The 60,948-nt window shown below is 35.2% G+C and overlaps 2 protein-coding genes across 6 annotated transcripts in view; both read left to right on the plus strand.

Annotated features, from left to right (window-relative positions):
• The window catches only part of ASPM (assembly factor for spindle microtubules), a 53,229-nt gene extending 44,057 nt beyond the window's left edge, over positions 1-9,172 (plus strand). For all 3 annotated transcript variants that reach the window (XM_040463532.1, XM_040463533.1, XM_040463534.1), the window contains exons 23-28: positions 1-174; positions 635-827; positions 978-1,132; positions 2,622-2,798; positions 4,028-4,197; positions 9,007-9,172. The exon at positions 1-174 is cut by the window's left edge and continues 18 nt beyond it. In XM_040463532.1, the coding sequence (XP_040319466.1) occupies positions 1-174; positions 635-827; positions 978-1,132; positions 2,622-2,798; positions 4,028-4,197; positions 9,007-9,109 (972 nt within the window). In that variant the 3' untranslated portion in view covers positions 9,110-9,172. The remainder of the gene's footprint in view (positions 175-634; positions 828-977; positions 1,133-2,621; positions 2,799-4,027; positions 4,198-9,006) is intronic.
• A 14,390-nt stretch (positions 9,173-23,562) lies between these two features.
• Positions 23,563-52,591, plus strand: F13B (coagulation factor XIII B chain). 3 transcript variants are annotated; one of them, XM_040463509.1, is made up of 12 exons: positions 23,563-23,851; positions 27,153-27,353; positions 28,664-28,849; positions 30,971-31,147; positions 31,626-31,802; positions 34,358-34,537; positions 34,626-34,811; positions 35,879-36,061; positions 41,483-41,683; positions 42,419-42,601; positions 48,552-48,765; positions 52,232-52,591. In XM_040463509.1, exons 1-12 carry the CDS (start codon positions 23,788-23,790, stop codon positions 52,263-52,265), a joined length of 1,986 nt encoding a protein of 661 aa, XP_040319443.1. In that variant the 5' UTR covers positions 23,563-23,787; the 3' UTR covers positions 52,266-52,591. The 3 variants fall into 3 exon arrangements, with proteins under 3 accessions (XP_040319443.1, XP_040319444.1, XP_040319445.1); XM_040463510.1 differs by lacking the exon at positions 31,626-31,802; XM_040463511.1 differs by lacking the exon at positions 27,153-27,353.
• Positions 52,592-60,948: the final 8,357 nt, after the last annotated feature.

Here is a 60,948-nt window from a genome sequence, read left to right on the forward strand (position 1 = left end):
TTACAGCAAAAGAGGTTTGCTCAGAAATGTCATAGTGTCATAAAAAGTCAGCGTGAACTTCAAGAACATATGAGCCAGCAAAATAGAGCTGCATCAGTAATACAGAAAGCAGTACGCCGTTTTCTCCTCCGTAAAAAAAAAGAAAAAATTAATAATGGAATCACTAAAATTCAGGTAACTGAAAACATTACGATGTTAGTTCCAGACTCTGGTTTATAATTCACCTACGTGAGACATCTAACGTGTTAAAAACACAGCCACATATATTTTAAAAAGCTGAGGTCCACCAATAAAATAACTCATAAATGCTATGTCATTGCTAAGCCCTTTATTTTCAGATTTCCCCAGAGACATTTATGATGAAGACATGAAAAAATACCTTAGCATTTAAAATAGACTTAGATATCTTTGGTCAGTGAATGATGCTTCAGGTTATATACAGGAATATGATATATATTTTTCTTTCCAGAAAAATTGATTTTGCTATTTATTAGAACCTGACTTGAGATTTTATTTGCAAAGTGTCTGGTTACATCATATGAATTTACTGAAAATACTTGTTTTGTAGAAATAGATATAAATTCAAAACATCATGGATTGTAATCTTACAATCACTGTGTTTTGTCTCTTTAAGGCATTATGGAGAGGATACTCTTGGAGGAAGAAAAATGATGGTACAAAAATTAAAGCTATACGACTAAGTCTTCAACTTGTTAATAAGGAGATTCGAGAAGAAAACAAACTCTACAAAAGAACTGCTCTTGCACTTCATTATCTTTTGACATATAAGCACCTTTCTGCTATTCTTGAGGCTCTAAAGCACCTAGGTTAGTTTGTTTTAACAATATCTTGTATGAGGTTAGAAATGCATTTTTACCGTTGAGTGTGCAAAGAGTGTTATAATACAATATTAGCTAAAACTTCATTTTGTTGCTGTGAATTTATTTCTCTCTCTTTTTTTTTTCTCCTCCTTTCAGAGGTAGTTACTAGATTGTCTCCACTTTGCTGTGAGAACATGGCCCAGAGTGGAGCAGTTTCTAAAATATTTGTTTTGATCCGAAGTTGCAATCGTAGTGTTCCTTGTATGGAAGTCATCAGATACTCTGTGCAAGTCTTGCTTAATGTCGCTAAGGTAGTAACGTTTTGATAATGAGTTGTTCATTGGTCAAGAAATCTGATCCAGCAAATTAAGTTCGTGCTTGCTCACCACTGGAATTTAGATCGCCAAGTTAGAATTAATTTGTGTGCAAGAGTCTTAGGTGGGGGAAATGTTTAATGCATTAACATAATTATACATAGAAACACTAATTTCTTATGATTTTATTTCTTGTCTTTATGATATTAATAATAATGATTACTAACATTTATCGAGTACTTACGATGCGCTGGTGTTTTTCATGCATCATTTAATTTAGTTCTTAACAATATCCTCTGAGGCAGTTCATGTTATTCTTGTTTAATAGAGAAGGAATAGTAATCCTTATAGAAATTAAGCCTCCTGCCTCAGCACTTGAATGTGATAAGTGGTAGGGCTGAATTTGGATCCATTTTTTGTCCACCTCTAGAACTGGTGTTCTTATTCACTGCATTGTATCAAAGCAGTAGAACGTCTTACAATCATGTCTGGCAAAACATGATTAAGATATTGCTTCAACTTAGTTACCCTGTATGTCATACTCTGTATAGGTATTAGAAATTACGTTTTTGGCGTTGGACTGGTGGCAGATATCTGTACTAAACTATACATGCATGTAATCAAAAGTATTGAGATGACAAATTTATTTTCCCCAACCAACCCTTCAGCCACAACTTAGAGCACTTTATCCAGTATTTTCTTTCTGAGAAGGAGTGGTTAAGAACACCAGTGTTCAGATCATAGCTCTGCAGCTTACTTTAGGTTACTTAGCCTCTTTGTGCTTCATGTTCTTTAACTGTAAAATGGATAAAGTAATAGTATCTACCTCATAATGTTATTGTGAGGATAAAGTGAGTCAATATATATAATGTGCTTCATACATAGATGTGCCAAATAAATGTTAACTGCTAATAATGTTTTGTTGTTATTTTTGTCTTAGTATCCTTCACATGATTTGTTTCCAGGCAAATTTCAATATGAATCTAGTGATACAAGGAGATAATTGAGGCAGGAAAAATATCTCCTAAATTTACTAGTTTCAAATTTATTTTATTTTAAAGCAAGTGCATCTTCCTCTCAAGAAGCATGCAGTAGGGTAGCTAATTAAATCTTAGCCTTTATCAGTATTTTACCCTATGATTAACTATCACAGATAAGTTCTGTTTTTTCCTGAGAGATTCTCACTAAAATTGCCCTGTTTTTGAGTTTGTTTTTATTTACTTCAAGGTGTTCATGTTCAGGGATTCTAGATTTGATTCACATTTTATGGCACTTTAAAGTAGGTGGGAAGAGAAAAATTACAATGCAGATATGCATATAAAATGGATTCAGAAATGATAGTACTATCAAAAATTCATTTCATGAAGTCCCTTGCACTGGCTGTAGATAGTCCAAAAAGTTGGTCCTAAGCTTTCTTTCCGCTTGGGCTCTTTCTAAGAGCATATGCATTTATTATAACTTTTGCTTTCTTTCTGTTCTCTTCAAGTATGAGAAAACCACTGCAGCAGTTTACCATGTAGAAAACTGCATAGACACACTACTGGACCTTTTACAGATGTACCGAGAAAAGCCCGGTGACAAAGTTGCAGACAAGGGTGGAAGCATTTTTACAAAAACTTGTTGTTTGTTAGCTATTTTATTGAAGACAACAAATCGAGCCTCCGTAAGTATTAATTATCTTTCTTTCAGGTATCTTTCTAGGTTTTCAGGTCTAAGACTTTTACACTTTTCCTTCAGTAATTATCACAATTTTTTAATTAAGTTCATTTATTTATTTTGAGAGGGAGAGAGAAATAGAGAGCAAGTGGGGGAGGGGCAGAGAGAGAGAGAATCCCAGGCAGGCTGTGCACCATCGGTACAGAACCCAACACGGGGCTCGAGCTCACAAACTATGAGATTGTGACCTGAGCCGAAGTCAGATACTTAACTGACTGAGCCACCCAGACACCCCAGTAATTATCACAATTTAAATAGGGTTTTGTATATGTTCAAACCTGCCTTTTTTGTTGATATAAGAGGTGTTTCTAACATATTAAAGAAACCGAATTTCAAAAATAAAATGTACTATGGCTATAGAAATAGCCATTTCCCTTTTACTTGAGGAAAGAAACAAATGATCCTATCCAGGTAGAAAACCACATATATGTGGCTCCACATCCTCTTGTTGTAACCGTAAGTACATTTCAAGTTTTTCCATGGTGAGACCTCTCTAGGTGTTACAGTCGGCAGAGAGTTGACCGTAGGCTGTAATAGGATTCTGGCCTTCACTGTGAGAACAAAACCACTGAAGGATTTACGTAAGAGAGTATGCTCCAGTTTGGGTTCTAACATGACTTTGGCTACTGATTGAAGAATAGATTTGGGAAAGTGTGGATGTATGAAGACCGTTCAGTGTGGATATAGGGAAACCAGGAAGGAGGGAGATAGAGATAGAGATAGAGATAGAGATAGAGATAGAGATAGAGATAGAGATAGAGAGATTTATAGATATAAATATTAATATAAATATAGATACAGTGGTCTGGGTAAGAAATTGTACTTGACCTAAGGTTGTATTATAAGAGATAAGGGGATAACGTTGGAAACTAGAAGAGAGAAAATTCACAGGCTTTGGTAACTCCATATAATACATATATTGACTATAATATTTACCTTGTTATTCAGTATGGAGTTAAGTGTACAATTTTTAAATATTTGCCTTTTTTATAATTGTCTTACAAATTAGTTTATATAATGTTAACCAATCTAACTGTTAAATTTGGAAAGAATGGCTTTTGATTTTGTTAAAAGCTCATAAGTTTACACTATAGTGGTTATTATTGTTGCTTTTACTAGCATAGAAGGGCTACAAAATTGTTACTAGTTTTAATAAATGTACATTTTCTTTTTTAGGATGTTCGAAGTAGGTCCAAAGTTGTTGACCGTATTTATAGTCTCTACAAACTTACAGCTCGTAAACATAAAATGAATACTGAAAGAATACTTTATACCCAAAAGAAGAATTCTTCTATAAGTATTCCATTTATTCCAGAAACACCCTTAAGAACCAGAATAGTTTCAAGGTAAGCAGTAAATGTACTCTATAGTTTTGTGCCACTATCCATTCATTCATTCATTCATTCATTCAGCAAACATTACTGAGTATGTACTATAAAGCAAGGTATTGTGCTGGACAGTGGAGAAACAACATATGAGTAAGAATAGAATCCTTGGTAACTCTAAAGTAGACAATCTCAGTAAATAATGAAGCAATAACACTGTGGCTTTGCGTATTTAATAGTCATTCAATAAATTCATTGTATTAAATAGTTAAGTGCTAAGTCTGAAAATTAGCTTTTTATAAGCTTTGGCGTATAAACTTTTTTTTCCTGCATGTAGGACAAACTATACTGCTTAGAAGCTGCCAAAAATCCCTCGTGGCCAAAATATCAACTTCCAACTCCTCCCATAATCCTCCTGGTACTTGAAATTTCTCCTTCTAGAGAAGTTCTTTATGAGACCTTGCATGAGTTTCCTAGAACTGCTGTAAAAAATAACCACAGACTCATTTATTCTCTGAACATTCTTGAAACCAGAAGTTCAAAACCAGGGTGTCAGTAAGGCCTCACTCTCTCTGAGGGTTCTGTGGCAGACTCTGTCTTTGACTTGCAGTTTCTGTGGCTCTAGGTGTTTTTTGCCTGTTGCTGTATAACTCCATTTTCTGCCTCTGTCTTCACATGGGCCTCTCCTCCTTCTCCCTCCTCTGTGTCTCTTAAAAGGACATATGTTGGATTTAGGGCCAGTTCCAATAATACAGGATGATCTTATCCTAAGATCCTTTAGTTATGTTTATCTGTGGAGACCCCCTTTCAGAATAAGGTAACATTAACAGATGCTAAGGATTTGGATGTGGATGTATCGTTTTGGTGTGGGGGCCACCATTCAGCCAACAGCCAACCTACACAGATAATAGTAGCTTAACTAGTTTAAGACATGTAACTTTAGAAGTTTAAAAAAAAAAATGGGTGTTAGCTTACCTGGTTAACCAAGTAGACACCTCCATCAGTGTCAGAGAGTAAGAATGGTATAGAGCTGAACCCTGTGCTTTAAGGCGCTGGACTTGTGATTATTGTACAGCATGGAATTACATAGTTCAGGAGAATGACCATAAATAAGCAAATAAAGTAACAAAGATTGTGGTTGCTATTAGGATAGAGTATCACTCAGAGGGCCTGCTAAAATTGCTGTGACTAGGAAATTGTCTCTGGGATATAATTACAAGAAGTAAAAGTAAGGAAGGACAGAAGATAGAGTGGGAAGGGACGTTGAAGCATGGGTTTTGTTTTGGGTAAGTCTGAGGTGCCTATGAGAAATTAGAGGAAAAGACAAACAAGCCATTAGAAAATCAGGGCTGTTGTTCTGGCCAGAAGAATCAGTCTAGAGGTTTAAATTAGGTAATCATTAGATTCAGGAATCATTAGGTAGCATTCAAGACCATCGCAATGAACATGATCACCTCAGGGGAAGAGAATACCTAGAAAAGAATGCCCCAAACTGACCCTCAGAGTAACCCCAATTTCTCCAGAATTGAGACAAGAGAAAGAACCAGCCAACAGCTCTGGACAGGAATTGCTGACTGGATAGACGCTGTTCCAGACTGGCGGCACATCAGCCCTTCAGCTTGCTGCTAAGAGGCTGTTAGATGAGGTGTGAAACTTGCCCCTTGGACTCGACAAGATGGAAGCCAGTGGTGAGGCAGTGACACAGAGGCACGAGGACTGCAAACAAGTGCAACACATCAGATGAAAAATTGATGAGTCTATAATGATACTAAAGAAAAAACTCATTGCTTACCCTTGAAGGATGCTAGAGAAACCACTCATGATACTTACTATGGGTAAAAGGAAGGAGTCAAGTCTTTCCCATTTTTTTTTTATACATACTATATCTTAGGTGACCAAATGGTTGTTATAGAAAAGTTTTCCATAAAAAAAATTCTCTTTAATAAATGCAGAAGGTATATGAAACTATTATTATTTTGTGGCCCCTCATGAAATAACAGGTGTGCTCTGGGCCATGAACATGCATGTTTGATAAAAAGCTTTAGATGAATTAAATCGATGTTTGTGGCAGTAGTCAAATCCATTGATGAATCTCAACATCACAAAAAGATAAGACCACCCAATATTGTGTCTCCTGGTACACAAGACCATCCAAATATGATTCTTGTCACTAAAGCAAACCTGAATCACCTCACACCTTTTTGTGCTACTCTAATAAGTGTGACCCCCAGACCAGTGCCAGGCTGCAAAGTCTGTTACTGCTCTGTGTTGCTAAAAGTTCAGGAGCAGAGAATCAGCATTTAGAAACTTAGGTAGTAATTTAACCATGCTACTACATAGTTTGTAAAGTCAGGTTTATTGGGATACAGTTTACATACAGTAAAATTCATCCTTTTTAAGTGTGATATTTGTTGAATTTTTTATGACAAAATTTGGTCTTCTGTTATAGAGAACTGTAGGAACATTCTTCTGTTAGAAGGTCTAAATTGGAATTATAATACTGATTTAAGGGACAAGTTTGTTATTATTTATGAATTTATTTATGACCCAGAATTTATAACATTAGAACTTCAGCTTTGACTTTTACATTTTATTGAAGCAATATTAAAATTTTATTTTAAAATAAGCAAGTTAGCATTTTCTGAGTTTACCTTATTAATAAAAGATTTAATTGGTTTTGATGAACTAAATTAACTCATGATGTTTTATTTCCTTCCTTCCTTCCTTCCTTCCTTCCTTCCTTCCTTCCTTCCTTCCTTTTCTGCCTGTCTCCATTTCTGTGACTCAGCACTTCTCTGCCAGGCATAAATCCTACAGTGTTGACAATGCACTATTTTTTGACCTGGGTTAACATTAGCAGTTTGCTTTATAATTACTCATTATAACAAACTGTGTAATAGTTGCAAATTGGAATTTTGATTGCATATTTCACAATATAACATAAAAATAGCACTTGCTTGAAACTTATTAATGAGGACCATTTCTATATATGATTTCTACTTAAGGAATTGGTAAATTTTAATACTAATTATGTTTTTAAAACTATAATTAACATGAGTGAATAACTAGCTTCCCCTTTTTTTCAATATAGTCACTTTTTTTAGGTAGAATTTACCGGCAGTGTATACATGCACCCTTTATATATGTATGCAATTCAGTGACTTTTGACAAACATGTACAGTTGTGAAACCACTACCAACTGAGATAAAATATTTCCATCACACCAAAGTTACCTTGTGCCTCTTTGTAATCAGTTGTCTCCTTTTAGCCCCTAGATTCAGGCAACTACTAATCTTATTTGAGTACTTTTAGTTTTGCCTTTTTTTCTATGGTTACACAGATGGAATCATACAGTATATAGCTTTTTGTGACTGGATTCTTTTTTTAGCTTACTGTTTTTGAGGTTTACTTATGTTGATGCATAAATTAAAATTTCATTTCCTTTTATCACAGAGTACTATTCCATTGTATGGCTATACCACACTTTGACCACTTAACAATTGATAGATATTTGGATTTTTAACAGGAAAGAATAAGAAGATGGAAATGCATATCATAGTAGGGATTTATGTGAGAAAGATGTATGACCTCCCCTCTGACGAATGCTATTTTCTTAATGAAGTATGAGATTATAAACATTAGCTCAAAAGCAGACCAGGGAGGGTATGTATGGAAGGGACATTTGAAAAGAAGAAAGGAGGGGCGCCTGGGTGGCGCAGTCGGTTAAGCGTCCGACTTCAGCCAGGTCACGATCTCGCGGTCCGTGAGTTCGAGCCCCGCGTCAGGCTCTGGGCTGATGGCTCGGAGCCTGGAGTCTGTTTCCGATTCTGTGTCTCCCTCTCTCTCTGCCCCTCCCCCGTTCATGCTCTGTCTCTCTCTGTCCCAAAAATAAATAAAAAACGTTGGAAAAAAAATTTAAAAAAAGAAAAGAAGAAAGGAATAAAATGGTTATCTTGGAGAAAGAGGAAGCATACTCGGCAATCTCAAGCACCCATTTAACTTTGTAATTATTGACATAAAATCAGTCAGCCTGCTTCTGCAATTTTTCTTTTCTTCCTATTCAGCTGTACAGGAATGGAGAAGGCAAATATTTGAATTCAATTTGGAATCCAAATAGAACCTTCCATTTGAATTTAATAGAGAACAATAGCGTTAATGAAATTTGCTAAGGGGATTATATTGATGGCCCTAAGCTAGACAAGGAGGGAAGTGAGATCAGCATTCGGATGGATGGATGGATGGATGGATAGATGGATGGATGGATGATGGGTACATGTTGAGGTCAGTGAATCAGAGATCTTAGGGTGGAAGAATATGTGCAGTGAACGTATTAAATCAAAAGACATGGATAGATCAGAAGTGGTGGGAGAATGGCAGCCTCAAATTGAGATGTCAGGGGTGGGGTACTTTCTGGGGATGACAAACGCTCTTATGTGATCTCGTGGAAAAGGGTTGGTTAATGTAGAACAGAAGGAAAGGGGGCAAAAACTGACAGAAGAGGTTGTTGGCTTTTGGGCTGCATGAATGTTGAAGTTACTAAGAATGGTGGCAAAAGTTGAGAGAAGATCAAGAACCAGGTTTACAAAGAACAAAACACCGGAGGTTGACAGATGACCCAGAGGCAGTGGTGAGCTAAACAGCATAAACTTCAAAGGAAGAAGGATGACAAGAAATGCCTGAAAATAGTAAACAGCAATAGTATGAAGCCCCCTCACCTGTTAAAAGGGAAGCAATGTGCTCAGAGTAGCCACATTTTAGTTCAGACAAAACAGTGAAGGTAACCCCTTGAAGAGAAGAACTTTGTTAATGCAAGATTTTTATTCTTTTCAGACTTAAACCAGATTGGGTTTTGAGAAGAGATAACATGGAAGAAATCACAAATCCCCTACAAGCTATTCAAATGGTGATGGACACGCTTGGCATTCCTTACTAGTAAATGTAAACATTTTCAGTATGTACAGTAAAAAGAACTATTAAAGCTAATCATGCATGTGTAGAGTGTTTTTGGCTTTCTTTTGTACAACTTCTAAAATCCAATTTTGTATTAAAATTAAAATATATATATATGTATATATATACATATATATAAAACAATAACTAAACTGTTGTTTCTTTTGTTATTTTATGGCTTTCTGATTGTGAGAAACCACTATCTCATGAAATGATTATAACACTTATTCGTGTCTGTTACCTTAAAATATTATATTAGTCTGAATATAATCATATTCCAGAAGGGAAAAGAATAGCTTTATTACTCTCATTTTATAGTTTAATTGAAGCATTTTTCTAAAACAAGTTTTGAAAATACGAGATTCTGCCAACACACTTAGAAGTGACAAGGGGATAAAATAATCTCACAAATGCCCCCAGACAACATCTCCATTTGTTTCATTGACTGACTGGACCATCCAGACAGGCAGGGGAGCTCCTCTAGGGAAATTAAACTCCACCTGCCCTTGTATATACTAAAAACCCTTATCTTTGAACTGATTGGAGTTCTAATTTGACTGGGAAAGAGTATGATGTTGCTTACAAGAGAAACTTGTCACCTAGTCATATACATAGACCTGATAATGATTAGGTGTTAAAACCTAATTTGGCATTTTCAACAGTTTTGGGTCACTATTACCAATACTAACCCAGTGTGGTTTCAGGGCCACCAAAGCCTAATTCCAGTGGCTGTTTGAAATCTGATAGTGTCCCAAAATGTGTCCATATATGGAATCCATAAAAGTTTTTAACTTTGAATCCGTAGTAGCTAAAAATGCAGAGACCACTTAACTACTTAGTTTTCTAATTTGTTAGAATAAGGATTACACCTAATTAATCTGAAATTGGCTGAGATTTGGTTAGGATAGCTCTGAAGACCGTTGTGGTATATCAAAGAATATATTGAAGTTAACTCTAGAATTTGTGATATTTCTTTGCTATTTTTTTTCTCCCAATAAAGTGTTCTGGGAATTCTTAGTACTCAGTGTTTTTCAAACATGATTTTTGTTGACTCTCCCAAATGCTCTGGGTTTTTTTCTTTCATTTAAAGGGATGGTAGTATAAGAAATCTATTTTTTTTTAATGTTTTTACTTATTTTTGAGACCGAGAGAGACAGAGTATGAGCAGGAGAGGGGCAGAGAGAGAGAGGGAGACACAGAATCTGCACCAGGCTCCAGGCTCTGAGCTGTCAGCACAAAGTCCGACGCGGGGCTCAATTCACAGACTGAGATCATGACCACAGCTGAAGTCAGACGCTGAACAAACTGAGCCACCCAGGCACCCCAGAAATCTATTTACCTTAGTAAATTAGGCTAGGATAACAATGTTTATTTGTATTAATTTCCTTTAAGATGGTTTTAACCAAAAAGTATTTGCACCAGAAATATTTCTATGAAGTTAATACATGTAAGATGACTTCCACATGTTAAAAATTTTTCCGTTGTTGAAATTCAAACTAATCTTTTAAAATTTTATGTAATATCCTATATTTATATTAAGAGCATTTCTCCCAAATTTATGTGATAAATCCATATCATGATTCTAAGACCTAAAAGCTAAAAGGCTTGCATGTCTCTGTGTTGTATGTCATTGTATATTGGTTGGGAGGACTGGTTGAGAAGAAATGAAGCCTATTACTTCAGAAGTAGCTCTTTTCTACAGAGCTAGTACATTATATTAAAGAAGGAAAATAAATGTATTCACTGTAATCTAATTTTAGTTCACATGAGTTTATTATTAATGGTGAAGTTAGGTGAATTTCAAATTAACCTTCCTGTTAACCGTAATTAACCCAAATGTCCAGTAGATGTCATTATAACCATACTGTGTAATTTTTTAAATTTAGTTTTAAATGATAGATAAATATATTGTTACATAGCTATGATTTTTACAAATAAAATCCATGCTTTAGATCCTTGGAAATTTTATCTACATATTCCTAGCACAGCTTGTTATTCCTATTATACTTCGGCTTCATGCTTAAGAGGAAGAAATTCACAGTATGCATTCTGTATTCAGAATTGTTGAATTTTTCTCAATAGGTGACTTTTTTCCACATTTATTATCTTTAGAGCTTCTAATTTTTGCTTATAGCAATGAAAGCCTAGTACGTTTAGAAATCTTTACTGATTAAGAAAATACTATCTTTTGGATTGCTTGTTGCTAGTAGCTACATTTTGCTAATAGTCTTGCTTGCTTGCTTATTTATTTATTTATTAAAAAAATTTTTTTAATGTTTATTTACCATTGAGAAAGAAAGAGAGAGAGCACCTGGGAGGGGCAGAGAGAGAGAGGGAGACACAGAATCTGAAACAGGCTCCAAGCTCTGAGATGTCAGCACAGAGCCCGATGAGGGGCTGGAACTAACTAACTGTGAGATCATGACCGGTGCCGAAGTTGGACGCTTAACCAATTGAGCTATTCAGGCATCCCCTATTTATTTTTTGAAGTAAACTCTACCCTCAACATGGGTAGAGGGGCCTAAACTCATGACTCCAAGATCAAGAGTGGTATGTTCTACCAACTGAGTCAGCCAAGTGCCCATCTAATAGGCTTGGTTTTTAATTTGTGTATTGTTCAAATAGCCATTGATTCTTGGTGTAAAGAAAGAGTGATAATCTGTCTTTCTGTTTTCAATAAAGAGGGAGAATTCCAATGAAAAAACTTTGCTTATAACTTACCAGAATTAAAAATAGTAGAGAGAAATATTTATTTGCAACTAATATTTGAGAGCATGTTTGTTTTTGAGTGTGTGTACAAACTTCCAACCCATGTAAAGGAAGAAGGAAATATTCTAAAAACTTATTTTACGAAATGTTTATGGAGGATCACTTAAAGTAGCTTCTGAAGCTTATATAAATTAAGGACTTTTTTACCTAAAAAAATTATAGATGCCTATTTCAGAAACAGGTTTTAGGCCATAGTTTTAGTCTATGAATAATATTCTATTATTACTGCAGATAACTTGTTTGTTTGTGAAAGTGGTATTTTTTTAAATTATGATCTAAATGAGTACAAAATGAAATTTGATCTAAACTTTGCCCTTGCTTTGCCAAAGCATCATTTTTCATACCTGCTGAACATTTTTTGAATATTTAGAATAAATTCTTGCTGTCAATTTTCGCAATTGATCTTTATCAAGGTGCATTAAAAGAGTAATCCAATAACATATTTACTTCCACGGTGTTACTGACGAATTGTTCACAGTGCTGTTCAGTGTCTTCCTTCTATTGGTACTTTCTCTTCGAGGCTATCTAAATTCCAGGGATGCCTGGTGGTTCATTCTGTTAAGTGTCCAACTCTTGATTTTGGCTCAGGTCATGATCTCACAGTTCATGAGTTCAAGTCCCACGTGGCTCTGTGCTAACAGAACAGAACCTGCTTGGGATTCTCTCTCTTTGCCTTTCTCTGCTCCGCCTTTGCTCATTATCTCTCTCTTTCTCTCAAAAATAAACATTTAAAAATAAATAAATTCCATTGCCACTTTCATAAAAGGACTTTTCATTACATTTGTGTTCACATTTGCTCTAAGGTAAGTGCTGAGTTACTGGTAAGTTGTAGCAATCTGCTCCCCATCGTACCCAGGCAGCTTTCTCAGGGAAAACTCATCTTGATTCATAGTCTCACTATGAACACGCAGATGTTTGCTCTTTAACAACTTCCATATTGTGCAAGTTGGGGATACTCTTAACTTCAGGTTACCTGAAAACCAGTCAAGGAAATTTGACCACAAATGGTGAGCCAAAAGGTGGCTCCAGACAGATACTGGTATTCAAATCACTGAGAGTATTGCATCACATTGCTAGTTTACCCAAGTGGAGACTGGGCAGACTCCTAAATCAGTTTGAGTCCAGTTTTTCCTCTCTGGGAAAAGAGTCAAGTGTATTCTAGCCTTAGCCATTAGCACTGGAGCTGAGAGAGACAGCCAGGAGTATTATTTTCAGGTCAAACCCTCTATTTGCCGTATCTCCTGTTTCGTTTATTGCAGACTGTTTAACCCATTCCTTCCTCCCCTGGCTCAGCTTTACTAATTACTCCTAAAGCAAACAGTAACATCAGTCTTACCATGGCCTACCCTTTGCCCTGTTCCCAGGGATGTGTGTTAGATTTGACAAAGAATTATAGGACTGTCCTTGCTGCTTAGTAATGGGACTGCATATACCCCTCATTTGGCTACATAAAGCTGTGATGGCTCTGACATTCCCTTAGGAGCAAGTACTGTCAAAATTAATGGTATGAGTGTTGTGTCTTGTGCACTGATATTGTGCTGTATTGGTACACAGCAGTACAGGGCCAGTCTTGAGGCAACTGGGTCAGTCAAGATAGAAGAAAATTTTGTGAGGAGCAAAAAACAAAAAGTGGTGTAACTCCATCCATTACTTTTCATTCTCATTTTCACCTCCTGGTCATAGAGGCCTTTCCAGTAGAGTCTTCTCTTCGCTCTTTATATCATATTGAATGTGTGAACAAGTTCACTTAGTTGACTTAGCCAGCCTTTCAAATCTTTTCCCCTCCTGGTTTATTTGTCCATTATAAGTTTCAATGAGACCCCTGCTCTAAGAGTGTGAATCAATATGGTGTGTCTACCCAATATGTTTCTTTGCATATTTATACATTGGTAATATCCTCAAGAATACTTGTTATGGTCAAACATAATCTTAAAATTTCTGTATAGATGAGTAGTGTTGTATCATTGTGTTTACATTTCTCTAATACTAATGATGTTAAACATCTTTTCAAGTGTTCTTTTCCCATCCATATGTCTGATGACAAGCCTGTTCAAGTCTTTGTCAATTTTTAAAAACTGGGTTGTTTTCTTAGTAAGTTTTGAGAATTCTTTAAATATTCTGGATAGTAGTCCTTTATCAGATAAGTGACTTGCAAATATTTTCTCCTTGTCTGTTACTTGTCTTTTTGTTCTCATAACCGTGCCTTTTGAAAAGCAGAACTTCTTATTTGATGAAACCTAACTTACCAATTTTTTTCTTTCATTCATTATACTCACGGTATTGCATCTAAAAACTCATTACTCAACCCAAGGTTACAAAGATTTTCCATTATGCTTTTCTTCTAGAACTTGTGTCATTTTAGTTTGTTGTATATTTTTTGAGCCATTTCAAATTAATTTGTATATATTACAAAGTATGGATCAAAGCTTATTTTTTACATATGGACAACCAGTTGTTCCAGGCTGACTTCTAGAAAAGACTATGCTTTCTCCACGGAATTGCTTTTGCACATTTGTCAAAAATCAGTTGACCATATGAGTATTGGTCTCTTTCTGAAATCTCTTCTTTTCCACCAATCTGTTAAATTTTTATGCCAATATCATGCTGTGTTGATTACTGTAGCTTTATAATAAAACTTGAAATCAAGCAGTGTAAGTCCTCCACCTTTGTTCTTTTTCAAAGTTGATTTCACTATTCTAGGTTCTTCCCATCTTCATATGAGATTTAGATCATTTATTAATTCATTTCTTCTGTTTACTTGGAATTTCATTTGGTCTTCATTTTCTAATTCTCAAAGTATATGCTAAGTCGTTTTGAAATCCTTTTTTTCCTAATAGGTAGGCATTGCTATAGATGTCATTGTAACTTAATCCAACTCTAGTATTCTTTATGATTTGGCTTCCGTTAGGTTGATTGAGACTTGTTTTATGGCCCAGAATATGGTCTGTTTCACAAATATTTCATGTTCACGTGAATAAATGTCCTGCTATCATGTAGAGTGTGCCACAAATATCAGGTAAGTCAAATTAGGTGATAGTGTTGTTCAAGGCTTTTGTATACTTACTGTTTTTCTGTCTAGTTGTGTCAGTTATTGCGAGTTGGCTATTAAAACCTTGGACTTTAAATGTGGATTTTTCTATTTCCCCTTGAACCAAAAACCAAAACTGATTAAATTACATGTATTTTCAAGCTCTTTATTAATTGAGGAGATCTTTAGGATTATGCTGTCTTGATAAATTGATCACTCTATAATTGTAGAATGAACTTCTTTATTCTCAGTAATTTCTTTGTTCTAAAATCCATTTTATTTGACTTAATACAGCAATTCCTGTTCTCTTTCTCTCTCTCTCTTTTACATGTTACAAATATTTAATTATGGTAAAATACACATAAAATTTACCATTTTAACCATTTTAAATTTATTGGCATTAATTATCTTTACATTGTTCCATACTCCAGTTCTCTTTTGATCATTGTTAACATGTGTATCGATTTCATAATTCTGTAACAATTCACACAAACTTGTTGAATTAAAACAACAACAATGTATTCTTTCACAGTTTGGGAGACCATTCATCTGAAACCAAGGTGTTGGCAAGGCTGTGCTCTCTCTTGAGGGTTCTGGGAGAAAATCTGTTCCTTGCTTCTTCCACTTTCTGTTGCCCCAGATATTCCTTGGCTTCTGACCCCATCATTGTAATCTCTGCCTTTGTGGTTACATGGCCTTCTCTTCTGTGTAATTTCCCCCTGCCTCACTCTTATAAGGACGTTTGTCCTTGGATTTAGGGCCTCTGTGATGATCCAGAATGATCTCAAGACTCTTCAATTTAATTACATCTGCAGAGACCCTTTTTGGAAAAAAAGACTCCAGAGATTACAATATAGACACATCTTTTCTGGGCCACCATAAACCCTCTACATATGGTATATCTATCCATATTTTACTCTTTAACCTATTTGTATATTTGTGTAGGATGGGTTTCTTGTTGAGTTCATATAGTTGGGTCATTGTAACTTAATCTAATCTGCCAATCTCTACCTTTTACTTGAGATGTTTAGACTTTTTACAGTTAATGTGATTATCAATATGGCTGAGTTTAAATCTATCCTCTTCCTGTTTATTCATCCTATCTGCTTTCCCCACTAAAACCTTTTTCTTATTTTCTGACCTGTTTTGGATTAAATACTTGCTTTTTTGTTTTTTATGTTTTGTTTTGTTTTTTATGATTCCAACTTATCTACCTTGTTGGCTATTACCTATAACTCTTTGTTATGTTACTTTCAGGGTTACTTGCAGGTTTCTAGTAAATATCTTTAACATCACAGTCCATTTGTAAGTGGTATTATAACACTTCACATATAGTATAAAGAAAGATCTTCTAATATATTTCTGCCTTTCCAACCTTTGTGCTATTGTCAATATTTTACTCTTAGCATGTTATAAACCCATAATAAAGTATAATTTTCATCACTTTTGCTTTTAACCATCATATATCTCTTAAAAGATTTAGATAATCTAAAAATCTTTAGTTACTTACATAGGTGCTATTTTGAAGTGCTCTTCAGTCTTTATGTAGACTGAATACCACATTTCCATCTGGTATCATTTTATTTAATCTGAAGGAATTCCTTTAATATGGTTCATAGTACAGGTCTGTTAGTGAAAATTTCAGCTAATATATATATCTGAAAAAGTCTTTATTTTTGGCTCTCATTTTTAAAAAGTATTTTACTATGTATAGAGTTCTAGGATGCAGGTTTTCTTTCTTCTAATTTTTGTATACTTTAAAAATGTTGCTTCCATTGTTTTCTGGCTTGCAATGTTCCTGACAAAAAGTCTGCTCTCTTCTTGTTTTTGTTCCTCTGGGCTGTTTTTTCCTTTTCTGAGCGCTTTAAAATTTTTCTATCACTAGGTTTAAGCAATTTCATTATATTGTGCCTTACTGTGATTTTATTTATGTTTATTGTTCTTAGTGTTTGACTATCTTTGATCTATGATCTTATAGTTTCCACCAAATTTGGAAGATGTTCAGCTATTATTTCTTCAAATAGTGTTTTCTTTCCTCCCCATCCTCTCCTTTGGGGACATTGTGAATTTTACCTATTTTCATGCTGGATAATTCTGTACTCCTATAAATACTTTTGAGCTTGTTCTGGAATTCAGTTACTTTACTTGAAAACTAATCCTTTCTGGTCTTGCTATAAGCTTTGTTAGACAGGAACAGTTTTTCTCTGCTACTGAGGTAAAAACCCGAGAACACTATGAATGCCATGTAAATCATGAAGTGTTCCACTCTGACTCATGACAGCAGGAATTATCCCCAACCCCCAAGTGGATTCCAGGAATTCCTCCCTTTAAGCTTCTCAGGTGGTACCTTCCTTGGCCTCTCATGTTTTTCTCTCCGATGTTCTAGTCAGTACTCAGCTAAAAACCTGAAGTGGACCCTCTGCAGATCTCTGTCTATGCAGCTCTCTTCTCTCCTGTACTTTGCACTCTGACCCCTTACCTGCTTTGGTTTCATAACTCACAATTCCATCTCCTCACCTTGGGAAGACCACCGTACTCTACAGTGTGGCAAGAAATTCTCAGGCTGTGGGGTGTTTTTTGGGTTCATCTCATTGCCTAATCTCCAATGTCTTAAAAACTATCATTTCCTAAATTTTATCTTTTTTTTATTTAAGTTGTTTCAGGTGTAGGGTGTATCCAGTTCCTGTTGCTCCATTGTGGCCATAAGCCGACGAAATCTGACCAACCAATTTTTGTTCCTTCCTTTTTACTTCCTTGTCTTTATTTATGACAATCACGTGTAACTTTTTGTGATTACTTTAACCCTTTAATTTATTAGTTGCACATTTTTAAAACATCATTCTTTGGGGCGCCTGGGTGGCTCAGTCAGTTGAGTGTCCAACTTCAGCTCAGGTCGTGATCTCACAGTTTGTGGGTTCAAGCCCCGCGTCAGGATCTGTGCTGACAGCTCAGAGCCTGGAGCCTGCTTCAGATTCTGTGTCTCCCTCTTTCTCTGTTCCTCCCCCACTCCTGCTCTGTCTCTCAAAATAAACAAAAACATTAAAAAAAAATTTTTTTTAACCATTATTCTTTAACCTAGAATTAAAAAAAATTGTTTAATGTTTATTTTTGAGAGAGAAAGAGAGAGAGAGAGAGAGAGAGAGAGAGAGAGAGAGAGAGAGAGACAGCTCAAGTTGGGGAGGGGCAGAAAGAGAGGGAGACACAGAATCCAAAACAGGCTTCTGGTGTCAAGTTGTCAGCACAGAGCCCAACACCGGGCTTGAACTCCTGAACTGCCAGATCATGACCTGAGCTGAAGTTGGACACTTAACCGACTGAGCCATCCAGGCACCCCAAACCTTGAAATTTTAATCCTGAACCTTGACTAATGATAATTAAGTAGGCATATTACCTCTGCAACTTTCTTGAAAGTCCTAAAAACATACAACACGCCTGGAGTTCATTTCTTCACTCCTGGCTTTGCATTATTGATGCCATGCATTTGAATTCATGTTTCATTTTCCTTTAGTCTACAGCACTCCATTTAGCAGTTCTTTAGTAGAGTTCTACTGCTGACTTACTTTTTACGTTTTAATTTATTTGAATACTTCTTTTATTTTTAAAAATATTTTTAGTAGAGCATTCTAGGTTGGCAGTTCTTTTCTTTTCTTTTTCTTTTTAATATTTATTTATTTTTTGAGAGGGAGAGAGAGTGAGTGTGAGTGGGGGAGGGGCAGAGAGAAGAGAGGGAGACACAGAATCCGAAGCAGGCTCCAGGCTCTGAGCTGTCAGCACAGAACCCGATGCGGGGCTCGAACCCACAAGCCATGAGACCATGACCTGAGCCGAAGTCGGATGCTTTGACTGGGCCACCCAGCTGCCCCAGTTATTTTCATTTATGGCAGTTATTTTCATTTAACATATTAAAGATTGTTATTCTACTTTCTCCTTGTTTTTTCATTTCAACAGTCCTATTATTGCTTGTTTGGAAGTAATGTGGTTTTTTTGTGTTTTTTTTTTTGCTCTTAATGAGATTTTCCCCTTCCCTTTAATTTCCATCAGTTTTATGCTGAAACTCCAATTAGAAAGAAGTATGATAGACTTTTTGATGATGTCTATATGCTCCTACTACTCCTAGTAGCACACAACAAAACTGGCCTGGGCATGTGCTGTTTTGGTCATGATCTTGAAGTTGAATCAGGAAGACACCAGCACAATGCTGAGGTCAGGACCATACCACATTTACTGTCATTGCTGTCAACAGTAAATACTCCATAACCTGTCCCTTGACATTGTGAAGTTAGAAACAAGAGTTTCTGATTCTTCTGCAGCAGTTCAGTAAAGCTTGTGCTTCCAGGATTGTTCAAACCAGGCAAAATGGCAGAATCAACATAAATGTGGCTTCTGCTTTGTGATATTCACTGTTCACATCTATTTTTTTCTGAGCATGTATCTACTGGGTAAAATCTAGGTCGGTACAAGAGCCATAGTGTCCTAAAGTTTTGGAAGTGTACTTTGGCGTGCATTAAACAAACTTTACAGGAGATACAAATAAGAGAAGTGAGCCAGACTTTTCATTGTTTATCCCTAAAGTGCCAACTTTGAAAAAATGTTGAGTGGAAATGATATTTTGTCAAGCAAGTAGATAGCCCATAGAATATACTCCGTTATATAATTAAAAAGGAACTGTTGTTATATTCAAAACCTATAGGAAGTAGATTTTAGATTTTTATTATTGACGGATAAGGTTTAGAGATAATGAAGGAAGAAAGAAGGAAAGAGAATTAGAATGACATATTTATAATTTCATCTTTTATTATCTTTTGATATTTCCACTAAAGGCATTATTACCCTTTTTTCTCCCCCAGAATTGGGATATACTTCATTGGACTGTATTTATGAAATTTGACTTAGGATTTTGTTTTTTTCTTTTTAATTTTTTTTAATGTTTATTTTTGAGAAAGAGAGAGACAGAGTGTGAGGGACAGGGAGAGAGGGAGACAGAGAATCCAACGCAAGCTCCAGGCTCGAAGCTGTCAACCCAGAGCCTGACGTGGGGCTCGAATCCACAGACCTTGAGATCATGACCTGAGCCAAAGTTGGTCGCTTAACTGACTGAGCCACCCAGGCATCCCAAGATTTTGTTTCTAAGACAATGTTTAATGCAACTTTTTTAGGATCAGCGAACTGTGGAGTACTAAATTATTCTCAGTAGAATTTCCACAACATGCTTGGGATAGCTACTATTTTTACCATTATTTTAGAAATGTAGAAATGTAGGGGTGAATGAGTTCTCATTTTCCAAAGCCACAGTCTGGATATTGAGACTATAAATCAGAGCTGAGTGACTCCGAAGTCTTCACTCCAAACCTGTAGTACATCAACAGTAAATAAGCAAGCAAAACTAGACAGGAAATTTCTGAAAAGGGAAACTTAAGTGTGAGGCCTACATTAATTATTAAACATTCACATATATTTTATAGCTAGGGTAGCTAATGGGATAGGACTCAAAAACATGGCTAGTTTAAATGCCGAAACATATAAGATTATTTAGCATATGAGAAAGGTGGAAATGCAGATCAGAAGCAAAATACATGAATTATTTGATAAATAATTGGATAGCATGGCAGCTATCTGGGGAAAAAATAAGGTTGACATATTCATGAAGATTTATTTTATATTCATTGATTAAAAATTAAACAAGGGAGGGCACCTGGGTGGCTGAGTAGGTTAAGCTTCTGATTCTTGATTTTGGCTCAGGTCATGTTCTCACAGTTCATGAGATCAAGCCTCGCATCAGGCTCTGTTCTGAAAAAGCACAGAGCCTGCTTGGGATTCTCTCTCTCCCTCTCTCTCTCTCTACCCCTCCCCCATTCTCTCTCTCTGACTCTCTAAATGAATACATAAACATTAAAAAAAAGTTAGCCAAAGGAGTATTGTAAGATACTATAGCAATAATAAAAAAAAAGTTGTAGTAATTCTAACAATAACACAAATCCTGTAATCTCTGAGGAAAAGATTAATTTGCAAAATCCACTGTAACAATTTAAAAGATAAATAGTACATCAAGGAGAAAAGTGTATAACTCAAAATCACAGACTAAATCCATTTTTTCAAATATATAAAAAGTGCATACAAGTCCACAGCAAAAAGACCAACACTTCAATAGAAAAATGAGCCAAGCTGGGGACATGTGACACGTGTAGTACTAAACATTGCAGAAACTCTAGCAATGATGAAACATGGTAGACAACTTCATTATCCAATAATAATTTAATTTATACATCCATATACTAGAAAACTGATCTAAAAACAAATAAGGAAGTCACTTGGGCATTGCTATGGAGTGATCTCCAATATATACTAAGTGAAAAGTAATGAGCTAGAAGGTATATATTTGCTTGTTTACACCGAAGATAACTCCAGAAAAATGCAAAACGTATTGAGGGCATTATTTACCTTCTACAGAGGAGAAGTGGGTGACTGAGGAACAAGTGTGGGATGGAGAGTTTTCACTTTGTACCCTTTGAAGTTAGCACCATGTAAATATATTATTTCAGAACATAAGAGCTTTAAAATTATGTTGTTTAGCTTTGTTCTTACTTGGGATGAAAGAGATTCTTCCAGACTTTTAATTTTTGAAACACTAAATATACTCCCTCATTTAGTTTAATTTTTAGATGTAATACACTTACTACATTTACTGAAATTAGTAGATGCTGGCAACTTTTAATTGATTAGAAATTTAGATACTTAATTTCGATAACATATATTTTACTTTTTTAAAAAGAACTTCGAAGCCTGGATCTATCACTAGCTTTGTGGTCTTTGACAAACCAACTTCAATACTTTCTATGAAAGTATTCTTTTATGAAATTGAGCCATAAAAAAGGATGAAATGCTGGTACCCACAACCATACGGATAAATGCCAAACATTATGCTGAATGAAAGAAGCCTTACGGAAAAAGAGTCCTTGTGTTTTCCATGGATATGAGGTTCTAGAACAGACGAGTAATACGATTGGTGGAAAGATCAGAACAGTGGTTACCTATAACAGGAGTGGAGGTGAGGACTACCTGGAAAAGAGTCTGAGGGAATTTTCTGGGTGATGGTGATTGACAGTGGTCTGAGGTATACAGGTGAATGCACTGTTCAAGACCCACAGAGGTTACTTTTAACAGTTGCACATTTCTTTATAAATTTCATATGAAAAGAATAATCTGTAAAAAATACTGAGCTTGAGTTAATGATATATTTGCTTAAGGAGAGGGGCATGCGCAGATATCTGCAATTTGCTTTGAAATGAATTAAAAAATGGATGAATAGGTGAATAAATATGTGATTTTGGAAGTGTAATACAATGTTAATGGTAGATCCAGGTGAGAATGTTTGAAAATTTTCAAATTAAAAAAAAGAAAAAACTTTGAAAATAAGCAGAAGTATATCCCTAAACTAAAAGTTACTCAAAATGCCCATGAATGGTAGAATGGATAGATAATTTGTGGCATATTAACAGAATGGAATACTATACAGAGAAGGAACTATCTACAGCACAAGATGAATCTCATAAGCAAAATATTAAACAAAAGAAGCTAGACATTAAAAAAAAAAAAAACACTCCATGATTCCATTTATGTAGTGTAAAACCAGGCAACACTGATCTACACTGGTAAAAGTCAAAATAGTGTTTCAAATAGTTACAAAAAGAGAGGGAGGGAGGCAAACCATAAGAGACTGTTAAGTACAGAGAACAATCTGAGGGTTGATAGGGGGGTGGCAGAGAGGGGAAAATGGGTGATGGGCATTGAGGAGGGCACTTGTTGGGAGCACTGGGTGTTGTATATAAGCGAAGAACCACGGCATCTACCCCCAAAACCAAGAGCACGCTTTACGCACTGTATGTTAGCCAATTTGACAATAAATTATATTAAATAAATAAACAAACAAACAATGTGATTTCTTAAAAAAAAGTAGTGTTTCACATCAGGGTGGGCATATTTAGTGACTTCTGAGGTGCTGGTATATTCTATTTCTTATTTTGAAATGGGTTCAGTTGGTGAGAATTCATGTTCTGTGCTCTGATGATTTGTGTGCCTTTTCCCTTAATATATTTTAATAAAAAGTTACATAAATTAAAATAATAACAGCTCTTATCTCCCCATCTTACTTTCTTATTTAGATTAAAACCCATTAAAATGTAAACTCCATGAAGACTATAATTTTGACCTTTTTTTTTTCACTGCTGTATACCCAAGATTAGAACATGACCTGCACATAGTGGTCACACCAAACATTTTTCATCAATGAATGATAATATAGCACAGTGCTTATTCCATCACCTGCCACAGAATACAAACACTCTAAACATTAGATCTTACTATAATATTATGATATCGTTGCTTGAGACAATTAAGGCCATTTTTCTCTTCCAGCAGTGCAACGTAGACAGCACTGTATTTTTACATCAGGTATCCATTATCTCATGTTTCTAAGTTCATCTCTCCTTTTGATCAATGGTGGTAGAGAAATCAATGGCCACAGGTGAACTTTAGTCCATGGACTTACAATAGGGAATTGAAGTTGAAAATTTACCCTGTTTTTTTATGCAGTCTGAGTTAATTATTTATGCTGCCGCTCCTGTTGCCCTCATAGGTGATCATGCCCTTATTGGACTCTGGCACCCAAAATTCTGTCAATTAACATAGTTGTGTTATTTTAACATTATTCCAAAAATGGTTTACATGAAAGGTATGTCTTGTTACAAAGAGACTTAGACAGATGTTGTAAATAATTAACTTTTTCTTCCGGCAAAGTATTGTGTACTTAATGAGGAGTCCCTAGTGCTTTACAATTGTTACAATCTTTCTGAGGCACACCGCTGAAGATGAGGTCGAAAGACTTGGCTTTTATCATCGTATTAATCATCTCAGGAGAACTCTATGCAGAAGGTAAATTGAATTTTTAATATTCTTTATTCCCTAAAAATCATAAAGGGAAATTCTAACATCCATTTAACTTGAATTTTTAATATAGTCTTTCATTTTTGTGTATCAACTTGATAAAAGCACAGTTATTATAAATAGAATTTGTTATAGTTAGGCAGATTTATTTTTCCTTTGGGCATAACTAGTAAGTATTTTTGTAGTATTTAGTATTTTGTAGTATTTAGAAAAACAAAACAAGACAAAACAAAATCCTGCTTTGTATCTCTAGGTTTTAGGGCATAGGAGATTAGGATCTAAATATCTCAAAGGGTTTTCAGGCTAACAGTACTGCCATTTAGAAGTCTTTGTTAATCTTAATTCTAACTTCATAATGGAATTGATTCATAACACTGCAAAGCTTGTACAAATTTAATTCTCTGTTCATAAAGTGAGATGTTAGTGTGGGAAATTTGAAAAGAAAAAATAGCCATAAATCATCAAAATCTTTGACCCTTCACCCTTTGATTTTTACCCTAATTCATTTATTGGCTTCAATCTTTAAGTTGTGATCAGGAGGACCATGTAATTGATTACACAGACGAGGATACTTTTGAGAGCGAGAGGGAACTCTATTAATAATTATGTGGGACAACCGTTGCAAACCAAGAGTGTCCAGACAAGCCAATATCTGTTGACTCCCTGACTCAGAAATCTTCATCACCAGACTTCCCAGTGTGTGAATTAGCGAATGTGAGGCAGGCAGTGTACAAGTGTGGATTATTTAGAAATAATTAAGCTGTAGGGATAAGAAACCAGACAGGTCATTAGGTGTCAGCAGAGTGAATATACAAAATGGGAAACCACAGCAGTAAGGCTTTTCTAAAATAAACACCTTAGGGAATTTGTTGAAATAAAATATCTTACAGATTATAATTGCCTTTTAGGTGAAGAGTTTACTACAAATTTTGTACCCCAAAAAAGTCTGCTATTAAAACAGTAAAAGTGAAATAAATAGAATTCATCTTATTCGATACATTTAATTCTACAATAAAATTATTTTTTAGGAATAGTTTCCTTTGGTTTCATTTTTCTGTCTAAATAGAGAAAAACCAGCTGATACAGTTCTCTACTATCTCTATCATGAAGGCATTGCATTTTCTAGATAATTTCCCAATTTTTTCATGGTCATAATCTTCTTTCTCCCAAGCAAACAGAAAAATAACCTGCCTGAGGACAGGGACCACAGTCTCATGGTCACCCCCACTGGAAACCTAACAGGCAATAACTGATTTCATAGCATGCAATCATCATTAGCCTATGAAAGGTGCCACTTTTGCTCTATTTATATATTTCTTCCCTTTATCCCTGATCCCAAACTCCATTTCCCCTAGCATCAAACTGAGCCACTATAATGTGTTTGATATATTCTTAAATACGTAACCATCTTTCTGAACTATGTCTGCTTTTGTGTATGTGCTTGACATTCACATAAAAGCTTGCCATAGATTTTCTCTCCTTACTGGTTTGTTTTACTTGCTATCATTTAAACATATTTCCATGTTGCTCAATCTATTTTGTTGCTACTGCTACATAGTGTTTCATAAATTTTACTTATCCATCTCCCTAGTGATGGACACATAGTTACCTCTAATTTGCTTCTAACCACAAATAACTCTGAAATGAATGCTGTCCACATAATCACCCTATTTCTTTGTTATAATTTCTCTGGCATATATATATTCACATGTGTGTTAATAATATTATATTGTATATTTTAAAGTTGCTAAGAGAGTAGATCTTAAAAGTGCTCATCACAAGGGAAAGAATTTGTACCTGTGTGGTGATGGATGTTAACTATATTTATTGTGAGATCATTTTGCAATATATACAAATATATATGTGTACTCATTATACTGTATGCCAAAAACTAATATGTTGCATATCAATTATACCTCGATAAAAAATATTATGTAAGTACCTATAATATTTACTTATGTGTGACAGGCATCTGTCATTCAATAATATGTTTGTGAGAGTCACCATTCAGAATTCACCACTTGTATTGCTATATACCATTTCATTGAATGCATAGTCTAAAATACGTTTAACTTTTCCACCATGAATGGGCATTTGGATTGTTTCCAGTTTGGGACTACACCAATAATGCTGCTATGAACATTCTCTAAAATGTCTTTGGGTGCACAGATACTTTTTTTCTTTCTTCTTTCATGTTGTTGATGTGGTGTATTACATTGATGGATTTTTGTATGTTGAACGATCCTTGCATTCCAGGAATAAAGCCACATGCTCATTGGTCCTTTTAATACGCTGCTGAATTCTCTTTGCTGCTATTTTGTTGAGAATGTTTGCATCAATGTTCATAAGGGATGAATGCTTTTTAAATATGGTATGTGCATATTTTGCTTTAATATTGCCAAAGATAGTTGAGTACTTTTTACCAGGTCTGTGACCATTTACATATCCTGTTTTGTAAATCTCTTGCTCAAGTCTTTTATTTATTTTTAATGGGTTGTCTTTTTCTTTCTAAAAAAAAAGCCATTCATTTAAAAATTCTGTACGTTTGCAAATCCTAAGCAGAACTTCACCTATTCTAGAACTCTGCTGTCCAGTATAGTGACTACTAGCCACATACAGCTATTGAAATGTGGTGAGTCCACACTGGGATGTGCTGTAAGTGTAAATATGCACTGGAGTTCAGACTTAGTAAGAAAAAAATAATGAAAAGTAATTTTAATATTTGAAGGAGTCAAATAATATCTATTATTAAAATTAACTTCAATTGTTCCATTTATAACGTGACTACTAGAGATTTTGAAATTACATATGTGACTTGCGTTATATTTCTGTTAGTGAGTGTTGTTTTACAAAGTTAGGGAAAGCTTCCCTGAGGAAGTGGCCTGACCAATTTTCTTCTTACTGTTAGGTATTGGGATTACAAGCAGATTAATTCTGATTGAAAAAATTGTCACAGAAGTACCTTAAAATTTTAGTTAATAAAAAGAAGTACTAGTTAAAGTGGCTGCAAACATTTCGGATTTAGAAATGTTGGGGTGCCTGGGTGGCTCCATCAGTCAAGCGTCTGACGCTTGATTTCGGCTCAGGTCATGATCTCATGGTTGTGGGATGGAGCCCCGCACCTGAACGTGGAGCCTGCTTAGGATTCTCTCCCTCTGTCCCTCCCCTCCTCCTCCTCCTCCTCAAAAAAAAAAAAAAAAAAAAAAAAAAAAAGTATTGCCATTTGGTCACACATTTCATGGTTTTAGGTATGTTTTTCAGTTTTCATCTTGATATTTACTCATTTCAGAGAAACCCTGTGGCTTCCCTAGTGTGGAAAATGGAAGGATTGCCCAATATTACTATCCTTTTAAAAGCTATTACTTTCCAATGAGAATAAATGAAAAATTGTCATTTTCCTGCTTGGCTGGTTATTCAACGGCAACTGGAAAACAAGAGGAGCGAATCACATGCACCCAAGAGGGCTGGTCTCCAGAACCACGATGCTTCAGTGAGTTGGTGGCCTGTGTCCACAAAATACGTATAATATGCGAAGAGAGTAGTCTGTAAGTGTCCAATAAAACCTGGCTGGTGGTGAAAAGTTTTGGTAGATTAAGAACAAAATTACTGGTCCAGGGTCTCTGTTACAAAATGAAGGCATATTCTGAAATTCTATAAATAATGTTTCTTATTAAAATGCTATTGTCTTTATTTTCAGTAATACCCTGTGAAGAGAATAAAAACATTTATTGACATTGGTGTTATCATACTGCCAGAAACAGAGATACAAATAAGTTACTTTAAGGAGTGAGGAACTTATACAGATAATGTGCATAGGAAGCCAGAAAAAAATGCTTGTCACTGGCCATAGGAAGAAGAGTAAGATTGTTACTGTTAGTGTTTTATCCTTTGAAAGACTCATCTCTCCTTTGTGCACCAACTTCTTCTCCCATAATATCCATTAAAAAATTTCTGAACTTTGAGTTCAAATTTAGGAAAAATAAATCTGATGGGTCTGTCTCATTATTTAATGCCAGGCTACCCTATAGTCAAACTATTAATTAGCTTCCATCAGAACAGGTGACCTCTCTCAAACAAAGAATTCTCTAAGCTCTGTTTTGCAGATTAGAGGTTTTAGATGAATCTCTTTTATTTAGAAAGTTGGTATGTGCTTTTGTTACACAGTGTTAAAAAATTGTCAAACACAGTGGACTTAAAAATATTAGGAAGTAAATTCAAATGAAATTGCTTCTACTTGCCATTAATGACAATTAATTAGTGGAAGAGCGCTGTTAAATTTTTTAAAAGTAGATGTGATAGGTGTAGGTGTCACTATAAAAACTGAAGTTAATAAATACAAAGAATGTCAGTATGAAGTTGAATCGATTTTTGAAGTTTGTTACAGAACATGCAGGCTATTTCCAAAATTAAGGGATTTGGGAGTGAAATTTGTTCTTCATTCTTTAAATTCCAAGAATAATAGGGGCACCTGAGGGGCAACTGAGTGGCTCAGTTGGTTAAGCATCTGACTCAGCTGAGGTCATGATCTCACTCTTCATGAGTTTGAGCCTTGTGTCGGGCTCTGTGCTGACAGCTCAGAGCCTGGAGCCTGCTTTGGATTCTGTGTCTCCCTCTCTCTCTGCCCCTCCCCTGCTCACACTCTTTCTGTCTCCCTCTAAAAAAATACATAAACATTAAAATAATAATAATAATAAATAAATAAATTCCAAGAATAATATTAAACTTTTGCCTTATTTTTACAACTAAGTAAAAGACAAACTTAAGTTCACCAAGTTAAACAAAGAATTTTTTTTCCCATAGAAAAATGCACTAAGCCCGAGCTGACAAATGGTTACATCTCTGATGTAAAATTATGGTACAAAATTCAAGAGAACATGCGTTATAGTTGTAATTCAGGATATAAAACTACTGGAGGGAAGGATGAAGAAGTGGTTCAATGTCTTGCTGATGGATGGTCTTCTCAACCTACCTGCAGGAAGGAACATGGTATGTGTTTAAGAACCATTTCCTAAAACCGAAGAAAAGGGACAGTGAGGCTAGTACTTTCTTATATTGATAGGCATTTTTATTTAATAGAATTTATTTTTCATCATGTCTGCAAATGCAAGAAGTTGGTATTATGTTGTTTTTCTTAAGTGCTAAGTGTTTCCCTAACCCAGGGGTTCTCAACTCCTAAAACACACCTACTCCAGTAGCTCCTACTTATTTGTTTTGATATTAATAGAGTTTTATTTTTAGAGCAGTTTTAGATTTGCAGAAATATTGATCAGCTAGTACAGAGAGTTCCCATATACCCCTTCCTGCCCTTGGCCACATACAGTTTCCCCTATTATTAACATCTTGCATTGAGTGAGGCGTATCTGTTGCAATCGATGAGCCAATGTATAACCAAATTCATACTTTACATTAGGGTTCATTCTTCGTGTTACACATGCTATGGGTTTTGTCCAGTGTCTAAGGATACGTATCCACCAGTAAGGTGTCATGAAGAATAGTTTCAGTGCCTAAGAGCCCCCTGTTTTCCACCTATTCATCCATTTTTTCTTCCCTCAAACCGTTGGCAGCCCTCATCTTGTTTTTTAGTTGTGGCAAAATACTCATCACATGAACTTTACAATTTCAACTGTTTTTAAGTGTACAATTCAGTAGCATTACGTACATTCACAATGTTGTCATCACCATCACCGCCGTTTCCAAAACTTTTTCACCAAGCCGAAGAGAAACTCTCTACCTTTAATAATCCCCTACACCCCCCACCATACCCCAGTACCTGGTAACTTCTATTTTCTGTCTCTATTTCCTTATTTTAGAAACTTTGTATAAGAGGACCCATGCAATACTGTTCTTTTGTGTCTGGCTTATTTCACTTAGCACAATGTATTCAAGGTTCATTTATGTTTTAGCATGTATCAGAGTTCATTTCTTTTTACGATGGAATAATATTCTGTTATATATATGTATATATGTATATATGTATATATATATAACATTCTAATATTATATATATACATATATATAACATTCTAATGTTATATATATACATATATATATACATATATATATATAACATTCTAATATTATATATATACATATATATATATATATATATATATATAGCATTTTGTTTGTCCATTTATCCACTGATGGACACATGGATTGGTGACAATTCCTCTAAAAGTTAAACATAGAATTATCATATGATCCAGTAATTCCACTTCTAGGTATATACCCAAAGGAATTGAAAGCAGGAACTCAGAAGTCTACACCAATGTTCGTTCCCAGCAGCAGTTTTTCACAACAGCCAAAAGGTGGAAGCAGTTCCTACTTTATACTAATAAAGAAAAGAATGAAATGGAATAAAATAAAAAAAACCTTAAACCTGTTCCTTGCAACATATGTAAATTACTATTTCCTTTATTAAAGAAGAATTCAGGATAATGCCCATGATTTTTATTGGCAGACCCAAATTGGATACACTTAAAATAATCCAGTAACTTGAATAGACATACTTTGTTAACGTGCTGTTAGTTGCTTAAACTGTACAAATCCTCAGACGGCACATAATCAACAAATCGTTACTGAACAAGCCTTTAGTTGAATTGTGGCCTTTTTTCAACTACACTAGAGTAGAATTTTAAGAATAGAGGGGGTGCCTGGGTGGCTCAGTTGGTTAAGCAACCAGCTCTTGGTTTTGGCTCAGGTCATGATCTCATGGTTGGTGAGATTGAGCCCTGCATCAGGCTCTGTGCTGATGGCACAGAATGTGCTTAGGATTCTCTCTGTGTCTCTCTCTCTCTGTCTCTGTCTCTCTGCCCCTTCTGTGCTTGTGCAGATCTGTCTCTCTCTCTCAAAATAATTTTTTTTTTTTTTTTTTTAGAAAAAAGAGTATAAGACTGTGCAATAAAACACAAGGTGTATTAAAAAAAAGGGGGGGGGGGGAATAGAGAGACAAAGGCAAACTGGCTGTTTTTCAATTTTGCCAAAGTTGATTCCACCAAATATGCTCAAGATTTTGTGAAAATACATTTTGAGATTTCTTTTTAATATTATTGTTTTAATGATAAAATTCATAAAATAAATAACGTTGATTTTTTTTTTTTTTTTTAGAAACATGTTTGGTCCCTGAATTACATCATGGAAATTATTCCACAACGCAGAAAACATTCCAGGTGAAGGACAGAGTACAATACGAATGTACTGCGGGCTACTATACAGCTGGAGGAAGGAAGGCAGAGGAGGTAGAATGTCGCACATATGGATGGTCTCTCACACCAAGATGTACGAGTACGTTCTCATTTTAAAGATGATCTGGTCTCATTTAAAAACTTTCTCTTATATGGAAATGTATATAAATTGTCACCCTAATTATGTTTCATTTTTCATACTTGTTTTTGCTTATGGTTTTAGTTATGTCGATCATAGGCTTTGATCAGTTAAAGCTCTCAGGGGTTTCATACGTAGCTCCCTCGCTGAGGTCTGTTGAAAGTCAAGCCTCCACACAGGAAAAAAAATAATTAAAAAATAAATTAAAAAATAAATATAAAGCTCTCAAATAGCAGAATTTCTTTTAGCTCAGATAATTAAATTAACATAAGCCTAATGATATTTCATAAATATAGGAATTGACAAGCTTTTATATGTATTTCAAAATATGGCAAATTTACTAATTTCTATTCCAGATATGATATATAAATAGATGAATTTTGTTCAACAGAAAAAATGACACTTTCTTTTGTATTTTATGTCGTTCTTTCATTTTTAGAATTAAAGTGCTCTTCTTTAAGATTAATAGAAAATGGTTATTTTCATCCTATAAAGCAAACTTATGAAGAAGGAGATGTAGTTCAGTTTTTCTGTCGTGAAAATTATTATCTAAGTGGATCTGATTTAATTCAGTGCTATAACTTTGGTTGGTATCCAGAATCTCCTGTATGTGAAGGTAATTTTAAAAATTTCACACTCATACAAATAAAATATCATGTCTTAATCAGCTTTAATTTTTATGAAAAAAATGTTTCTGATGATATCTAATCCTTGTCCTGAGTGCTATCTTTTAAGATAAATATGGTCTTTTAAATCAGTGCTATTTTCACCAATATTTAATACATTTAAATTTGAAGAAATCTTAAATTTTGCATTAGTTTGTAGAGTGGTTATAACTTTTAAACTCTCTTATTATAAATTTAAATCTCTTATAACAATGAATAAATTTTCTTTTTGAGAATTACTAGATTCAATTATTCCAAGCTGGCAGCTTTGTGAGGGTTTCTTTCTTATCTGGCTATATATTTCCTGATATGAAAATACAGTCTTCAGAACACTGGGGGTAAAGAATAGAAAAATCAACAGAATATTAACCAGAGTAAAAATGAAAAATATGATCCTCTAGTAAGAGCTATTGTAAAATGTAATCCATGGGGTAAATTTCTATCACTGGACATGTCCAAGAAGATAGTATGATCACCTGTTGGAAGGCAACAATTCAATAGTCATTTAAATGTACCTACAATGGGATATGAAAGAGATCCTAGCCTAGCAGAGGGAACAGATTTGAAAATTGTTCATTTGAAAATGAACACATTGATGCAATGTGACAAATATAATAAAGTCAGGTATAAAGTATTTGAACAAACATTGAAGATTTTGAGGTATGGGGTGCGATAGCATTTTTTGGAGGTGTTGGATAGTATTGGAACTGAAAGGTAAGTAGGAGTTTCAGGATTGGGAGAGATGGGGAGAAGTAAAGGTCTTGATAGCCTCTATTTTCTGTGTAATATAGAAGATAATGCCATTATTGACAGGCAGGAGGAAGACAGGAAAGTGGAACTTGGAAGAGGGGGTGAAGCTAGAAAGAGTGAAAGGGGGAGATGACCAGAAGTATGAGATGGGACTGCCCAGAAGGATCCTAATTCTTTAAATGCACCAAATGATAACTTCAATGTTTTTGTTTTTAATTTTCCAGTCCTGCTCAAGAGCCTTGGTCTAACAGTAGAGAGGAAGATTGTTAGCAAATTACCTGCCGCATGTTATTTGAGAAATAAATGGCAAACCTACATTATGCCTACCCCCCTCCCCCATCCAAATTAGTCAGTTTGCCAGTATGCCATGTTATTTTCTCTGGTAAATAGTCATTAGATGTTAGGTAGGCAGTGCAGTTGGCTGAATAATAATAAATTATATCCTAATCTCTGGAGCCAGTGAATGTTACCTCATTTATAAAAAGGGACTTTGCACATGTGATAAAATTAAGGATCTTGAGGTAGGAATAATTTCTGGGATTACCCATGTGGGCCCTAAATGTAATCCCAAGAGGGAGGCAGAGGGAAATTTGACTACAGAAGAGGAATAGAGATGTGACAGTGGAAGCAAGAAGTTGGAGTAATAGGAGGAAAGGTCGTGTGCCTAGGAATGTGTTCAGCCTACAAAAGTTTAAAAAGGCAAAGAAGCTGATTCTCTCCTAAAGTTTCTAGAAGGAATGAAGCTTTCCTGATGTTTGATTTTAGACCAGTGAAACTGGTTCTGGGCTTTGCCTTCCAAAACTGTAAAGAATAAACTTGTGCTATTTTAAGCCACTTAAGTGTGATAATTTGTCCCAACAGCAATAGGAAATTAATACAGTCTGCATTTTAGAATAGTTAAGAAGATTTTATTTAATTCATATAGACATGGTACAAGAACAGATCCACCAGTTAATAGTTAATATACTTACTTCAGAAGCTTTAGTTTATCTATATGAGAGAAATAATTGTCCCTGCTTAATAAAGTTACTTTAGGAATAAAGGAGATAATGAATGCTGTTTTAATTTACTTGCTTTTATAGTTTTCTATTGGTGTATAACACCACTATTACAAATTTAGCAGCTTAAAACAACACATTTGTATTATTTCATAATTTCTGTAGGTTGGGAGTCTGGGAATAGCTTATCTGGATCCTCTGCATCTTTGTCTAACAAAACTGCTATTAAAGTGTCAGCTGGGGCTTCGGTCTCATCTGAGGCTTGACTGGGGAAGAATCTGCTTTCAAACTCATTGTGGTTGTTGACAGCATTGAGTGCTTTGCATATTGCTGAGCTGGGAGCCTCAATTTCTTCCCAGCTGCCTGCTGGAGTCAGCCTTCTGCTCCTGGCCTTGTTGTCTCCCCATTTGGAAGCTCACAATGTGGGAGTGTGCTTTTTATCAAAATCAGCAGGGAGAGAGTCTCTCAACAAGAATGGCCTTACAGTATTATGTTGCATATTATACATACATAATCACATACATCCCCTCGTCTTTGCCACGTTCTATTGGTCAGAAGGAAGTCACAGTTCCTGCTCAGTGGGGAGAGGTATCACACAAGGAAGTGAACAACAAACACATCAAAAGTGGAGATCAAGGGGGTGACCTAGGGTCTGTCTTCAATACTTCCTATGGTACTTGGCTCAATGAATGTGTTTATTAAATCTACCTATTATTTTCGTAACTATATGACTAAATATGGTGATTTTTTTTTATAAGGAAGAAGAAACCGATGTCCTCCACCACCTCTGCCACTAAACTCCAAAATCCAAACACATTCAACAACTTATCGTCATGGAGAAGTAGTTCATGTAGAATGTGAAATTAATTTTGAGATACAGGGATCAGAAGAAATACGTTGTGAAAATGGAAAATGGACAGAACCTCCAAAATGCATTGGTTAGCAACACCTTGAATAAGCTTTCCCTAAAATGAGGTTTGCATGTGTAGCTAAACGGTCTCTTCCCTCTCATTTGTTTCTTTGCAGAACAAAAGGAGAAGATAGCCTGTGAGGACCCACCTTTCATTGAGAATGGCACAGCAAACCCACACTCTACGATTTACTACAATGGGGATAGAGTGGCATATGAATGTAAAAGCGGGTATCATCTCCGTGGATCAAAAGAAATAACTTGTAAACGGGGAAACTGGACACGTCCTCCTGAGTGTGTTGGTATGCATACTATATTTACCATCAACAGCTAAGCCAATTCCGTACAATTTTTCACTCTCCTTATTTAATCCACACACTTATAGCAAGACACTACTGCCTACTACTGCACCTACTCTACTACCGTTTTCGTGTGTGTGCAGCCATCCATAGAATTTGACCCAGTATAAAGAATTGGGAAACTAAAAAAGATTTTTGAATGTCCATTAGTGCTAAGCACTGTTATCTGACCTATTTTATACCATGATTTCTGAGTTTTATATGAAATTACATAAGTGACAGTGTGCTTCATTAGAGAAGTAAATAAGGGCATGTTGGATTGAGTGACTGGCCATGATCATGATCTACTTCCTCTCCCTTTATGTCCTGCAAAGTTATATTAGAGCACTCTGTTACTGACTTTGAGTCAGTCCTTCTGATATTACTTATGCATCTGGCCAGTCTGAGCCCTACATCCTTCTGAGACACGTCTCTGGTCTTTTGTTTTGCTGATATGCACAAGCAGGCTATACTGCCACTCCTAGGTGCTATCCTTCCTGTCATCCTTTTCATTTCTCGAGCTCTCCTAGAAAGATCTCCACAAACATGTTTATTTAAGATATTTATTGCATAAGAGAAAAGCTATGAAAGATGCTAAAGAATTCAGCAGATAAGAAAAAAACTAAAGGGAGAGAAAAAGTAGAAAATCTCATCCACGGATTGACTGAGATCTGAGATGAAGGGAATGAGAATAAAAAAAATAAACGATAAAAAAAACTGACGATAATATTTGGGTTATTGTTTACCCTTCCATACATTTTAAGAATATCTCTATTATGATTCATTCATAAGCAAAAAAAGTGACAAATATGCATATGTGTTCTTAGGTGAAACATTTGCTGTTTATTCTTACATAGTAAATTTTTAAAATATTTGAGTTGAATAGGATTTTTCTCATTTCTGGAGAATTTAGAAATCAATTGTCCTGAATCAATTGTCCTAAATATTGAAGAACTAGAGTATGGGTAGCTATATGATATCATTATGTTGTTATAAGTTCATATTAATTTTAAAATAACCACTTTCCTTAGAAAATAATGAGAATTGTAAGCCTCCACCTGCTGTAATAAATGGGGCTGTTGTTGATGGATTACTAGCAAGCTACACAACAGGATCCTCTGTGGAATATAGATGCAATGAATACTACTTATTGAGTGGGGCAAAAATATCTCGTTGTGAACAAGGAAGATGGTCACCCCCACCCGTTTGCTTAGGTAAGATAGAGAACACATTGTGGTTTTTTTTAAATAAAGAGATGTAATTGACATATAACATTGTGTAAATTTAAGGTGTACAATGCAGTGAGTTGATACACATATGTATTTTGAAATGTTTACCACAATAAGGTTAGTTAACATTTCCTTCACCTCACATAATCACCATTTTTTGTCATTCTTGTCATTAGGAAGATATACTCTCCTGGCAACATTCCAGTATCAAAACAATACTATTGACTATAGTCACCATTATGTACATTAGATCCCTGGAACTTACTCCGTTTATAACAGAACACGTTGAATTTCTTTTATGATTATGTCTATTTTTATGTGATTTTTACACGTTTTATGGCATGGGAAAGATGAATTTTGTATAAACTTTTTCCCAAATGTTTTCTTTCCCTTTCTTTCTCTCTTTCTTTAGGAGGTTTTTATTTTATTTTTTTAAATATGACTTATTGTCAAACTGGCTTCCATACAACACCCAGTGCTGATCCCAATATCCCTTCGCTTTTCTGTAAGCAGAAAATCTAATATCACAGGGTCTAAAACTCCACTAGTTCTCACCTATTACTTTTTAAAAATTGTGGTAAAATATGAACAATAAAACTTTACCATCTTAGGCATTTGTAAATGTGCATTTCAGTGGCATTAAATATATTCACATTTTTGTGACTGGTTACATTTCATGTCATCTTTCTCTGAACTGAAATTTTCTTACTAGGATCATCAGCATCTCTCCTATATTGTCCCCAGAATGTCATTTGGAGAGGATAATCAATCCAGTTCCTTCCTTGCTAGAGCATATTGTTAATAGCTTTCTTGGCTATCAATTCCTCACTTGAATGATCACCTTTTATTTTGCTGAGCAAATAAAGACATGCTTGTAATTACTTTAAATATATTTTGCATTAAGACATGGTATATAGTTAACAATGTGTCAAATGGAGAATTAAGGCAGCTATCTAAATAATTATCTAAATTGAGATAACTTTCAGAAAATAATATTCACCTTTCATTTCAAGCCTATATATTTGCCTCATTTTTGACATTGCTAGTCAAAATTATATTTAAAGGAGTATAATTGGTCACTACAGTTGCAATGAACTTCTTACATTGTGACTTCTACAAATAGGTAATGGTATCATAAACTTTCTGTAAGTTAAAATAAAATAGTAATTTAATTAAAAATGTTAGCCTTTCAAACTATAAATGTAAATCATTGTTATTTACTAAAAAAATACGTATATAGAAGCAACTAGAAGAAAACAGAAAATATCAGTAACTTAGGAGGAAACAAAAGTTGTTAATTACTTAGATAATGGTTTTCTAAACCTTTTCATACACGTACACACACACACACACACACACACGCAACGCATATTTATAAAAAATATATGCTATCATGAGAGGCTATGTAACTTGTTTTTTCCCCACAAACTATATTATGAATGTGGTTTGATATATTTGTACAATATACATTTTAATTGATGCATAGTATTCTATAATGCAGATATGCCATAATTAAATTAATCACTTTTAATGGAAGTTTAGTGTGGTTTCAACATTTTTATATTCCAAACAGTACATTTTTTTGTACTAAATGTTTGCACGCTTAAAAAACACTTTAGTTTTTGATTTTTAGAATTATGTTTCTTTCACATGTCTTATTTTGTTTTAGCTTTTTTTTTTCAGATTTTCTGAAGGAGAACTTTGGATGAAAGAAATTTGGAATTTTAATTATTTTTCTGTAAATTGTCAAATTATCCTTGAGAAAGTTAATCTGATTTATGACCTCACCATCAGTGAATCAAAGTAGCACTTTTCTTATACTTTAATCTTCACAAATTGTTAATCCAACAATTAAAATTATTTTAATTTGGTTTATTTAAGTATTAATAAATTGAGTTTATTTATTTGATTTGGTTATTTAAGTATTACTCAATTGAGCATTTGTCAATTTTCTAGTGGCTAGCCACAGGTTGTTTTTTTTTTTCCAATGACCTTGATTTTTTTATACTTGTAATAAAAGTTTTATTAGTATAAATTATATTATTCACTTGACAATGATGCAAGATATAACAATGTATATTGCAACCATTTTTATTTTCTTTTTCTTTATACTGTTTTCATATATAGAAGTTTAAATTTTAAATCGTAAGCTCTTTCCACATCTCCTTTGTGGTTTCTCTATTCCAAATCATTCTTAAGCTACTGTTCTCATGCAAATTCAGATATGTCTACCTATGGCTTTTCTTTTTTATAATTTTTTAAATGTTTTAAATGTTTTTTATTTATTTTTGAGAGAGAGAGAGACAGAGCATGAGTGGGGTGGTGGGGAGGGGGAGACACAGAATCCAAAGCAGGCTCCAGGCTCCGAGCTGTCAGCACAGAGCCTGATGCGGGGCTTGAACCCATAAACCGTGAGATCATGACCTGAGCCGAAGCTGTACACTTAACCGACTGAGCCACCCAGGCACCCCTACCTGTAGCTTTCCTATTGCTTTCCTATTTTTATAAAAGTTTTTGATATTAAGGCTTTGATGATGTGATTGATAATGCATTGAATGGAAGTACAGTCATCTCTGAGGATGGAGACTAAATGGAAATAGCAATGGAAAAGCTAGTAATGAAACAACCTCATAAGGAATAACAACGTTTAAGGAAATCTGTCATTCCGTCTGGAACAATTGTCTCGAGACACATAGACTTGGTGCTCATAAGTCAAAGCAGATACGGAATGAAGACCATTTATTGTCATCAGGGCAAGAGGGCAGAGTTCTGTACATCTTACTTGTCCTCAGAAACTGCAAGTACTCTCACTACAAATGGGGAAAATGGTGTAAGGAGCAGAATCTTCCATCTGTGAATTATTGTTCCAGTCATTATGAACCTTTTCAACCTCCCGCCGATCTTCCCTGTCTCATTCTACTCCAGCCACTCTGGTTTCCTTGCTCTTCCTCACACAAGACAAGTGTGATCTTACCTCAGGGCTGTTTCCTCTTTCTGGAACGCCCTTCCCTCAGAAAAAGCCATGGTTCACTCCTTGACCTTCTTCAAGTCTGTGCCGATACTACTTCTTACTTAGGCTTATCACAACCATTTGACTTAAAAATTACTTCCCTTACCCCATCCCTCTGATAGCCCCTCCTCTCCCTCCACTACTTATTCCCCATCTAATTTATTATATGTGGTTTTAAGATGGCCACAAATTATAAAACCCATGTATTTATTTTAATTACTGCTAGTTCATTTGTGTTTCTCCCATTTAGAAGATAAGGTCCATGAGGGTGGAGATCTTTGTTTTGTTCTTTGATATATCTCAAGTGGTAGGTGTCCCACAAATATTATACAGTAAATATGTTTGCTATGTCATGATTTTTATTTAGAGGGAGGAAATCATGCTTAACCTAAGTGATTATATATATATATATATATATATATATATATATATATGTTTTTTTTCTTTTTACTGAAGTATAGTTGGCACAAAATGTTACATTATTTGAGGGATACAACATGGTGATTCCACAAGTCTATAAGTTATGTTACACTCACCACCAATGTAGCCAATATCAGTCACCTTACAACACTATTACAATACCATTGACTACATTCCCTCTGCTGTACTTTTTATCTTCATGATTTATTAATTCCATAACGGAAGACTGTATCTCCCACAATGTGTGAAGGGTCACACATTTTGCCAGTCCCCATACCCCACTCCTTTCTGGCAGCCATCAATTTGTTTTCTGTATATATGGCTCTGTTGCTGCTTTTTGTTTGTTTATGCATTTGCTTTACGTTTTAGATTCCATATATAAGTAAATCATATGGTATTTGTCTTTCTCTGACTTATTTCACTTAGCTTAATACCCTGTAGGTCCATCCATATTGTTGCAAATGGCATGATTTCATCCTTTTATTTATTTATTTTTTTTAATTTTTTTTTTCAACGTTTATTTATTTTTGGGACAGAGAGAGACAGAGCATGAACGGGGGAGGGGCAGAGAGAGAGGGAGACACAGAATCGGAAACAGGCTCCAGGCTCCGAGCCATCAGCCCAGAGCCCGACGTGGGGCTCGAACTCACGGACCGCGAGATCATGACCTGGGCCGAAGTCGGCCACTTAACCGACTGCGCCACCCAGGCGCCCCAGAACTGCTTTGCTGCATCCCAAATATTTTGGATCACTGTGTTTTTCTTTTCATTTATATCCATGTTTAAAAAAATTTTCTTCTTTAATTTCTTCATTGATCCATTGGATGTGTAGTAGCATGTTGTTTAGCCTCCACCTGTTTGTGGGGTTTTTTTCCCAATTTTTTCTTTGTTATTGACATCTAGTTTCTTACTGTTGTTGTAAGAAAAGATGTGTGATATAATTTTAATGTTTTTTAATTTATTGATACTGTTTTGTGGCTTAACATGTGATCTCTCCTGGGAACGTTCCATGTGCACTTGAAAAGAATGTGTATTGTGTTGTTTCTGAATGAAATGTGTTAGGGATATGTGTTATGACCCTCTGGTCTAAAAGTTCATTCAAAGACACTGTTTTCTTATTGATAGTATACCTGGATGATCTATCCATTAATGTAGTGGGATGTTAACGTCCCCTACTACTAATGTATTATTGTCAATTTTTTCCTTTATGTCTGTTAATATTTGCTCTATGCATTTAGGAACTCCAATTTTGGGGTGCATAGATATTTATAAGTGTTATATGTTCTCATTGGAATAACTTCCTTATCATTATGTAATGCTTCTTGGTCCCTTGTTATATCTGTTTTAAAGTCTCTTTTGCCTGGGGCGCCTGGGTGGCTCAGTTGGTTGAGCGTCCAACTTCGGCTCAGGTCATGATCTCACAGTTCGTGGGTTCGAGCCCAGCATCAGGCTCTGTGCTGACAGCTCAGAGCCTGGAGCCTGCTTCAGATTCTGTGTCTCCCTCTCTCTCTGCCCCTCCCCCACTCATGCTCTGTCTCCCTCTGTCTCAAAAATAAATAAACATTAAAAAAATTTTTAAAAAAATAAAGTCTCTTTTGTCCAATGTAAGTATTGCTACCCTGGCTTTTTTTTTTTTTTACTTCTATTTGCATCATATTTCTTTTTGTATCATTTCACTTTTAGTCTCTATGTACCTTTAAGTCTTAAGTGCATCTTTTGTAGCTTAAACAATATTTTTAACGTTCAAATTAAGTGGTTTAAATTTATAATATAATGATAATAATAAGAAATGTATAAATTCATTTGATAGCAATATAATGTATATTTTACTATGTATATGTTTGAGGGGTTTTAATAATGTAAATGTTAAATATAAAACATTGCTTCTGATACCTATCAGATTTTTATTTTAAAAATATATTAAGCTTCATACTTGTCAAATGAATAAATAATTGAAAAGAACATTTTTTCTTACAGAGCCATGTACTATTAATGTGGATTACATGAAAAGAAATAACATAGAGATGAAGTGGAAGTATGAAGGAAAGGTCTTACATGGAGATTTAATAGATTTTGTATGTAAACAAGGATATGACTTATCTCCATCAACCCCATTGTCTGAATTATCTGTACAGTGCAATAGAGGAGAAGTGAGATATCCTTTATGTATTATAAAAGGTAAAATAATAGTGTTTTCTGACAATTTCTCAGGTGATTAATATCACTACTTGGGTTCAAAGTATAAGAAAGACCCTACACAACTCACTATCATCATCTTCTAATATACAACATTGGTAATGATCTGATTAATTTCCAGTAAGCACAAATACTTAAAAAAGATGACTATGATGACATCTTTTAATTCCAATAAGTCAATTTTATTAAGGGAGAAATTAATAGGTCTTATAAATATCCCCAGACTATCAGGGGACTGATCACCCTAATGTGAGCAATCAACAACTCTGGAAAACATTGCCCTTCTTGGGGTTTGCTGGGTTTGTATTGTCTCAGAAAAGATCTTGATACAGACTGGGAGATTATTTGTGCTCCTTGGACATGGAACTATTACTTTCAACAAGAAAAAAAATGTAAGAAGATACATACAGAAAGCCTGGCTTCAATGGGGTTTCATACATTTTCACTTTTGGCTACATAAAAAGGGAAAAATAAAATCATGATTGTTAATTCTTTGCCAGTTTTAAATGTGTATTTCAATTTTATAATAAGATTCTAATTCTTGCAATAATCAATTTTATGATATTATTACAAAATGCTCTCAATATTTGAAATTTGACAGCTATTTTAAAAATGCTTTTACATGAAATGTGCCATTTTATTTCCATAGCAATTATTAAAGTATTGGATGCTTACTATATGGAAATTCATTATATCCTTCTAAAATTATTTTTGCAGAATCTAAAGGAATGTGTGCATATCCTCCACTTATTAAAAATGGAGTCATGATTAGTTCAACATTAGGCATCTATGAAAATGGTTCTTCAGTAGAATACAGATGTTTTGATCACCATTTCCTTCAAGGGTCTAGGGAGTCCTATTGCTTAGATGGAGTGTGGACTACACCACCATCATGTTTAGGTATGTACTACTAAATATCCCGCTATTTAATAAAATAAAAACCATATTTTTTCACTTTCTATTCTCTTTTAGTTTGATATAACACTATTATAATGCTTAATTTGCTATATTTGTACTTAAGTGTACCTATTCAATCATTAGTTCCTCTTCTTTCCTGTAGATCATAAATAACTATTGTCCAGCTGGTTCTAACAAGTATTATTAAATACAAATATACACCAGATACTGGTGTTGTATGGGGCTATACAGTGGCTAAGTCATAGTGGTGTGGGTAAACGTGTTAACAATTATCATTCAGTGTGACTGGTACTATAATAGGAAACATGAGTGCAATGGGGAAACAAAGATAGAAAGTTGAAGCAAGTTAATGCCTTATTAGTGAAGTATCTGAGTAGAAGTAACAATATCTACCAAGATTCTCAGAAGTCAAAAAAAAAAAGCATATCTGTAAATAAAAAGAAAAATTTTTTGTGTCCATATTTGACTTATTTGGTATTTTATTTCACCAGCTTGGACTTGAGTGCAATGCTGAGTAGAAGAAGTAGTGGATATCTTGTTTCTCAGACTCATAAGCAAAACTTTCAATAATTCATCTTTATTTACAGTGTTATAAAGTCTTTAAAAATCGAATTAAAAATATAAAAAGCTCTAATTTCTATTTTCCTATTTTTTTTAATCTTCAGGGAGTGTTTAACAATACTTATTGAAATGACTATATGAGTACTTTTCCCCCCTAGAATTATAATTGCTTCTTTTTGATTGTTAAAAGCAGGATTATATTCCTCTAATAAATCACACTTGGTTGTGATGAATCGTGATTTTTTACATGTTGTTGGGTTTTATTTGCTTATATTTTACTTAGAAGTTTTGCATCTATTTTCATGAGAGAGATCAGTCTGTTATTTTCCTTTTGGGTTTGGTATGAACTTTCTACTTATTTCATATGGTGAATTGGTATGTTCCTTCTTTTTGAATTCTCTGGAATTTGTGTAAGATTGGTACTATTTCTTCCCTAGTAATTGTAAGAATCCGTCAAACATGCCATTAGGGCATCAAGTTTTCTTTGAGGACAGATAATGACAGCTGTCAGTTTTGGGAGGGTGGTTTCTAGGAATTTGTCTGTCGAAATTGTCAAATTTGTTGACATAATGTTCACAACATCTTTTTACATTCTTTTTAATGCCTTTAGTGGTGAGTCTTTTGCCTTTACTGCTATTAATATGTACCTCTTTCTTTGCTGGCATGGCTTACTAAGGGTCTACAACTTTTACTAGGCCTCTCAACTAATATTTGCATCATCAAATGTTGCTTACGATTTTATTAATTTATGTTCTTATCCTTATTTCCTCTCTTCTAATTTCTTGAGTCTATTTTATAGATCTTATTTTTATTTTTTTATTTTTTTATTGTGTTAACATTTATTTATTTTTGAGAGACAGAGAGAGAGAGAATGTAAGCCGGGGAGGGGCAGAGAAAGGGAGACAGAATCCAAAGAATCAGCACAGAGCCTGACGCAGGGCTCGAACCCTCCAACAGTTAGATCATGGCCTGAGCCTAAGTCAGAGGCTTAACTGACTAAACTACCCAGGTGCCCCTATAGATCTTCTTTTAGCTTTTTAGATAGATACTTAAATTGCTGATTTTCAGCCTTTGTTTTCTTTCTAATATATGAATTTAAGGATATAAATTTCCTACTGAGCACAACTTTAACTTTATCCCACACATTTTTACATTTTGGAATTTTATTATCATTCAGTCATTCAGTTTAAAAATATATAATATCATGGGGTTCCTGGATGGCTCAGGTCATGATCTTGTGGTCATGACCTCACTGTCATGAGATTGAGCCCTGCTCAAGATCCGTGCTGACAGTAAAGAACCTACTTGGGATTCTCTCTCTCCCTCTCTATCTCTCTGCCCCTCCCCAGCTAGCGCTCTCCGTCTCCCTTCTCTCTCTCAAAAAAGAAAAAAAAAATATATATATATATTTTATTTTGATTCATTTTGATCCATATCCATTTTGATATCTTGTACGCACTCTGAGGTTTTTAGGTTTTGAACATTGGAGGATTTTCTTTTGTTACTGATTTCTAATGTAAATCCCTTGAGACATTTTTTTTATAAGACTTGTGGTTTGTTTTTTTTTTTTTTTTTTTAGTTTTTAAAGGTTTTTTTGTGTTTTTTTTTTATATTTCAGGTATTTATTTAAATTTTAGTTAGTTAACATATAGTGTAATATTAGTTTCAGGAGTACAATTTAGTCATGCGTCACTTACATAGAACACCAGTGAGACGTACTTTGAATTATATCAATCCTTTGAGTTTCATTTGATACTTACTTTATTACTGTATTTGTGGTAGGTACATGTTCTTTTGAAATAAATGAATAATCATCAGTGTTGGATTCACTGTTGCTGCACATGTCAGTTGAATTTTGTTTTCCATGTTAAGTTCATTCATATCTGTGCTGATTTGTGTTTGTTTTTCTATCAGTTGTCAAAGGAAGTATGTTAAAGTCTCTCCCGCTGTGCATTTAAAAACATTTCTTATTTTAGTTCTGTCAATTTTTGCTTTTGTGTTTTCACGCTGTTCTTCTAGGTACACACAAATTGAAGCATATTAAATCTTGGTGTATTGGCCCCGCCAAACTTTAAGAGAGTCTTCCTTTGTCTATGCCATGCTTTGTTCTTTCTTGTTTTGCCTGAAGTCTACTTAAGCTGTCCCAGCGCACTTTTGACAAGTATTTACAAGGCATACATTTTTATCATCCTTCAACTTTCAATTTTTTGGTTTCTTACTTTCAATATGTATGTCTTATAAGCAATATATAGTTAATTTTAAAAGCATACTTTTTCAGTCTGACAATCTTTCTCTTTATAGTATTTAGTCTATTTATATATTAATATAAGTACTGATATATTGGGGTTTATAGCTACCATCTTACTGTACTAGATATATATCCTATGTTCTGTATTCTTTACTCTCTTTTTTTTTCTTTTTTCTTTCTTTTTTTTTTTTTTTTTTTTGCTTTCTTTTGGGTAAATCAATTCTTTTCATATCATTTTACTCTCTACTAGCTTGTTGGTTATAATTTCCTCTTGGCTTCCTTTAAGTGTTATCATAGATATTACATAATTCAACCTGGACTTATTACAATTGCATACAAATTAGTACTCTTACCACTTCTCCAGGACCCAGAACACCTTGACTTGATTTACCCTTCCCACTTTTTGTACTACCGTGTCACCCATTTCATTCTCCTTACAGTTTAAGTCTCAATGATACTGTGAATATTATGTTGTTCAGAAATACTCTTTAAGATTTGTTTATGTTTTTTCAGTGATTTGTTTCTCATCTTCTCCTGCTTCTCTCTGTTTCTGATTGGGATCATTTTCCATACACCTGAAAAATATTATTTTTTTATTATTTTCTCAGTTTTTGTTTGTCTGCAAATTTCTTTATTTCCCTTCACTTTTGAAGAGTTATTTTTGCCAAAGATAGAAGTCTAGTTTGGTCCTCATTTTTCTTTTAGTGCTGTAAAAGATGTCTTTTTATCCTTTTTTGCCTTTTGTAGTTTTTGTTTGTTAATGTTATTCATAATTGTACTTCTTTGAAACTAAGTTTCTTTTTGTCCTCTGCTGGTCCTGAGATTCTTTTCCCCTTTATCTTCAGTGGGTTATTTATGCTGGGCCTGATGTGGGTTTCTTTGAGCATTTCATTCTTCAAGTTGGTAGCACTTCTTGAATCTGTGGCTTGATATTTTTCATAGGTTTTGGAGGTATCTTTTATCTTTTTTTTTTGTTTCCATTTGGCTATTTTCTACCGATATATCTTCCAATTCATTAACCCTTTCTTTAGATGTGTCCAGTCTGCTTTAAATTCATCTACTAAGCTCTCAATATCTTTGCATTTCTAAAATGTCCACTTTATGCTTTTGTGTGTGGGTAGATTTGAGTTCTCTGATGTAAGTCTTTACCGTAACTTCCATTTCTTCACCATGTTAATCCCACTTATTTCAAGTTCTTGTCTCTGAAAATTCCATTATCTGGATCATCTGTAGGCCTATTTCTATTTCTAGCCTAATTTCTTGCTATTTTTATTAACAGTTGATTGAATATCAAATATTATTCATGGAAGTTTCTAGAAGCTTGAAGCAACAGTGCCATCTTGTTCCAGAGAATACTCATCTCATCTTCTGGATAATAGTGTAGGGGAAATTGGTCTCAATCTAATTAGAAGTGAAGTTTTTTCCAGGCTTATTTTCAATCCTTTGTTTGCCTCTACTCATAGAATGTAACCCTGCAAGGTTCTTTGCTAAAAATTTTGGTGTTCATACTAAGGTTCCTCCTTCTTGACTGGCTATCATATTACTGGAAGACTACCAACAGTTTAATATAGCTTTCCATACACTTTCTGCTTGGCCCTTTATGCTCTCACTTCACACAAGTCAAGAATAGGCAAATGCTTCAAGGGAAAAACCCATGCCAAGTATCACGTTCATTCTCTGCACCTCCCATTACTCTGGGTCTTGACCCTTTAAGTCCTGGCTGTCATGGCTAACCTAAACTTCCATTTTTTCTATCCTCAACAACACTAGATTCCCAAAAGATCTGCTAGCTCTATGTTTGTTGTTGATCATTCTCGACACAGTCTCTCAGCTCATGCTGAGAATCACTAAATCTCCAAGAGGAAAATGCCCCTAGAATGTTGGATTCTTCCAAATGAGCTTTTACCAGAATCTTAGCACCTTGAGTACTGACTGGCTTGGGAATTCTCTAATTCCTTGAAATTCTTGCTTCATGTCTGCTTTCAGATTTTCCACGTTTTAGTATAAGTGCTGGTCTGATATAGGCTATTCTGTCATAGTTGAGAACAGAAGGTCCATGAATTAATTTTTAACTTGTTTTAATTAAAATTTCATATTTTGTAGAACAACATTTTAAATTATAGTGCCATTTGACCTCATTTTCAAAGCTATTTTTCAGTGACTACAAAGACTCTCTTAGAGTCTTTCTGATTATCTTTATTCATTTTTATTCTGTCTATAGAACTTCTAGCATAACAGCAGATACATAGGGATTCAACAAATATTGAAATCTTGAATAAAGAAGTTTGTTAATGTACTATATGATTCATATGCTCTATTAACAATTCTGGACCTTTAACCTATCTCAGAATCTACTGTTTAGTGCTAGGTCATTCAAGAGGCAAATAAGGACACAAATAACTTCATTTTCTAAAATAACTTGACATTTTTTAAATATCAATATTTTTATTAAGGAAAAAAATCAAAGAAATTTATCAGGTCTCCTAATAACTTTTTTAAGTTTTTGTTTTGTTTTGTTTTAATGCATTAGTGGAAGGACACAATAATATTTTCAATGCTTAGAATTTAAAGCACCTTAATCCAATATTGATATTCCTTAATAACTGGAAATTTAAAAGAGAGAAAACTGTCAACCACTCTGGATGCCATCAGGTGATAGAGTTTGAGTCATTGTTGAGAATCCAGCTTCTTTCTACATTTCAATAATATCTTATCTATCCAACAATCAAACAAATACTTTGTCTCGTGGGGATTTTATTTGAGCTTTCTGAGGAAAAAAAAATAAGAAAAGGAAGCTTACTTGAATAATTGTTAGTAACACTCAATGCTCTTTATTAAAAAACACCTTTATTTATTTGCTATCTTTGAAAATCTTAATGACATAAAGCTAAGTGACTGGCAGGATATACACTTTTTTCTTTGCCAAATCCAGGACCACAGAGATAAATGGCAGACTGTTTTCTGTGAGCTTTGAACATATTTTCCAACTCAAATATTAATTCTAACTAACTTAGTTGCCACTCAAATGCCTGGGAATTTTAAGGTCATCATGAGTAGGAAGCCACAATGCTTCCTGTTAGTGCCAAGATGTGTCAAGATTATTTTCTTCTTTTTATTTTTCAGAGCCTTGTACGTTATCTTTTGTTGAAATGGAAAATAATAATTTACTCCTGAAATGGAGTTTTGACAACAGACCATATATTTTCCATGGCGAGTATATTGAATTTCTTTGTAGGAGAGATACATATATAGATGAGTCCTCTATTATAGGATCTGAACTCAGAGTGCAATGTGACAGAGGGCAGTTAAAGTATCCAAAATGTGTTCCAAAAGAAAGGTAAGAAGAAACTTGTGCCTACAATTAATGATTTTCTTCATGTTGTTATCCAAGAGATTTTTTTTTTATAAATTTCAGAAATATTAGGTTCTATGACACTCCTACTTTATGGTCATTATAAAGGAAAAAATAATTTTATTTTTTTAAGCCAGGCAAACTCCTAGAAATATTAATTAATTTAAAAAACTTTCTGAGTTGTCTGAAGTCAAAGTGTTGTTTGTATTTCATATTTGTGACACTTCGCAACTTGGCAAATCAATTTATATGGGCAATATTTAAATGTGGAAAATTTAACCTATATGTTGAGATGGAAAATCACATTTTCTCCCACCTCTCAGTATAGATCCAAGTATGAGTAATAAAGATGGGGGAAATAAGGGGCGCCTGGGTGATTCAGTTGGTTAAGCATCCAGTTCTTGATTTCTGCACTGACAGTATGAAGCCTGCTTGGGATTCTCTCTCTCTTTCTTTCTCTCTCTCTCTTTCTCTGCCCTTCCCCACTCACATGCCCTCTCTCTCTCTCTCAAAATAAATAAACTTAAAAAAATATGAGAAACAAAACTGTACAAATCTTTCTACTGATAGAAGAGCATATTAATAACAATGACTAAAATTATGTTATTTTCAGGAACACATTTCTGTGTAAGAGCTTGGAAACACTAAAGTGTTTCCTCATAGGACAACTTAAAAATATATATTTTATACCTTTTTGTTTGTTTTTTTCCTCATTCTTTTCTGGTTTTTATTTGAGTATAGTTGACACACATATAGTTGTAAAATTCTGTGTTTCGGGGATACAACATAACGATTCAGCAACTCTATTGTTATGCTATGCTCACCACAAGTATAGCTACAATCTGTTACCATGAAATGCTATTATAATACCATTGACTATATAACCTATGCTGTACCTTTTATTACCATAACTTACTTAAACTGGAAGCCTGTATCTCTCGCTCACTCCCCTTCTCCCATTTTGTCCATCCCTCCATCCCCTTCCTCTCTAGTGACCGTTTGTTCTCTGTATTTATAGACCTCTTTCTGCTTTTTGTTTGTTTTTTTGTTTTTTAGATTCCACATATAAGTGAAATTATAAGGTATTTGTCTTTCCCTGTCTGACTTATTTAAAGACCCTGAATAGCCAAAGCAATCTTGATAAAGAAGAACAAAAATAGAGGTATCGCAATTCTAGATTTCAAAATAAACTACAAAGCTATAGTAATCAAAATAGTATTGTACTGGCACAAAAATAGACATACATAAATGGAACAATATAGAGAGCCATACTTACATTGTCAATTAATCTATGACAACGGGGGCAAGGATATACAGTGGGGAAAAGAAGTCTTTCAATAAATGGTGCTAGGAAAACTGGAGAGCTACCTGCAAAATAATGAAACTAGGCCACTTTCTTACATACACAACTCAAAATGAGTGAAAGACCTACATGTGAGACCTGAAACCATAAAGCTCCTAAAAGAAAGAATAGGTAGTAATCTTGTCTTTGGCCTTAACAACATTTTTCTAGGTATGTTTCCTGAGGCAAGAAAAATAAAAGCAAAAATAAACTATCGGGACTACATCAAAATGAAAACCTTCTGTATAGCAAAAGAAACCATCAACAAAACAAAAAGGCAACCCACTGAAAGGGAGAAAATATTTGCAAATGATATATCAGACAATGGGTTAATATCCAAAATATATGAAGAATTTATACAACTCAACACACACACACACACAAAATCCCCCAAATATTCCAATTAAAAAATGGACAGAGGGGCGCCTGGGTGGCGCAGTCGGTTAAGCGTCCGACTTCAGCCAGGTCACGATCTCGCGGTCCGGGAGTTCGAGCCCCGCGTCGGGCTCTGGGCTGATGGCTCGGAGCCTGGAACCTGTTTCCGATTCTGTGTCTCCCTCTCTCTCTGCCCCTCCCCCGTTCATGCTCTGTCTCTCTCTGTCCCAAAAATAAAATAAATAAACGTTGAAAAAAAAAAAAATGGACAGAGGACATTTTTCCAAAGAAGACATACGGATGGCCAACAGACACATGGAAAGACAAAAGACACTCAACATCACACATCATCAGGGAAAATGCAAATCAAAACTATGAGATATCATCTTCCACTTGTCAGAGTGACTAAAAACAAAAAAGACAAGAAATAACAAGTGTTGCCAAGGATGTGGAGAAAAAGGAACCCTAGGGTCCTGTTGGTGGAAACGTAAATTGATGCAGCAACTATAGAAAACAATGTGGAGGTTCCTGAAAAAATTTAAAAATCAAAATACAATATGATCCAATAATTCCACTTCTGGGTATTTACCCAAAGAAAACAAAAACACTAATTCAAAAAGATATAGGCAACCCTTTATTGAAGCATTATTTACAATAGTCAATATAGGAAAGCAGTCCAAGTGTCCACTGATAAATGAATGGGTAAAGAAGATGTGGAATATTATATATATAATAGAGTATTACTCAGCCATAAAAAAACAATAAGATCTTGCCATTTGTGACAACATAAGTAGACCTAGAGAGTATTATGCTAAATGAAATAAGTCAGACAGAGAAAAACAATAACCATATTTTATACTTCTTGATGAATGAAAAATAATTCTGCTTTTAGAAAAATATGTTACAATAATACAATGAAATGATGTAAATGTAAACAATTTTATAGGATCAGGATTTTGACCTTTTAGATGATGCAGTACAAAATGGAAATTATACTTTATGTTCAATTAAGAATATTATAAAAATAACTTATGGCAAAGTGTATGTGTTACTGTCCTAGTCATTGTAAACAATGAACTATATGAACGACATTAGGACAACTTTTTAGATACTTTGAACACTCTATTAAAAAAACATTGGGGCGCCTGGGTGGCGCAGTCGGTTAAGCGTCCGACTTCAGCCAGGTCACGATCTCGCGGTCTGTGAGTTCGAGCCCCGCGTCAGGCTCTGGGCTGATGGCTCAGAGCCTGGAGCCTGTTTCCGATTCTGTGTCTCCCTCTCTCTCTGCCCCTCCCCCGTTCATGCTCTGTCTCTCTCTGTCCCAAAAATAAATAAACGTTGAAAAAAAATTTAAAACAAAACAAAACAAAACATTCATAAGACACACATGGGTGGAAAACTTTAAAAATAATTTTTAACTATGGTAAAATCAGCGGAGAAAAATTTTATATGTATTTAAGTGTTTTGGATTTCTCATTTCCAAGAGAAAAAGAGGTAAATAACTTAGAAAAAATGTTCAAAATATGGTATTATTGTATCAAATGACATTGAGTTTTTAAAAAGGAATTAATTGCTGGTATGATTTACCAAGTTGGGCAACTTGCTTTCAACAATAGTTAGTTAAAACAGTGACTAATTATATGAAATGTCGAAGGGCTAAGAATGTAATAAATACTTGACCAGAAATGGTGCTTATTTCAAAAATCTCTCTCCTTTTCTGTCTTTCTCATCAAGGATGCTGTCTTATCAAGAACGCTTAAGGACATAAAAATGCACGGTAGAGAGAAGAATAGTATATCAACACATCATAAAATCTTTTGTAAAACATGATTTTTAGAAGAAAATACAAATCTCTAAGTTTTTACTTGCTTGAGGATTTGAATCTAAATTGTCTATGTTGAACATTTTTTTTATTTATAAATAAGCCAGAACATGTTGTTTCCTTTCTAGTTTGAATGATTTGACATGTAACTTAAACTTTATTGAATATTTTCCATCTATTAAAAAGATTGATCTACATGCAAAAATGTTTTTGATACCTAATATCCATTCATTGTGCTATAGTGTTGCCTTCAATATATGTGAAAAAATTCACATTTGTCTTTATCATATTCATTAATAGTAGGGTTTTCTGTTACTTTTAATTCAATCTTTATGTCAATATTAAGGAACCAAACACACTAGAGATAAGAAACTATACATCACATTAGAGGATTTACTTTCTTAAATATAGAAGAGACTACCCTTCAGATTTCCTAAATGTAAAGAATTTTAACAATTAACTATAATATTAGCTACAAGATTAATAATCAAATTGTGAGGTGGTGAACTATCCACATCTTAAAATGTTGCCCAAGGAACATGGCTTAAAAAAGAATAACCCTCTCCATTTTTTTAATATAATTATTGTCAAGTTGGCTAACATATAGTGTATATGGTTTTGGGGGTAGATTCCGGTGATTCATCACTTACATACAATATCCAGTGCTCATCCCAACAAGAACCTTTCCATTTTTATATTTTATACTTTCAATTAATATTTTTAGGTTACGTAATTGTTGGAAGCATGCAGATTATGAAATCAAAAATCAGTCCTGCAAGCAACAAAGTCTGATAGTGTAGTATTACCAACATCTTTTGAAGTGTTCAAATAGCCACATTGTCACCTTTCTGTTTGAAGGACAGTTATACTTCCAATGGTTATTACAGTTCATTCAGAAGCACATGTAATCACACTACCCCTGTCAGGACTGGTTGTTGTTATGAGAACAGCACATTTTCTTATCTAGAAGATATTCGGTTCATCGAACTCAAGACCTTCTCAATATGATGACATTCTTTAAACCCTCAAGTTACAATTTCCTACTGGTGTGCTAAGGGATACCTTCTTCTAGTGAAGCCACAATGGACCCAACTCTGTGGATTAAATAAGACTTTGTTCAGTGTTGAACATGTATATTTCAGAACTGTCCTTGAGTCCATAATCATGATTTTAATATTCTGCAGTTGTTTTCCACAGTGGATCCCATAAAATTGAAATCTGATTGAAATTAAATATCAACAGCAAAGTGTTAATCATTTCAATTAATGCATCAATCAATCCATTAATCAACAATATTGAGCACCTGTTATATCCTAGAAAATAGAAGATTTGCTCAAGGCGGGTAACTCTCTTGGGAACATGTATTCAGTATTGCCATATCTTCTGATTTTTTAATGGTGAGATCTCCTCTGATTTTGATATGTGGAGGGGGATCTAAAAATATTTTGTGAGCAATGTGGCTCATAAGCTGCCAATTTGTCAACTCCAAATGCTAAATAAATGAACATGTGAAAAGTACAACACTGGAAGCATGTATAAAATAAAGTGGTGGCATGGAGGAGGTGGTAATTAACTTTTTGATGGGTGTATAAAGCTTCCTGGGAAAAGCCCAAGGTCTGCAAGGCTAGAGAAGACATCCCAAGTAGAGGAAATGGCACAAAGTCAAGTATCAAGCACATACCATATGCTAGGCATCATGCTGAGCCCTGGAGATAAAACAGTGAATATGATACATTGTTTCTACTGATATGGAGCATTGTGCTTTGATGGGAAAGGAAGGTATTAACCAAATCCTTACATGATGACATGTGCCAAGAAAGACATGTCCGTGAACACAAGGAGATGCAGCCTAGTCCCAGATGCTCAAGAAAGGCTTCTTTGAGGAAGTGATACATCAGCTGAGACTTGAAGGGAGAAAAGAAATATTTTGGGTAAGGGATGATCATGCAGAAAACACGTGCAGAGAATACGATGTTTCCAAGAAGATAGTAAATATCCAGTATGGATTGAGTGGAAGGAGTGAAGGAGAGAGGGGAACAAGGTAAACTTGGAGAAACTGGAGTCCCATGATGAAGGTCTTTGTAGGCCAAATCAAAGATTTTGGAAGTCACTGATTGAAATGAGATGTTTCTAGTAATTGCTAAAAAGACACCACTGACTGCCATAAGGAGAGAATGGTCTGAAGGAGGGAAAATGTAGGCATAAGGACAGCCACTTTTAGGGAAAGAATGCCATCATCCATGCAAATTATAATAGTAATTTACTGGAGGTTGTTGGGGAAGGTCATCAAAAAGATGAGGCAACCAGTTGACCTGTGAGCTGTGCCCCAGCTCCTAATCCCTTCCTCTGTCCTTGGAATATGGTTCCATTTGCCTTTCCTGCTCCCAGAGGCTACTCCAACGGCATAGACTTGAGAGAGTCTTGTGGTATTAAGAACACCTGCATGGCACACATGACTGAACCTAGTTAAGGCCTCTATATAAACTTTAAGATCTGATGAGCAGGTGCAGAGATCTAGCCCTCTTCCTGCTGCCCAAGGCAAACTTCATATGTAAGTTCACTTTGCTTACTAAAACTGCCACCTACCAATCTGGAGTGGGCTGCCTCTTTTTTCAAACTCTGCCCACCCTCTGAGTACGGGGGCCAATTTCAGATTATATGTGGGAGGCACCCAGGAGGGTTGCAAATCAACAGAGGCAGCAGCATGGATGGTACAAGCTAGACTGGAGCAAGAGATGCTTACGATGTGAAGTCACTATGATGGTGACTGATTAGATGCGGGTGGGGGTGAAGCAGAGAAAAGGTTCAGGAGGACACCTTGGTTTCTGGCTTAAGTGGATGCTAGCCATCTAAGTGTGATCAGAGGAAATCAGAGCAAAAAGCAGTGCAAGGTAGTGGGGATTAGCATGAAAAGTTTAGTGTCAAAAACGTAATTTCTGAGGTATTTGTTGGGTAGCCAAGAAGAAATATGAAGGAAACAGTTGATTCTTACAGTCAATGCTGTAGTGAATGACCCAGATTCAGAAACAAAAGACTTATTCTCTCAGCTGCTGGAAGTTCTCAATTACCAGCTTCCTAAGTCAGTTGCTTCAGCTGAAGAAAATCCTTCCTCCCAAGGTCATAACTCCTTCCAAGGGTGACCTGCCATTGACCAATGACTGGTCAACAGGCATTCTTAAGAAAAGACCCTTCATTCCAACTCAGGACACTTTGAAAGGGACATTCCAGCTTCAGATCTACCCCTAGAGTTGGCAGATATCACTGCTTCCTTCCTTTTCCTTCCATGGGTATGGATCCTAAGAGTATTCCCTAAAAATGCCCTTGGCTGTTAATTTCCATCTCCTAGCCTGGAAACCCAATCGGTGAGAATTATATAAGCCTGATTATCAGAACAGAGCTCTGGGCATAATTTCCAGTTGTCAGTTAGCAGATGTCTGTTAAAACTAAGTTAATAGATGGGTTTTTCAGGGTTAGGTTAGAAGTCAGCCTAGTTTAAGGCTTTGAGGATACCTAAAGCTTAGTGACTTCCTATAGGAAAAGGTATAATGAAGGAAACTGATAAGGAATGGCTGGACTGTTCCAATGAAAACCAGAAGAGTTGAGGACCGAAAATAGTGTTTGGATATTATTGGTTACCTTGAAAGAAACAGTACCATTAAGTGTGAAATGGAGATAGGAACAGGCTGAGGGATAAATCTAAGGTACAAAAAACAGAGATGTGACTGTAGTGAGCTGGGCAGTAAGTGTGACAGTGAAGGGGAGAGAGGTAGGTTGGCCTGGAGGGGGAGGGAGGGATAAAGAAGGGTTTGTTGTTTTAATGGAATGGAAGAAACCAGAGCATGTTTTCATTAAATGGGAATGGGTCAGTAAAGAAGGACAGGTTGGAAAATACTGAGAAAATATTGCATAACAAATTGCAGAGGAATCTTGCAAAAGTGAGAAGAGATGGGACCCAAGACACAAGTGGAGGGTGGCTCTTGGCTGGGAGGTGATTCATGTCACATAATTTCTGTCTCCTCTGTGAAGGAAGGGAAGTCACTGCTGGGCATGTGGAAGGGATATGTGGGCAGAGAAGTTGAAGGATGGAGGAGACCAGAGAAACTTGGAACAAATCAGAGGGTGAGGGGATAAGCAAGCACAATCCAACAAGGTGATCTGGCAAGCTGTAACCGTTTCAATGAATGATCACTTCAATGCGATGTGATGTGTGATGTGCTGAGAATAATGTTACCATAATGACCAGTTTGCTTTTTAGAGAGCTTCGTGTTACAAGATTATCTTTAGCATAATGAATATGAAAGCAAACAGTGTTTACATGATTTGCCACCCCTGCAATATAGGACAGATGAGTCAACGATCAAAGAGTCCCTAACAAGGTGATTGCCCTAGGGTAGCCCACAGTTTAAAAGGGCACTGCCTGGTTGTGCAGAGAGAAACTGATTTTTCAAAGGGAGAAGTTCATAGAAATCTCTGTTTCTTCATAATGAGAGATCGAAACCCTAGAGAACATCACACATTAAAACTGAATTCAAGGGGCGCCTGGGTGGCGCAGTCCGTTAAGCGTCCGACTTCAGCCAGGTCACGATCTCGCGGTCCGTGAGTTGGAGCCCCGCGTCACGCTCTGGGCTGATGGCTCAGAGCCTGGAGCGTGTTTCCGATTCTGTGTCTCCCTCTCTCTCTGCCCCTCCCCCGTTCATGCTCTGTCTCTCTCTGTCCCAAAAAAAATAAATAAACGTTGAAAAAAAAATTAAAAAAAAAATAAATAAAACTGAATTCAAGGGAGGGGCTCCTGGGCGGCTCAGTTGGTGAAGCGTCTAACTCTTGATTTTGGCTCAGGTCGTGAACTCACGGTTTGTGAGCCCACATCAGGCTCTGCATGGACAGTGTGGAACCTCTTTGGGATTCTCTCTCTCTCCCTCTCTCTCTGCCCCTCTCATGCTCTCTCCTTCTCTCTCTCTCTCAAAATAAATAAACTTAAATAAATGAATTCAGGGAAACTCAGCATGATTTCTTTGGAGGAAAAATGGAGACCATGAGAAATGTAAAAAGTCTAACCGAAACTGAAAAATGGTTTGCCTAATATACTTCTCAAACGTAAACTGATGACTAATCCTTAGACAATATGCAAGGTTTCAACCAACAAGAATTTTAATTTGTTTTTATATACTTGATTTTTATTTTCTCATGAACTGTTTTACTCTTTAGATGCACACCACGTTGTGTTTTATATACTTTAGTCTTTAAATGCACCTTATAAGGCCCGCAGAAGGGAACCCGTGGTAGGGCAGTAGTACAGTGGGAGACCTCCCGTCATGATTTGGTCCTCCTTCCTGTTACTCCTGGAGGCCAGGAGCCCTGCAAGCATTGAGAACCAGGCACCCCGCAGACCCCCCTGTGCTATGCCACAGCTGTGACAGCCTATTCAGAACTTACCCATCTCAGGTTCCTTAGTGCAGGAGCGCACCCGTGTTTGGTGATATGGGTGCTCATTGGAGGACCCAGTAGCACTCCCCAGAGGCCCAACACTGATGTGACCAGTCTCCTGTCTTTTTTCCTTCCACCTCCAACACGAAGCATTCAAAAAAAAAAAAAAAAGGAAAAAGGAGAAAATAAAGACTTGTTTTTTCTATATGCCATTTATTGTAAGAAAACTTCAAATCATTTCTTAAAGAGTTTATTTATTTATTTTGAGAGAGAGAGAGAGAGAGAGAGAGAGAGAGAGAATCCCAAGCAGACCCTACACTGTCAGCACAGAGTCGGACACCGGGGCTCATACTCACAAACCGTGAGATCGTGACCTGAACCAAAGTCAAGAGTCCGGTGCTCAACCAGCTGAGCCACTCATGCGCCCCCTAAGACTTTCATTTTTGCTTGGTATATGATAGACCTATCCCCATATCAACACACATGGATTGATCTCATTTGTTATAAGATCTAAATAGTATTTCAAGAGCTGGAGGTAACATAATTTATTTAATTAATCTCTGATTAACGGACTTGTCAGTTGTTTTTATCTTCCCACTTCCTTTCTACCTTCCTTCTGTTGTTTTCTTCCTTAATTCCTTCCTTCATAGGTTACAGGTGGAAATCAAATAATATAATTTAAAGCAGAAGTGAAATAGAATTCTAAATATATTTAAAAGAACAAATATAAATGCCAAGAAAGATCTTAACATGAAATAAAATCAGGTGATGGAGGAGAAGGAGGGAAGAAGTGGAAAGGAAAAGGTTGTAAGCTAATTTTATTGTTTCTCACGATAGAGACCAATAGACATTGTCTGAAGCTTGTGGGAGTAACTAGAAGCAGGAAGTATGTCAGACAGGCAGTAAGAAGACAAGGAAGTAAATTTTTTAGCTTAAAATACTTCAAGTGAACAAAATATAAGTAACGAATATAGAACACTCTAACAAGCAGTCAATAAAGTATATCTTATAAATTCATGTTAATTTTGTACCTAAATAACAGTGAATATGAAGCAGTCATGAATACTGGTCATATACATTAGTCCATAAAAAATTCTAATTAAATTCCAAATAGACTGGGGCGCCTGGGTGGCGCAGTCGGTTAAGCGTCCGACTTCAGCCAGGTCACGATCTCGCGGTCTGGGAGTTCGAGCCCCGCGTCAGGCTCTGGGCTGATGGCTCAGAGCCTGGAGCCTGTTTCCGATTCTGTGTCTCCCTCTCTCTCTGCCCCTTCCCCGTTCATGCTCTGTCTCTCTCTGTCCCAAAAATAAATAAACGTTGAAAAAAAAAATTCCAAATAGACTAATATAAGCAAAATTCTCTGGTTATATGCAATACATTTACAACTGAAGCAAAATAAAAGGGCCCGTTCTCCTAAGGATGTACAAACTTTCTATGCGACAGGGTTGGGTTTAAATGGAAATATGAACTAAAACTGCCGAATTTCTAGAAAACATGAAAACGTTACCTATCAGACTTTATGGGCTATAGATAAAACAGTGCTCAGAGAAAATATCAGCTTAAATATATATATCAATTAATGTTTTTAAAAATGGACTAAACAGCCAAATCTAAAAGTTGGAGGAAGAACAATAAATAAAATTTAAAAAAGAAGAAATTAACACAAGTAAATACAAACCTTAATAAAATAGGAAACATACAGACAATAAGTAAATAAAAATTGACCTTTTGAAAAAAGTAGCCAAAGAGAAAAACGAATAGAGAGATAATAAAGCACAAATATAAATAACAAGAAATGACATGGAGTAAATAATGCCTCAACTCACTGCAAATCAACTTCTTACCCCATTATTCAGTTTATTCTAATCTGGAAAATTCAGGGAACATATGTACATCTCAGCCTTAATTTTTTTTTAATTGACTCATAGCAGACATACAATGTTACATTAGTTTCAGCTATACAACACAGTGATTGGAAAAATCTATACATTATGCTATGCCCGCCACAAATACAGCTCCCATCTGTCACCATAACAATGCTATTACAACACCATTGACTATATTACCTATGCTATACCTTTTATCCCCATGATTTATTCATTCCATGACTGGAAGCCTATACCTCCCACTCCCCTCCACCCATTTTGCCCATCTCCCCACCATCCTCCCCTCTGGCAACTGTTTGTTCTTTGTATTTGAACGTCTGTTTCTGCCTTTTGTTTCTTTGTTTTTTAGATTCCACATGTAAATGAAATCATATGGTGTTTGCCTTTCTCTGTCTGACTTATTTCACTTAACATAATACAATCTAGACCCTAAAACTATATAAGACACATATACATATACCACATCTTGTTTATCCATTCATCGATCAATGGATGCTTGGGTTCCTTCCATATTCCTTATCTTGGGTATTGAAAATGATACTGCAATAAACATAAGGATGTAAATATCTTTTCCAATTAGGTTTCCTGTTTGGACAAATATCCAGAATTGGAACTACTGGATCATATGGTATTCCTATTTTTAATTTTGGGGGTAAACTCCATATTGTTTTCTACAGTGGCACCATTATGTATGATGTTAGCTATGGGTTTTTCATATATAGCCCTTATTATTTTGAGATAGATTCCTCTAAGTCCACTTTGTTGAGAGTTTTTATCATAAACAGATGTAGAATTGTATCAAATGCTTAGTCTTTATCTATTGAGATAAACATATGATTTTTATCCTTTGTGTTGTTGATACAGTATATCAGGTTGATTTGCCAATATTTAATCATCCTTACATCCCCAGAATAAATCCCACCTGATTGTGCTGAATGATTTGTTGATGTATTGTTCAAAGTGATTTACTAATATTTTGGTGAGGATTTTGCATCTATGTTTATCAGGGATATTGACCTGTAATTTTCTCCTTTTTTAGTGTCCTTGACTTTGGTATCAGGGTAATGCTGGCCTCATAAAATGTAGTTGGAAGCTTTTTTCCTCTTCTGTTTTGGAATACTCTGAGGAGAATAGGTATTAACTCTTTTGTAGAATTTGAGTATGAATCTATCTGGTCCTGGGCTTTTGTTTGTTGGGAGCTTTTTGATTACTGATTCAATTGTGTTACTAATAATTGATTTTTTATTTCTTCTGATTCACTTTGGAAGATTGTATGTTTCTGGGAATTTATCCATTTCTTCGAGGTTATCCAATGTGCT

The sequence above is a fragment of the Herpailurus yagouaroundi genome, unplaced genomic scaffold, assembly GCF_014898765.1.
Source record: "Herpailurus yagouaroundi ecotype Mexico unplaced genomic scaffold, PumYag 403, whole genome shotgun sequence".
NCBI classification, from domain to species: Eukaryota; Metazoa; Chordata; class Mammalia; order Carnivora; family Felidae; genus Herpailurus; species Herpailurus yagouaroundi.

Excerpts from the sequence above, each read along its gene's own strand:
- F13B (XM_040463509.1), top strand. The coding sequence starts at position 23,788 with ATGAGGTCGAAAGACTTGGCTTTTATCATCGTATTAATCATCTCAGGA. Across the intron at positions 23,852-27,152 it reads AGGAGAACTCTATGCAGAAG|AGAAACCCTGTGGCTTCCCT; the intron begins GTAAATTGAATT and ends TACTCATTTCAG. Across the intron at positions 31,148-31,625 it reads TCTCACACCAAGATGTACGA|AATTAAAGTGCTCTTCTTTA; the intron begins GTACGTTCTCAT and ends TTTCATTTTTAG.